Source organism: Scyliorhinus torazame, chromosome 4 (assembly GCF_047496885.1).
Source record: "Scyliorhinus torazame isolate Kashiwa2021f chromosome 4, sScyTor2.1, whole genome shotgun sequence".
NCBI lineage: Eukaryota > Metazoa > Chordata > Chondrichthyes > Carcharhiniformes > Scyliorhinidae > Scyliorhinus > Scyliorhinus torazame.
Window position 1 is genome coordinate 253,829,682 of NC_092710.1, and position 72,089 is coordinate 253,901,770.

The following is a 72,089-nucleotide window of genomic DNA, read 5'->3' on the forward strand; positions in this document are numbered from 1 at the left end:
GGGCAGCTCAATCCTGCGCATGCGCGGGGAACGTCTTTCGTGCTCTTGCTCCGACGCAATATGGCGTAGGTGTTCAGGGGCCGGCCGCGGCGGAATGTAGGCCTGGGGGGGGAGAGGCCGGGCCGCCGATCGGTGGGCCCCGATCGCGGGCCAGACCCCTTTGGAGGCCCCCCCGGTGAAGGAGCCCCACCCCCCCACACCCCCCACAGGCCGCCCCCTGAATGTGCCCGCAGAGTTCCCACCGGCAGCGACCAGGGGTGGACAGCGCCGGTGGGACCCTGTCGTGTTGGAGCGGCCGCTCGGCCCGTGCGGGCCGGAGAATCGCCGCTCGCCGTTTGCGGCGATTCTCCGAGCGGCCCGGCGTGATGCATGCGCTGCTGGTTTCGGGGGAATGGGAGAATCGCGTGCGAGGATCGGGGCGGCATGGCACGATTCACGTGGCGCCCCGGCGATTCTCCCACCCAGTGGGTGGGGGGGGGTGGGGGGTAGAATACCGCCCAAGATGTTTAGATCACTTGACAATTTAAAAGTGATAACTGTTCTCTGTAGAGAATTCAAACCTACTGCCTGTGTTTAAAAGTGTTTTGCTTATGGATGTTGTTAGGAAAGTTACTAAGGGTTACCGATAGAGTACTGTCTCTTTTTGGGGGGTTATCAGTGTTGATAGTTGGTAAGATGTTTATTGTGGGTTTATAAAATGTTAACTGGATTCATAGAATAAACATTGTTTGTTTTAAAAATACGTTAGCTCTCTGTTGTATCACACCTGCAAAGTGGGCCCTTGTGCTCCTCATAACCAAAATCTATTTAAATTTGTAGGTCAGGTGAACTCCATGATATACTTTGGTGATCTCTAAACCCTGGCCCATGACAGTACTGTCTCTCTTGATAGGGAAACACTCACTTCCCAGGAATTAGCCTGGTGAATCTTCTTTGGAGAAGAACACTCATACTGATAAAAGGGGAAGTATCCTCACTCTGAAAGAGATTTGAACAAGATCAAGGATTGATCAATGCACCTCAGATACTAACCCTATGAAGTCTTTGGGAAGGGGGATCATGAATATAATTAGGATAAAGACTTGGAGTAGATGTAGGGTAAAGGATTAACGTCAGAAACACATGAAGCTGATGTAATTATGATGTAACTCCGCAGGATTGAGTAACAGAGACTTGAAGGGAGCAGGTTTCAACCTTGTGCTGAGATCCCAATATGTACAAAGTAGCTGTAAATAAAGAGCAATGATTTTAACAAACTACACTCTCTAGCAGCTTACGTTGCGAGAATAGACAAGACCCAAAGGACCATGGGCGAAATTCTCCAGAAACGGCACGATGTCCGCCGACTGGCGCCCAAAACGGCGCAAATCAGTCGGGCATCGCGCCGCCCCAAAGGTGCGGAATGCTCCGCACCTTTGGGGGCCGAGCCACAACCTTAAGGGGCTAGGCCCGCGCCGGCCGAATTTCCGCCCCGCCAGCTGACGGATAAGGCCTTTGGTGCCCCGCCAGCTGGCGCGGAAATGACATCTCCGGGCGGCGCATGCGCGGGAGCGTCAGCGGCCGCTGACGGCATTCCCGCGCATGCGCAGTGGAGAGAGTCTCTTCCGCCTCCGCCATGGTGGAGACCGTGGTGAAGGCGGAAGGGAAAGAGTGCCCCCACGGCACAGGCCCGCCCGCGGATCGGTGGGCCCCAATCGCGGGCCAGGCCACCGTGGGGGCACCCCCTTGGGGGCCAGATTGCCCCGCGCCCCCCCCAGGACCCCGGAGCCCGCCCGCGCCACTTTGTCCCGCCGGTAAAATAGGTGGTTTAATCTACGCCGGCGGGACAGGCATTTTATCGGCGGGACTTCGGCCCATCCGGGCCGGAGAATCGCGGGAGGGGGCCCGCCAACCGGCGCGCCGTGATTCCCACCCCCGCCGAATCTCCGGTGGTGGAGAATTTGGCAACCGGCGGGGGCGGGATTCACGCCAGCCCCCGGCGATTCTCCGACCCGGCCGGGGGGGGGGTCTGGACCCTGAACACACGATGAAACAGGTAACTGTGTCCCTACATCTACTTCAGCATGGTGCCCCTTATTGTAAATTGCCTCTCCTCATCCTTCCTAAGTGTAACGTTTCACACTTCTCTAAATTAAAAATGATCTGCCGTGAATCCACCCATTTCATCAGCCTGTGAAGGTGCAGTTGAAATCCACCATTATTCTCATCACTGTTCACAATAGTTTCAAGTTTTGCTTCATCTGCAAAATTTTGAAGTTGTGCTCTTACACCCATGTCTAAGTCATTAATCGAACAAGTAAACCATTATTCTTTGTACTGACTCTGGGGAATTTTACTGTCTACTCTTCTCCAGTCTGAAAAACAACCATTCACCATTATATTCTGTTTCCTGTCCTTCAGCCAACTTTCTTTTTCCATGTGGCCACTTAGCTGTTCCTTTGATTCCGTGACCTTCAACTTTACACACAAGCCTATTAAATATGGTTTGAAAGTCCATATCAACCATTTCACCACCATCAACCCACCCTGTTGCCTCATCAAAAAACTCAGTCCAGTTAGTTAGACAAAGATTTGCCTTTTACAAATCCATGCTGGGTTTCCTTGTCCAAAATACACTTTTCCAAAGTTTCTCTTGTATCCTCGTGGGTCTAAAATTTGAGTAAATGTAAATGTCGCCACAGTCCCAGAGGACCACAGGCTGCTCTCCTCTTTGAGAGCTGACTGGTGGTGATTTAGCCTGAGGATCACCACACTTCAGGCGAGGGGCAAGGCTGAGAAGGCGGGGCCTTCATGAATAACCTCAGCAAGTATGGGAATTGAGCCTGTGCTGTTGGCATCGCTTCGCATCATGAACCAGCCGTTCAGCCAACTGAGCTGAGATAACCGCACCCCGATGTTATAGCTAGAACAGCAATTTTCTGGAAAATCAGTTGCATGGCACTGATGAGCTTTTTGACAGTTTAAAATTCAGGCATCCAACACTGTGTTACATAATGGTATCTCTTTCAATAAACACAGAGGATTACATTTTCAGAGCTGTCCGCCACAATGTTAAATCAGGCCATGTTCAAAATTCATTATGTAGCACACAACGGCATCATGCAGGAAGTAAAAGTATGTTGGGGCATGACTGACTCTAACACGGTCTCACCCCAGCGCCCCTCTGTAAATGTCTTCAATAAACGTTATGAGGGAAACTGAGCCGATGTTGTTTATTTTAGATGGACCCGATAGCTATTGAAGGGGGAAAAGAGTCCATTAGGAATCCACAAGGAAAGTTTTGGCAAATTGAACAAAGGAGCTAAAGAAAATACAGAGTGATTCTTTTGAAGTCAGTCGTGTAATATTGCAGGGCACTGGCTTACACATTAACCCTTTGCACATAGATTTCCATTTCTTTGCTGAGTCATTAAATAGAACAACATTCATGTTATCCTTAAGGGTATCTGTTACTGTAGTATGGCCAGTTCTTGATGTCGAGTTAGTGTGCCATTATATGATACTATGGCGCCTGGTTATCAATGTCAGAATAGAAAGGAAAATAAGAAGCAGCAATAAGACAGGTTTTACACTAAAAACAAAACAATAAATAGTGTTACAATGAAAACAAAACATGCAGGAACTACTCAGGAGGTCTTTGAAAATCAACAAAGAATGGTTTGATATTCTGATTAAATGGTCTAAATCTGAAACTTTAACCTAGCTTTGCTCTTGACAAAGTAAATGTTCTTACAGCATTATCGATCTTTGTTTCTGATTTTAAAAATATTTTCAGATTTTTCGCCCCCCTTTGTTTCAGCCAAATCTCTGAACAGGCAGTGCTTAAGGTGGAACCCCACTTGTGTTTCACTATTCACCATGGGAATAAACAAAAATGTAGATGGTATTTGATCATGGGCAGGGCGCAGATCCCATGGGTAACAATGGGTGCGATCTAACAGCCTCGTCGCACCAGACCCGGGACGCGAGGGGGCCAGTAAATTTGGTGAGAGGCCTCTCGCGAGATTTATGATCCTCGTTATGCCTCGTGAGATTTATTGAGATCTCCCGAAGGGTCGCGATCTGGATCCCGCCCTCAATGGGCAGTTAAGCTCATTTAAATATGTTTGTGTCAGAGTTAGCCAAGGCAAGGGACACAATGGCCTCACCTCGGAAACCCCAAGTGGGGGCTGTTTAGCACTTGTTTCCACATCCGTGGACCAGGCATACTGGCGATTGGAGGGGTCTCCCAGGCAATTGGGAACCCAGGGGTGGTCGGGCTCTGGGCAGGGTAGTACCCTGGCACAACTGATGCCAATCGGGCACCATAGCATTGCCAGACTAGCACCCTGTAAGGGGCACTGTCAGGATGCCAGGCTGGTGATGCCAATGCACCCAGGTTGCAGCTTGCGCATGCCGGAGATTGGACCTGGGGTGCCCTTATGAGGGGTGGGGAGGGTGAGTGGGGGATTGAAGACCCCCCAATTGGTAAGTTGGGTGTTGGGGGGGGGTCCCAGTCCACCATGGGAGTCCAAAGATCAGGGCGCCATTTAAATTAACACCCCAATCTTTTCCTGCATTGACTTAGATCACTGGGAAGGCAATGCTATCATGGTATTGTCACTGGACGAGTAATCCAGACACCCAGGGTAATGCTCTGGGGACCCAATTTCGAATCCCACCATGGCAGATGGCAAGTGTTGGCTGCTCGAGGAACTTTGGCTCAGAATTGATGAGCTGGAGACCGAGTTGCACACACTGCAGCACATCAGGGAGGGGGAAAATGACCTGGACGCTTTGTTTCAGGAGGCAGTCACACCCGGTAGAATAAGTACTGTTAATTCGGACAGTGGTCAGGGACAGAGTGGTGTGACTGCAAGGGAGGCAGGTAGGGGGATCCTGAGTTTAGGAGTTGAGGAGCCTCAGTCCTTGACCTTGTCCAACAGGTATGAGGTACTTGCTCCCTGTGTGGATGAGGAAGAGGGCTGCAGGGAGGATGAGTTGACTGACCATTGCACCATGGTACAGGAATACATTCAAGAGGGGGAGCAAAAAGACAAGTGGTAGTTATAGGGGATTCTATAATTAGGGGGATTGATGGCATCATTTGAAAGCCAGATCGTGAGTCCCGCATGGTATGTTGCCTGCCCGGTGCCAGGGTGAGAGACATCTCTGATCGGCTTGAAAGGATTTTGGAGAGGGAGGGGGAGGATCCAGTTGTTGTGGTCCACGTTGGGACTAACGACATAGGTAAGACTAGGAAAGAGGATTATCAAACACTAGGGACTAAATTAAAGAACAGGTCCTCCAGGGTTATAATCTCTGGATTACAACCCAAGCCACGTGCCAATTGGCATAGGGTTGAGAAAATTAGGGAAGTTAACACGTGGCTAAAGGAGTGGTGTGGGAAAGAGGGATTCCATTTCATGGGGCATTGGCATCAGTACTGGGGCAGGAGGGACCTGTACCGTTGGGACGGTCTTCACCTGAACCATTCTGGGACCAGTGTTCTAGCAAATAGGATAAATAGGTTGGTCACAAGGACTTTAAACTAGCAAGTTGGGGGGGAAGGGAAGGGTAAAGCTATGGACAGTATAATGGTTAATAGAGAGCAAGGCAGCAGGTTACGTGACAGGTTATTATGTAGAGATATGGGTTTAAATACAAGGAAAATTAGGAGAAAGGGTAAGAGGAAAAATAATTTGTGAAAAGTTACTGATCAAGGTGTTAGGATTCATAACAAAGACATAAAAAACAGCGTACTTTACCTGAATGCTCGTAGTATACGGAATAAGATGAATGAGTTGATGGCGCAAATCATCGTGAATGACTATGATTTAGTGGCCATTACTGAAGCATGGTTAAAAGACGGTCACGACTGGGAGTTAAATATCCAAGGGTATCAGACTATACGAAAGGATAGAATGGACGGTAAGGGCGGTGGTGTAGCTTTGTTGTTTGAGGATGGCATCCGGGCAATAGTAAGGGATGATATTGGTGCTGTGGAGGACAAGGTTGAATCAATTTGGGTGGAAATCAGGAATAGTAAGGCGAAAAGGTCACTGATAGGAGTAGTCTATAGGCCACCAAATAGTAACAGGATGGTAGGGCAGGCAATAAGCAAAGAAATAACGGATGCATGTAGAAATGGTACAGCGGTTATCATGGGATATTTTAATCTGCATGTCGATTGGTTTAACCAGGTTGGTAAAGGCAGCCTTGAGGAGGAGTTTATAGAATGTATCCGCGATAGTTTCCTTGAACAGTATGTAATGGAACCTACGAGGGAACAAGCAGTCCTCGATCTGGTCCTGTGTAATGAGACAGGATTGATTAATGATCTCATAGTTCGGGATCCTCTCAGAAGGAGCGATCACAATATGGTGGAATTTAAAATACAGATGGAGGATGACAAGGTAAAATCAAACACTAGTGTTTTGTGCTTAAACAAAGGCGATTACAATGGGATGAGAGAAGAACTAGCTAAGGTAGACTGGGAGCAAAGACTTCATGGTGAAGCAGGTGAGGAGCAGTGGAGAACCTTCCGAGCGATCTTTCACAGTGTTCAGGAAAGGTTCATACCGACAAAAAAGAAAGATGGTAGAAAGGGGAAAAATCGACCGTGGATATCTAAGGAGGTGAGGGAGAGTATCAAATTGAAGGAAAAAACATACAAAGTGGCAAAAATTAGTGGGAGACTAGAGGACTGGGAAGTCTTTAGGGGACAAAAGAAAGCTACTAAAAAAGCTATAAAGAAGAGTAAGGTAGACTATGAAAGTAAACTTGCTCAGAACATAAAAGCAGATAGTAAAAGCTTCTACAAATATAAAAGACAAAAAAGAATGGCTAAGGTAAATATTGGTCCTTTGGAAGATGAGAAGGGAGATTTAATAATAGGAGACGGGGAAATGGCTGAGGAGCTGAACAGGTTGTTTGGGTCAGTCTTCACAGTGCAAGACACAAATAACATGCCAGTGACTGATGGAAATAAAGACATGATACGTGAGGACCTTGAGATGATTGTAATCACTAAGGATGCAGTATTGGGCAAGCTCATGGGGCTAAAGGTAGACAAGTCTCCTGGCCCTGATGGGATGCATCCCAGAGTGTTAAAAGAGATGGCTAGGGAAATTGTAAACGCACGAGTGATAATTTATCAAAATTCACTAGACTCTGGGGTGGTCCCAGAGGATTGGAAAGTAGCAAATGTGACACCACTGTTTAAAAAAGGAGGTCGGCAGAAAGCGGGTAATTATAGGCCGGTAAGCTTAACTTCGGTTGTAGGGAAAATGCTGGAATCTATCATTAAGGAGGAAATAGCGGGGCACCTGGAGGGAAATTGTCCCATTGGGCAGACGCAGCATGGGTTCCTAAAGGGTAGGTCATGTCTGACTAATTTGGTAGAATTATTTGAGGACGTTACCAGTGCAGTAGATAAAGGGGAGTCAATGGATGTGGTATGTCTGGATTTCCAGAAAGCTTTTGACAAGGTGCCACACAAAAGGTTGCTGCATAAACTAAAGATGCATGGCATTGAGGGTAAAGTGGTAGCATGGGTAGAGGATTGGTTAACTAACAGAAAGCAGAGAGTGGGGATAAATGGGTGTTTCTCTGGTTGGCAACCTGTAACTAGTGGGGTCCCTCAAGGATCAGTGTTGGGCCCGCAGTTGTTCACAATTTACATAGATGATTTGGAGTTGGGGACCAAGTGCAATGTGGCAAAGTTTGCAGACGACACTAAGATGAGTGGTAAAGCAAAAAGTGTAGAGGATACCGGAAGTCTGCAGAAGGATTTGGATAGGTTAGGTAAATGGGCTAGGGTCTGGCAGATGGAATTCAATGTTGCCAAGTGTGAGGCTATCCATTTTGGAAGGAATAACAGCAGAATGGATTATTATTTAAACGGTAAGATGTTAAAACATGCTGCTGTGCAGAGGGACCTGGGTGTGCTGGTGCATGAGGGAAGTACTGTCAAATGAAAGATTAAAACCCTCAAAACTTCAAAGACATTTGAAGACTAGTTCAAGGATAAACGTCTTGATTTTTTACAGTGGATGCAGTGAGATCTTAAATCAACAGCTGAAGTCCTCAGCAGAAATGTAATATTGAATAACAAAGGAAGTGAAATTGTGAGGACCAAGAGGGCTCACCTATCATATTAATGGTAAGCGGAAATGGACAGTCATGAATTCGGGCAGCATAGGTCGTGAAGGATGGCCGGTTGGTTAAAATGGGTCCCGGGCAAAAACGTTTTGAAAAAAACTGCAATAGGGTGAGGCATCATAAGAAACATGCAATGTCATCTTGGAATTTTAATGAACCAACAGCTCTGACTTCTGTAAAGCTTCTATCACTTCACTGTATGCATTTACACACTGTTCTGATCAGTGCCATGCCTCTTTGATGCATAGCAAGTGTGTAAAGGCTTTAATCATGTTGCTACATTTGGCACAAATTTACCATAATAATTGATCAAATCCTAAAATTATCTTAATTGTGTCGCATTTTGGTGACCTGGGGCGGGATTCTCCGACCCCCCCCGCCGGGTCGGAGAATCGGCGGGGGCTGGCGTGAATCCCGTCCACGCCGGTTGCCGAATTCTCCGGCACCGGATATTCGGCGGGGGCGGGCCCCCCCCGGAGATTCTCCGGCCCGGATGGCCCGAAGTCCCGCTGCTGGAATGCCTGTCCCGCCGGCAAGTGTCAAACCACCTCTGTTACCGGCGGGGCAAGGCAGCGCGGGCGGGCTCCGGGGTCCTGGGGGGGGCGCGGGGTGATCTGGCCCCGGGGGGTGCCCTCACGGTGGCCTGGCCCGCGATCGGGGCCCACCGATCCGCGGGCGGTCCTGTGCCGTGGGGGCACTCTTTTCCTTCCGCCGTTGCCATGTTCTCCACCATGGCGGAGGCGGAAGAGACCCCCTCCACTGCGCCGCACGGCAAAGTCGGTTTTACGCCAGCTGGCGGGGCAGCAAAGGCCTTTCCCGCCAGCTGGCGGGGCGGAAATCAGTCCGGCGCCGGCCTAGCCCTTCAAGGTTAGGGCTCGGCCACTCAAGATGCAGAGGATTCCGCACCTTAGGGGCGGCGCGATGCCGGACTGATTCGCGCCATTTTTGGCGCCGGTCGGCGGACATCGCGCCGACTGCGGAGAATTCCGCCCATGATGCTTCAAAGAGTCCTGACATTTTCGTGGTTCTTTGTGAAAGCCATTTTTGTCGATAATCTAACCAAGGTAATTTATGGATCACTTGAAAAAGTTACATTTTTTCTTTATAACTCTCAGGTTGTGGCTCTGTAAACGCTTCACAATAGCTTCCAAATTGTCCCAGTGTTCCTGTTCACTTGAACCCTTTGACAAAGGGTCATCTGGACTCAAAGCGTGAGCTCTTTTCTCTCCCTACAGATGCTGCCAGACCTGCTGAAATTTTCCAGCATTTTCTCTTTGGCCATTTGAACCGGTGTTGGGTTTTTCATCTAACTAACATTGCACTCCATTAAACCCACTTAGAATTTGATCCATAGATCTTTGAAAAAGAGAGGTACAGATGTTACTCCGAAAGCAAGTCTTCGATGACGAAACAAACGTTTGTCCATCACTGTGCTGTGTAGTGGCTGCCATATTCATCTGCAGATATGCATGTGAAAGATCAATTTGACTGAATTTCTGCCCTTTGAAAGTCTAGCAAACAAGTCTACAATCAGTGGCAGTGGTGAATGATCTGCGCCCAATACTGGGTTAAAAGTAGTTTTAAATCGCCACATATTGTCACTAAGTCATCCCGTTTTAATACGGGAACTGTTGATGTTGCCCAATCACTTGAGGTGGCACATTGGCGAGGCTTGGTCAGAGAGATGGCAGATGGAGTTTAATCCGGACAAATGTGAGGTAATACATTTTGGAAGTTCTACAGGTGGGAAATGTGCAATGAATGGCAGACCCCATAAGAATATTGACAGGCAGACGGATCTGGGTGTACTGGGTGTCCACAGATCACTGGAAGTGGCAACGTAGGTGGAGAAGATAGTCAAGAAGGCATACGACATGCTTGTCTTCATCGACCACGGCATTGAGTATAAAAATTGGCAAGTCATGCTGCAGTTGTATAAAACTTTATTCAGGCCAAATATGGAATATAGTGTTCAATTCTGGTTGCCTCACTACCAGAAGGATGTGGAGGCTTTGGAGAGGGTACAAAAGAGATTTACAAGGATGTTGCCTGGTATGAAGGACATTAGCTATGAGGAGGATGGATAGACTTGGTTTGTTCGCACTGGAACGATGGAAGTTGAGGTTCGACCTGATAGAAGTTTTCAAAATTATGAGGGGCATAGACAGAGTGGATAGTCAGAAGCTTTTTCATAGGGTTCAGGAGTCAATTACTAGGGGACATAGGTTTAAGGTACGATGGACAAAGTTCAGAGGAGATGAGCGAGGGAAGTTTTTTACACAGAGGGTAGTGGGTGCCTAGAACCTGATGCCAGAGGAGGTGGTGGAAGCTGGGACGATAGTGACGTTTAAGGGTCATCTTGACAAATACATGAATATGATGGGAATAGAGGGATACGGACTCCAAGGGCGCGATTCTCCGATCGTGGGACAGAGGGGCCAGCACGGTGCTGGAGCGGTTCACGCTGTTCCAGCCTCACTTCCTGGCACGCACTAGGTGCGGTGCCAACCCGCGCATGTGCGATGGCTTTACGGAACGCGCCGGCCCCGACGCAACATGGCGCGGGGGATCTGGGGCCGGCTGCGCAACAAAGTAGGCCCGGGGGACAGAAGCCGGCCCGCCAATCGGTGGGCCAAGATCACGGGCCAGACCCCATCAGAGGGCCCCCCCCAACAGGCCGGCCCCACGACGCTTCGCGCAGAGTTCCCGCCGGCAGCGACCAGGGGTGGATGGCGCCGGTGGGACTCTGCTTTTTCCGCGCAATCACTCCGCCCATCCGGTACAGCGTTCCGCGACCGACACCGCGCCAAACGCGCCGGCACAAATGCCGCCGATTCACCGCACCTCGGAGAATTGCATCGGGGTGGCGTGGCGTGGTTGTGGCTATTCTCCGGCCCGGCGCGGGGCTGGGAGAATCGCATACCAGGGGCCCGAATTCTCCGCAATCGGCGCGATGTCCGCCGACTGGCGCCAAAAACGGCGCGAATCAGTCCGGCCTCGCGCCGACCCAAAGGTGCGGAATTCTCCGCATCTTGAACGGCCGAGCCCTAACCTTGAGGGGCTAGGCGCGTGCCGGACTGATTTCCGCCCAGTCAGCTGGGGGGAAAGCCCTTTGGTGCCCCGCCAGCTGGCGCGGAAATGACTTGGTCGTGTGGCGCATGCACGCGAGAGTCAGCGGCCACTCACGGCATCCCCGCACATGCGCAGTGGAGGGGGTCTCTTCCGCCTTTGCCATGGTCTCCACTAGAGTGCCCCCACGACACAGGCCCGCCCGTGGATCGGTGGGCCCCGATCGCAGGCCAGGCCACTGTGGGGGCCCCGATCACGGGCCAGGCCACCGTGGGGGCACCCCCCGGGGCCAGATCGCCCCGCACCCCCCCCCAGGACCGCGGAGCCCGCCCGCGCCGCCTTGTCCCGCTGGTAAGAGAGGTGGTTTAATCCACGCCGGCGGGACAGGTATTCCAGCAGCGGGACTTCGGCCCATCCGGGCCGGAGAATCGCCGGGGGGGGGGGGGCCCGCCAACTGGCGCGGCGCGATTCCGGCCCCCGACGAATATCCGGTGCCGGAGAATTCGGCAACCGGCAGGGGCGGGATTCACGTCAGCCCCCAGCGATTCTACGACCCGGCAGGGGGGGGGGGCAGAGAATCCCGCCCCAGATGTGTAGAATATTTTAGTTTAGTTGGGCAGCATGGTAGGTGCAGGCTTGGAGGGCCGAAGGACCTGTCTCCTGTGCTATACTTTTCTTTGTTCTTTGTTCACTGCTGCATCACAGCAACAGGTTCAATTTCGGCCTTGGGTGATTGGCTGTGTGGAATTTACACTTTCACCCCATGTCTGTGTGGATTTCCTCTCACAGTCCAAAGATGTGCAGGTCAGGCGGAATTAAGGGGATAGGGTGGGGGTGTGGGCCTAGGTGGGGTGCTCTTTCAGAGGGTTGGTGCAGACTCGATGTGCTGAATAGCCTTTTTCTACACTGTCGGAATTTTATGGTTCTTTTTTTTTTAATTTAGAGATCCCGATTCTTTTTATTTCGCAATTAAGGGGCAATTTAGCATGGCCAATTCACCTCCCCTGCGCACCTTTGGGTTGTGGGGGATGTTCATCATAATGCATCCTTTTTAATGGTACTACCTCTTCAGTGTACGTCATTAGGATCATATTTGATGTTTTTAAAGGCAGAATCTTTGGGTGGGATTCTCCGACCCCCCCGCCGTTTTTTTGGCGGGGACCACGTCGCGCCAGTCGGGGGTCATTGGCAATGCCCCTCCCCGGCGATTCTCCAGGCCCCGATGGGCTGAGCGGCCGCCCGTTTTCGGCCGGTCCCACTGGCTTGAAATACACAAGGTCCATACCGGCGGGACCTGGCTCTGCTGCGGAGTCCTCTGGGGTCGCGGGGGGATCCAGCCCCGGGGGTCCCCACAGTGGCCTGGCCCGCGATCGGGGCCCACTGATCTGCGGGCGGGCCTGTGCGTGGGGCCACTCTTTCCCTCCGCGCCGGCCTCTGTAAAGCTCCGCCATGGCCAGCGCGGAGAAGAAACCCCCTGCGCATGCGCAGGGATCACACCAGCGGTTCTGCGCATGCACTAGAACACGCTGGCACTCCCGCGCATGTGCCAACTTGCGCTGGCCGGCGGAGGCCCTTTGGCACTAGTTGGCGTGGCGGCAGTGGCACGGTGCCAAACCCTCCAGCGCCGGCCTAGTGCGGAGGATTCCGCAACTTCCTGGCGGCCCGATAACAGAGTGGTTCACGCCACTCTTTCGCGCTGGTACGGCCCGCCCGCCGGTTGGGGGAGAATCCCGGCCTTTATCTTTTGATGATAAATGTCTCAGATATTAAAGATACTAGGGCATCACAGTGGCACAGTGGTTAGCACTGCTGCCTCACAGCACTGAGGACCCGGGTTCGATCCCAGCCCTAGGTCACTGTCCGTGTGGAGTTTGCACTTCTTCCCATGTCTGCAAGTGTCTCACACCCACAACCCAATATGGATATTTGACAAGATCCAATGTGCAACTCAACTTGTTCAGGTTTAAACTTGGCATGAGTTTTGTGCTGTTCATCAGTGCCGATTCCGGTAGGCCACTTTCTTTCATCATAGTATGCAGCTCACAGCAAATTGGCCACGGCAAACTGTGCACCCGATGTCATGACCTGCGTTCCCTGTGAAAACTCTGTGATTAAATAACTGGTGCCTTCTTTCCACAGGTAAAGTGATGAAGGCATTTTCTTGTATTGTACCTGTCACTTGCTTGATGCATCTCTGCAGACTGCAGACTGGCTGATCTGGCAGACAGCCCCTGGGCTGACTTGGAAGGATCTGATATCATAAAAGCTTAATGACGTGGTAGCCTTCCCTTCCATCAGAAGGTTTGTCACTATTCTGGAGATTGTTGGCAGGTCAGTCTCGGTCTCATGGCACAGCACTGTGACAGGCTCTCTTCTGGGTAAAAAAGACAGTCCTCCCCTGAATTACTGATGAGTTCACACGGAGCTTTTTCAATAATCAGTAGCATTAATAACCAGCTTCAGCTAGTCCAATGGGTGACTCGTATCAATGTTATATCTTTGAGTTGTCAGCTGGAAAGTGGGGTCCAGAGGGCTGTGGAGTGGGGACAATAGACATAGACATAGAATTTACAGTGCAGAAGGAGGCCATTCGGCCCATAGAATCTGCATCGACCTTTGGAAAGAACACCCCACCCCTCCACACTATCCCCGTAACCCAGTAACCTTACCTAACCTTTTTTGGTCACTAATGGCAATTTAGAATGGCCAAACCACCTAACCTACACATCTTTGGACTGTGTGAGGAAACCGGAGCATGGGGAGGAAACCCACGCACACACGGGGAGGACGTGCAGACTCCGCACAGACAGTGACCCAAGCCGGGAATCGGACCTGGAACCCTGGAGCTGTGAAGCAACTGTGCTAACCACTGTGCACATCGGTACAGCTGAGAACATGAAATTTCAAGGATCATGGGCGGGATTCTAACCCTGCGCGGCAGGGCGGGGGGTCCCGGCGGGATGGAGTGGCATGAATCACTCTGGCTTCGGGCCGCCCGAAAGGTGCGGATTTCTCCACACCTTTAGGGGCTAGGCTCGCGCCGGAGTGGTTGCCGTCGCGCCAGCTGGCGTGGAAGGCCTTTGGCGCCACGCCAGCCAGGACCGAAGGGACTCCGCCGGCCGGCGGAAGTCCGAGCATGCGCGGGAGCGTCAGCGGCTGCTGACGTCATCCCCGTGCATGCGCAGGGGGGGGGGTCACCTATGCGTCGGCCATCGCGGAGACCTACACGGCTGATGCGTAGTAAAAGAGTGCCCCCACGGCACAGACCCGCCTGCGGATCGGTGGGCCCCGATCGAGGGGCAGGCCACCATGGGGCAGCTCGGTAGCCTTGTGGATAGCACAATTGCTTCACAGCTCCAGGGTCCCAGGTTCGATTCCGGCTTGGGTCACTGTCTGTGCGGAGTCTGCACATCCTCCCCGTGTGTGCGTGGGTTTCCTCCGGGTGCTCCGGTTTCCTCCCACAGTCCAAAGATGTGCAGGTTAGGTGGATTGGCCATGATCAATTGCCCTTAGTGTCCAAAATTGCCCTTAGTGTTGGGTGGGGTTACTGGGTTATGGGGATAAGGTGGAGGTGTTGACCTTGGGCAGGGTGCTCTTTCCAAGAGCCGGTGCAGACTCGATGGGCCGAATGGCCTCCTTCTGCACTGTAAATTCTATGAATAAAATTCTATGAATTCTATGGGTGCACCCCCCCCGGGGTCAGGTCGCCCCGTGCCCCCCCCCCCCCCCCCCCCAGGACCCCGGAGCCTGCTCGCGCTGCCTGTTCCCGCCGGTAAGGGAGGTGGTTTAATTCACGCCGGCGGGAGCGACATTACAGCAGCGGGACTTCAGCCCAACGTGGGCCGGAGAATCGGCGGGGGGGCCCGCCGGCCAGCGCGGCGCGATTTCCGCTCCCGCTGAATCTCCGGTGCCGGAGAATACGGCAGCCGGCGGGGGTGGGATTCACGCCAACCCCGGCGATTCGCTGACCCGGCGAGGGTCGGAGAATCCCGCCCCATGTGTGAATAGTCAAACTATTAAAATTATACACCAAAAAGACTCTTTGTTGTTAAATGTGGCCTCCTCTGAGCTCCGAATGAGCCTATACATTTGACATTTAATCTCAATAAGTCTTCTGCTCCAGAGGTGTGAGGACAGCAAGGTGGCACAATGGTTAGCACTGCTGCCTCATAGCGCCAGGGACCCAAGTGCAATTCCAGCTTGGGCGACTGTCTGTGTGGAGTTTGCATTTATCTCCGTGTCTGCCTGGGTTTCCTCCAGGTGCTCCGTTTTCCTCCCACAGTCGAAAGATGTGCAGATTAGGTGGATTAGCCATGCTAAATTGCCCCTTAGTCTCCAGGGATATGCGGGTTAAGTGGGCTTGCAGGAATAGGATTCTCCCCTATCCGGCGGGGCGGGGGTCCCAGCGGGATGGAGTGGCGTGAACCACTCCAGCGTCGAGCCGCCCCAAATGTGCGGCTTTCTCCGCACCGTTAGGGGCCAAGCCCTCACATTGAGGGGCTAGGCCCGCGCCGGAGTGGTTGGCATGCCGCCGACCGGCGGGAAAGGCCTTTAGCGCCACGCCAGCCGGGGCCGAAGGGAAGTCCGCGCATGCGCGGGAGCGGCAGCGGCTGCTGACATTATCCCCGCGCATGCGCAGGGGGAGTCAGTTCCGCATCGGCCATCGCGGAGGCTATGGTCGAGGTGGAAGGAAAAGAGTTCCCCCACGGCATAGGCCCGACAGCAGATCGGTGGGCCCCGATCGCGGGCCAGGCCACCGTGGGGGCACACCCTGGGGCCAGATCACCCCACGCCCCCACCAGGACCCCGGAGCCCACCCGCGCCGCCTTGTCCCGCCGGTAAGGTAGGTGGTTTAATCTACGCCGGTGGGAAAGGCATTTTAGCGGCGGGACTTCGGCCCATCCAGGCCGGAGAATCGCCGGGGGGGGGGGGGGGGCCGCCAACCGGCGTGGCGCGATTCCCACCCCTGCCGAATATCCGGTGCCGGAGAATTCGGCAACCGGCGGCGGCGGGATTCACGCCAGCCCCCGGCGATTCTCCGACCCGGCGGGGGGGGTCGGAGAATCTCGCCCCTGGAGTGCTCTTTTGGAGGGTAGGTGCAAACTCGATGGACCAGATGGCCTCCTTCAGCATTGTAAGGATTCTATGGATTCAATGACTAATATACATTGTCCATTTTTACAGCTTCAAAAAATAATTACCGCAGGTATTCCAGTCCCCTCTCAACAATGAAAATAATTAGAACAACAGGTGGATAAAACCGTGGATGCTGGAATCTGAAATAAAAACAGAAAATGCTGGACCATCTCAGCAGGTCTGACATCACCTGTGGAGAAATAATGGAGTTAACATTTCGAGTCTGGATGATTCTTTGTCAAAGCTAGACAAAGTTTGTGTAGCTGGACAACAAAGCGTCATCCAGACTCGAAAAGTTACATCAACATGTCTATTGGTTAAATTATCCTTTGTACCACTTAGTTTGCATTGGAAATGCACTTGCTGGTGTGACACTTGCCTATATTATTTTCTGATATCAACCTCATTTTAATATTGAGGGGCAGCACGGTGGCGCAGTGGGTTAGCCCTGTTGCCTCACGGCGCCGAGGTCCCAGGTTCGATCCCGGTTCTGGGTCACTGTCCGTGTGGAGTTTGTACATTATCCCCGTGTCCGCGTGGGTTTCCCCCCCACAACCCAAAGATGTGCAGGTTAGGTGGATTGGCCACACTAAATTGCCCCTTAATTGGAAAAAAATAATTGGGTACTCTAAATCTATTTTAAAAAAAAATAATAATTTAATATTGAGGTCCAGCTTTATTTGTGCCTTCTGGGAGAGAGGGAAATCAGTGGTACTGCAACATTAACTTAGCTTCAGCAGCACAAGCCGGATTATATTGATGCATTTGGTGCAGGTGACCTCCAGAAATGAGGTAAGTGCTTGGCACAACTGCAATATTATCTTGTGCAGGAATTGAAGCTTCCTCACGTTGATGACTGAGACCCAGGCAGGACCAGTAGATTCAGGTCAGGGACACCTACACGGGGGCACCAGGGGCGTCATACTCCGACCCCCCGCTGGGTCGGAGAATCGCCGGGGGCTGGCGTGAATCCCGCCCCCGCCGGTTGCCGAAGTCTCCGGCACCGGATATTCGGCGGGGGCGGAAATCGCGGCGCGCCGGTTGGCGGGCCACCCCCCGCGATTCTCCGGCCCGGATGGGCCGAAGTCCCGCCGATAAATTGCCTGTCCCGCTGGCGTGGATTAAATCACCTTTTGAACGGCTCCACTGCGCATGCATGGGAAGCTGTCAGCGGCCGCTAACGCTCCCGCGCATGCGCCACCCGGAGATGTCATTTCCGCGCCAGCTGGCGGGGCACCAAAGGCCTTTTCCGCCAGCTGGTGGGGCGGAAATTCGTCCGGCGCCCAATCTCAAGGTTGGGGCTCGGCCCCCAAAGATGCGGAGCATTCCGCACCTTTGGGGCGGCGCGATGCCCGTCTGATTTGCGCCGTTTTGGGCGCCAGTCGGCGGACATCGTGCCGTTTCCGGAAAATTTCGCCCCTGATATCACACCATCATTTAATTTCCATCGGCATGCAGCAAGCATGATTGTGTTTGGTCGTATTTTGGCAGAGACAAAAATGTAATGGGATTCCTTTTCTGGGTGGGAATTCTGTGACTAGGCCTTTTTGATTTGATTTGATTTATTGCCACATGTCCCGAGGTACAGTGAAAAGTATTGCTCTGCGTACAATCCAAAAATTGTTCCATACATGAAAAAACATAGGACATACATAAATAGACAATGTAAATACATAGACACAGACATCGGGTGAAGCATACAGGAGTGCAGTACTACTCAGTGTGTGAAGAGATCAGATCAGTCCATAAGAGGGTCATTCAAGAGACTGGAAACAGTGGGGAAGAAGCTGTTTTTGAACCTATTAGTGCGTGTTCTCAGACTTTTGTATCTCCCACCCGATGGAAGAGGTTGGAAGAGAGATTATGCTGCCCGCTTCCCCAAAGCAGCGCGAGGTGTAGAGAGAGTCAATGGATGAGAAACAGTTTCGCATGATGGACTGGGCTGTGTTCAACTCTCTATAGTTTCTTAGGGTCTTGAGCCAAGCAGTTGCCATGCCAGGTTGTGATGCAGCCAGATAGGATGCTTTCTTTTTTTTAAATAAGTTTGGAGCACCCAATAATTATTTTTTCCAATTAAGGGGCAATTTAGCATGGCCAATCCACCTAGCCTGCACACCTTTTGGGTTGTGGGGGCGAGACCCACACAGACACAGGGAGAATGTGCAAACTCCACACGGACAGTGACTCAGGGCCGGGATTCAAACCCGGGTCCTCAGCGCCGTAGTCCCAGTGCTAACCTGATAGAATGCTTTCTATGTGCACCTGTAAAAATTGGTAAGAGTCAATGTGGACATGCCGAATTTCTTAGTTTCCTATGGAAGTATAGGCGGTGCAGTAGCACAGTGGTTAGCACTATTGCTTCACGGTGCCAGGGATCCCTGTTAAATTCCCGGCTTGAATCACTGTCTATGCTGAATCTGCACGCTCTCCCTGTGGGTGGGTGTTTCCTCCGGGTGCTCCGGTTTCCTCCCACAGGTCTGAAAGACGTGCTTGTTAGATGATTTGGACATTCTGAATTCTCCCTCCGTGTACCTGAACAGGCGCCGGAGTGTGGCGACTAGGGGATTTTCACAATAACTTAATTGCAGTGTTAATTTAAGCCTACTTGTGACACTAACACAGATTATTATTATTATAGGCACTGTTGTGCTTTCTTGGTCGCAGCGTCGACGTGGGTGGGCCAGGACCAGTGTATAAGGCTCTGGTCAGACCCTATTTGGAGTATTGCGAGTATCTAAGGAAGGATGTGCTGGCCTTGGAAAGCGTCCAGAAAAGGTTGACAAGAATGATCCCTGAAATGAAGAGCTTGTTGTATGAGGAAAGGTTGAGGACTCTGGGTCTGTACTTGTTGGAGTTTAGAAGGATGAGGGGGGTTCTTATTCAAACTTACAGGATGGTGCGAGGCCTGGATAGAGTGGACATGGAGAGGATGTTTCCACTAGTAGGAAATACTAGAACTACCTCAGACTAAAGGGGCAATCCTTTAAAACAGAGATGAGGAGGAATTTCTCCAGCCAGAGAATCTGTGGAACTCTTTGCCGCAGAAGGTTGTGGAGGCCAATTCACTGAGTGCCTTTAAGACAGAGATTGATAGGTTCTTGATTAATAACGGAATCAGGGGTTATGGGGAGAAGGCAGGAGTATGGGGATGAGAAAATATCAGCCATGATTGAATGGCAGAGCAGACTCGATGGGCCGAGTGGCCTGATTCTGCTCCTATGTCTTATGGTCTTACAGGCAGATTGTTGGTGATGTGCACACCTAGGAATTTGAAGCTGTCAATCATCTCTCTAACTGATCCATTGACCTTTCTTATTATTGGGGCAGTTATTGCGAAACAAAAAACTTTAAAGCCAGATTTGTTTTCAAAATAAATATTGTGTTATAACCTGCGTACTTACCATTGGCTGGGGACTAATGATAATCCCACAATCCTGTGGGAGTATGAGCTTCCCCAATGAGGGGGGCGGAGAAACCATTAGTAAACTCCTAGTATAAATAAAGCTGGCCAGTTCAGGAACCAGCAGGAAGGAGTGTGCAACAAGGGAAGTTGCTGCTGCTGTTATATATATATGTTATTGTAAATAAATGTTATTACTTTGTATCCTAAAAACTCGTGCTGGATTCTTCGTGGCCCTCACTGGCGACGAAGGTTAAAGTGAATAGCTGTCTACACTGCTGAAGCCACCTCCCTGGATTTTTGTTGGATACAGGTTGGAAGTTGTTTTCTATGACACCATGCCTGTGTACGGACGTTTGGATGTTTTTGATGCTGCGCTGGAAAGCTGGAACCAGTACACAACCTATGCGTTACTATTTCCGGGCAAACACTATCACCGAAAACGAGCGCCAGGTGGTCATATTGCTCACCGCCTGCGGCCCGCATACGTTTGGGGTGATTAGGAGCCTTACGTACCCAGCTGCGCCGGACACCAAAACGTTCGATGAACTTCTGAATATCGTGGGGCAACATTTTAACCCAATACTGTCCACGATAGTCCAAACGTTACCGGTTTAATACCGCTGAGAGGACCCCTGGAGAATCCCTTGCCGATTTTCTATCCAGGCTACGCAGGATTGCGGGTACTGTGACTATGGTGAGACCTTGTCAGAAATGTTATGCGACCGTTTGGTTTGCGGTATTAACAATGCGGTCACCCAGAGAAAGTTGTTAGCTGAGCCAACATTGACTTTTCAACAGGCCATTCAAATAGTATTGTCCCGAGAGAGCGCAGAACGAGGAGTGCAGGAGCTACAGGGAATGGAAGTGCATGCCTTGGGGCGCAACCCCTTCCGTCCGAAAACGTCCCCCCGCACTCCTGCGGTATCTTGGGCGAAGCAACGTCCGGACCGACGCCAGTGGCCGTCGGACATTCCTCCCCGAAGGAAGCCTTCTCCGGAACCAATGGATGAGGAGCCATGTCCGTGTCAGACATGTAGGCGCTGACCCCCTTGCGGACAGCGGTCCTGGGGGCGCCAGAGGCGTCGTCGTTCCGACCAAAACTGGGACCAGCCCAGGGGCCGTAACTGGGACCAGCCCAGGGGCCGTACCTTCCACGTAGATGAACCTGCGATGACTACTCCTGAGGACGTGGAGACAGAGGACGACTGCCTGCTGTTGCATTGTGTGGCAGCTCCCCGTGTGGCCCCCATTAAGGTGACAGTACGGGTCAATGGCCACCCGCTTGAGATGGAGTTGGACACTGGCGCAGCGGTCTCCGTGATCACCCAGAGGACATTCGACCGCATCAAGCAGGGTATACAGACCCTTACATTAACCGACTCCCAGGCCAGGTTGGCCACCGACACGGTGGAACCACTGGACATTGCAGGAACTACAATGACCCCTGTTGTTTATGGACGCCAGGAGGGGCGTTTCCCACTTATCGTGGTGCGCGGCCATGGGCCAAGCCTGTTGGGTCGGGACTGGTTGCGCCATTTGTGGTTGCAATGGCAGCACATCCTCCAAACAGTTTCTGAAGGGTTGACTGAGGTGCTAAGACGATACCCAGATGTATTCCAGCCTGGTTTGGGGAAAATAAAAGGGGCCGTAGCCCGTATCCAAGTCGAACCAGGAGCCACGCCGCGCTATTTCCGGGCGCGCCCGGTGCCTTACGCCTTGCTCGAGAAGGTAGAAGGGGAGCTCACTCGTTTGTAGAGTTTGGGTATTATCAGGCCCGTCCGTTTTGCTGACTGGGCAGCACCAATTGTACCTGTAATGAAGCCAGATGCCACAGTTCGCTTGTGTGGCGACTATAAACTTACAGTGAATACGGCTTCCCGACTCGACCGATATCCAATGCCTCGCATAGAGGATCTCTACGCGAAGCTTGCAGGTGGACTCTCGTTCACAAAATTAGATATGAGTCACACCTACATGCAGTTGGAGCTGGACCCTGCCTCCCGACCATATGTAACGATTAATACACACCGGGGCCTGTATGAATATACACGGTTGCCCTTTGGAGTATCCTCTGCCTGCGCAATTTTTCAACGTGTTATGGAGGGCATTTTGAGAGGTTTACCACGTGTTGCTGTCTACTTGGATGACGTTTTGATTACAGGGACGTCGGAGCAGGAACATTTGGAAAATCTGGAGGCTGTCCTTAGACGCCTTTCGGAGGCTGGAGTCCGTTTACGTCGCACAAAGTGCGTATTTCAGGCAAAGGAAGTAGTCTACCTAGGTTATCGGGTGGACTGCGAAGGTTTGCACCCCGTCGCAGAGAAGGTGCGTGCAATTCAACAGGCCCCCGCCCCGACTGACACTTCGCATCTTCATTCTTTTCTCGGTCTCGTAAACTATTACGGGAATTTCCTCCCCAATCTGGCAACTGCGCTGGCCCCTTTGCACCTTCTGCTAAAGAAAAATCACACCTGGGTTTGGGGTCATCCGCAAGAAACCGCTTTCCGGCGGGTAAAGCAACAATTGTTGTTGTCTGGGTTACTAACCCACTATGATCCTGGAAAGCCTTTGCTCGTCACATGTGATGCATCCCCGTATGGTATTGGGGCCGTCCTGTCCCACAAGATGGAGAACGGGGCTGAGCGACCGATAGCTTTCGCATCCCGCACATTGACTGCAGCGGAGAAAAAGTACGCGCAGATTGAGAAGGAGGGCCTAGCAGTGGTTTTTGCGGTGAAACGCTTCCACCAGGACGTGTATGGCCGCCATTTCACTATCGTGACTGATCATAAGCCTCTGCTGGGACTTTTCAGAGAGGATAAGCCAATACCGTCCATTGCTTCCGCACGGATCCAGCGCTGGGCTTTGTTGCTTGCTGCATACGTGTATTCTCTGGAGCACAAACCAGGTACGCAGATAGCAAATGCCGACGCACTGAGCCGATTGCCTTTATCGACCGGCCCCATGTCGACCCCCACGACCGGTGACATAGTTGCAACCCTAAATTTTATGGTCACCTTGCCTGTCACGGCATCATAGATCCGTGAGTGGACCCAGACGGAGCCAGTCCTGTCAAAGGTTCGGCACATAGTCCTGTATGGTGGGCAGCATAGACAGCTCCCAGGCAAGTTGCGGGCATTTTCCTCCAAGCTGTCAGAATTCAGCGTGGAAGACGGCATCCTCTTGTGGAGGATGCGTGTGATTGTCCCGGAAAAAGGCCAGGAGCTGATACTAAGAGACTTGCACAATGGGCATCCAGGTGTGACCAAAATGAAAATGTTGGCCCGGTGTTATGTCTGGTGGCCAGGCCTCGACACCGACATTGAGAAGGTGGCCCAAAACTGCTCCATTTGCCAGGAGCATCAGAAGCTTCCGCCAGCCGTGCCCCTACATCACTGGGAATGGCCAGGGCGGCCTTGGGCATGCTTGCATGCAGATTTCGCAGGCCCTTTTCAAGGATCGATGTTCCTTCTATTAATTGACGCCCAGTCTAAATGGCTGTGGGTGCATAAGATGCAGGGGACAACGTCCTGCGCAACAATTGAAAAGATGCGTTTGTCGTTTAGTACGCATGGCCTCCCCGAGGTGCTGGTCATGGATAACGGCACTCCATTCACGAGTGAGGAGTTTGCGAGGTTCACGAAGATGAACGGCATACGCCATATCCGCACTGCCCCTTACCACCCGGCTTCAAATGGGTTGGCAGAGCGCGCAGTGCAGACATTCAAAAGAGGCCTAAAGAAGCAGTCTTCCGGATCAATGGACATGAGACTGGCTCGCTTTTTGTTTACGTATAGGACCACCCCCCATGCGGTGACTGGGGTAGCTCCCGCAGAACTCCTAATGGGCCGGAGACTTTGCACCTGCCTTAGTATGGTTTTCCCGGACATTGGCGCAAAAGTACGCCGCACACAAGAACGGCAGGGACAGGGATTTTCTCGGCATCGGCCGATTCGGCAGTTTGCACCCGGTGACCCAGTGTTCGTTCGGAATTTTGCTGGTGGTGCCCAGTGGGTTCCTGGCGTAATCTTTCGCCAAACGGGCCCTATATCTTACCAGGTGCAAGCCCAGGGTCATCTCCAGCACAAACATGTAGACCACGTTCGGTCCAGAAGACTATCCCCTCAAAAGATTCCCTGCCCCCGGAGCTCATTTCTACAGCCGCAGAGACCAGAGACAAGAGAAGGTAGTCCTCACAATCTTCCACTGGTGCCTCACTCAAAGCCTGCGCAGGTCGTTACAGAACCGAATGGAGATAGAGACGCTGACATGACGGAGGCAGCAGACTCTGACTCCGAGATGGAGACACAGGATGCATCAGAGGGGGAACCTTCGGGTCCACGGGCCGTGGATGTACAACCGTTGCGTCGTTCATCACGGAAGCGCCGGTCTCCGTCTCGTTACACACCGCCTGATCCAGCGCCGCGTGCAAATGGTGTCCGGCCTGCGGCAAAATGAGTCCGACGCCCTCCTTCGCCAGGGTCTTCGGTGGATTCCTTGGACTTTGGGGGGGGAGGGATGTTATAACCTGCCTACTTACCATTGGCTGGGGACTAATGATAATCCCACAATCCTGTGGGAGTATGAGCTTCCCCAATGAGGGGGGCGAAGAAACCATTAGTAAACTCCTAATATAAATAAAGCTGGCCAGTTTAGAAACCAGCAGGAAGGAGTGTGCAGCAAGGGAAGTTGCTGCTGCTGTTATATATATATGTTATTGTAAATAAATGTTATTACTTTGTATCCTTAAAACTCGTGCTGGATTCTTCGTGGCCCTCACAAAATATTGTTAGCTATATTTTTGATGTTCAACCATTCTGTGTTGGAATTTGCTCCCCTCATAGAATCATGGAACCCCTACAGTGCAGAGGAGGCCATTTGGCCCATTAAGCCTATACCGACCCTTTGGAAGTACATCCTGCCGAGGTCCACGCCCCTACCCCATCCCTGTAACCCACCTAACCTTTTGGACACTGAGGGGCAATTTTGCATGGCCAATCCACCTAACCTGCACATCTTTGGACCGTGGGAGGAAGCCGGAACAACCAGAGGAAATTCACGTTGACACTGAGAGAAAGTGAAAACTCCACACAGGCAGTCACCCAAGCTGGAATGAACTCGGATCCCTGGTGCTGTGAGTCAGCAGTGCTAACCACTGTGCTGTGCCACCGTGCCGCACTATAAGAAAATAGTCCCATTCACCTTTTCTCATCCAGTTGCAAATCCCCTCCCATGGCCTTTTGCCTTCATCCACATATTTGATCAATTAAGAATAGGTCTGTTGGGCGTTTCACCCATTGCGCATATCTGTCACGTGGAGCTTCTTATTAAAAAAAGAGCTAAGTTAGAATATCCTGGCCGCGAGGTTTGCTAGTGTCACACGGGAGGGTTTAAACTAGTATGGCAGGGGGGTGGGCACGGGAGCAATAGGTCAGAAGGTGAGAGCATTGAGGGAGAACTAGGGAATAGGGACAGTGTGGCTCTGAGGCAGAGCAGACGGGGAGAAGTTGCTGAACACAGCGGGTCTGGTGGCCTGAAGTGCATATGTTTTAATGCAAGGAGCATTACGGGTAAGGCAGATGAACTTAGAGCTTAGATTACTACTTGGAACTATGATGTTGTTGCCATTACAGAGACCTGGTTGAGGGAAGGGCAGGATTGGCAGCTAAACGTTCCAGGATTTAGATGTTTCAGGCGGGATAGAGGGGGATGTAAAAGGGGAGGCGGAGTTGCGCTACTTGTTCGGGAGAATATCACAGCTATACTGCGAGAGGACACCTCAGAGGGCAGTGAGGCTATATGGGTAGAGATCAGGAATAAGAAGGGTGCAGTCACAATGTTGGGGGTATACTACAGGCCTCCCAACAGCCAGCGGGAGATAGAGGAGCAGATAGGTAGACAGATTTTGGAAAAGAGTAAAAACAACAGGGTTGTGGTGATGGGAGACTTCAACTTCCCCAATATTGACTGGGACTCACTTAGTGCCAGGGGCTTAGACGGGGTGGAGTTTGTAAGGAGCATCCAGGAGGGCTTCTTAAAACAATATGTAAACAGTCCAACTAGGGAAGGGGCGGTACTGGACCTGGTATTGGGGAATGAGCCCGGCCAGGTGGTAGATGTTTCAGTAGGGGAGCATTTCGGTAACAGTGACCACAATTCAGTAAGTTTTAAAGTACTGGTGGACAAGGATAAGAGTGGTCCGAGGATGAATGTGCTAAATTGGGGGAAGGCTAATTATAACAATATTAGGCGGGAACTGAAGAACATAGATTGGGGGCGGATGTTTGAGGGCAAATCAACATCTGACATGTGGGAGGCTTTCAAGTGTCAGTTGAAAGGAATACAGGACAGGCATGTTCCTGTGAGGAAGAAAGATAAATACGGCAATTTTCGGGAACCTTGGATGACGAGTGATATTGTAGGCCTCGTCAAAAAGAAAAAGGAGGCATTTGTCTGGGCTAAAAGGCTGGGAACAGACGAAGCCTGTGTGGCATATAAGGAAAGTAGGAAGGAACTTAAGCAAGGAGTCAGGAGGGCTAGAAGGGGTCATGAAAAGTCATTGGCAAATAGGGTTAAGGAAAATCCCAAGGCTTTTTACACGTACATAAAAAGCAAGAGGGTAGCCAGGGAAAGGGTTGGCCCACTGAAGGATAGGCAAGGGAATCTATGTGTGGAGCCAGAGGAAATGGGCGAGGTACTAAATGAATACTTTGCATCAGTATTCACCAAAGAGAAGGAATTGGTAGATGTTGAGTCTGGAGAAGGGGGTGTAGATAGCCTGGGTCACATTGTGATCCAAAAAGACGAGGTGTTGGGTGTCTTAAAAACATATTAAGGTAGATAAGTCCCCAGGGCCTGATGGGATCTACCCCAGAATACTGAAGGAGGCTGTAGAGGAAATTGCTGAGGCCTTGACAGAAATCTTTGGATCCTCGCTGTCTTCAGGGGATGTCCCGGAGGACTGGAGAATAGCCAATGTTGTTCCTCTGTTTAAGAAGGGTAGCAAGGATAATCCCGGGAACTACAGGCCGGTGAGCCTTACTTCAGTGGTAGGGAAATTACTGGAGAGAATTCTTCGAGACAGGATCTACTCCCATTTGGAAGCAAATGGACGTATTAGTGAGAGGCAGCACGGTTTTGTGAAGGGGAGGTCGTGTCTCACTAACTTGATAGAGTTTTTCGAGGAGGTCACTAAGATGATTGATGCAGGTAGGGCAGTAGATGTTGTCTATATGGACTTCAGTAAGGCCTTTGACAAGGTCCCTCATGGTAGACTAGTACAAAAGGCGAAGTCACACGGGATCAGGGGTGAACTGGCAAGGTGGATACAGAACTGGCTAGGCCATAGAAGGCAGAGGGTAGCAATGGAGGGATGCTTTTCTAATTGGAGGGCTGTGACCAGTGGTGTTCCACAGGGATCAGTGCTGGGACCTTTGCTCTTTGTAGTATATATAAATGATTTGGAGGAAAATGTAACTGGTCTGATTAGTAAGTTTGCAGATGACACAAAGGTTGGTGGAATTGCGGATAGCGATGAGGACTGTCTGAGGATACAGCAGGATTTAGATTGTCTGGAGACATGGGCGGAGAGATGGCAGATGGAGTTTAATCCGGACAAATGTGAGGTAATGCATTTTGGAAGGGCTAATGCAGGAAGGGAATATACAGTGAATGGTAGAACCCTCAAGAGTATTGAAAGTCAAAGAGATCTAGGAGTACAGGTCCACAGGTCATTGAAAGGGGCAACACAGGTGGAGAAGGTAGTCAAGAAGGCATACGGCATGCTTGCCTTCATTGGCCGGGGCATTGAGTATAAGAATTGGCAAGTCATGTTGCAGCTGTATAGAACCTTAGTTAGGCCACACTTGGAGTATAGTGTTCAATTCTGGTCGCCACACTACCAGAAGGATGTGGAGGCTTTAGAGAGGGTGCAGAAGAGATTTACCAGAATGTTGCCTGGTATGGAGGGCATCAGCTATGAGGAGCGATTGAATAAACTCGGTTTGTTCTCACTGGAACGAAGGAGGTTGAGGGGCGACCTGATAGAGGTATACAAAATTATGAGGGGCATAGACAGAGTGGATAGTCAGAGGCTTTTCCCCAGGGTGGAGGGGTCAATTACTAGGGGGCATAGGTTTAAGGTGAGAGGGGCAAGGTTTAGAGTAGATGTACGAGGCAAGTTTTTTACGCAGAGGGTAGTGGGTGCCTGGAACTCACTACCGGAGGAGGTAGTGGAAGCAGGGACGATAGGGACATTTAAGGGGCATCTTGACAAATATATGAATAGGATGGGAATAGAAGGATACGGACCCAGGAAGTGTAGAAGATTGTAGTTTAGTCGGGCAGTATGGTCGGCACGGGCTTGGAGGGCCGAAGGGCCTGTTCCTGTGCTGTACATTTCTTTGTTCTTTGTTCTTTGTAGACCAGTAAATATATAAATGCATAGGTGCATGGTTAAATTTGTTCACTTAATGTGGATAAGGTGTAAGTTTAGCACTGTGGCTGTCCGGCATTTCAGAAGGACTAAAAGTAGTATGCCCCAGGTACCTGACATGTTCCTATTGAACACCTGCAGGTGACATGCAGCCTATGCCATAGGGAAATGATAGGTAAACCCAAGTAATTCAGCCAAATTGTCAGAGATATTATCAGTATTTATAATGAAGAACAGGCATAACCAACTCAACTAGAAAATTCATATCTAGATTTAGATAAAATGAAGCTTCCCTGTAAATTTATACTCTAATGCAGAGATATTTTCATATTAGATGTAACCGATTTGCATTTCAGTGGAATTTGTGCCATAAAAATGTGTCATACTACAAGCTGTGTGATGAAAGACTTGTATGCCCATATTTTGGGTGGGTATCAGACAATGTGGAAAGTGGGGTGATATTACTGCGATTATTGTGGCAATGCTGAACTTGCATAGTGCTTCAAATGCTGGGCGGAGGATAGGGATGTGATAGGTTACACAGCAGTGAAATTCTGCAACACTGGCCTAAAATATAACTGCCCATGAGTTTCCGACAGGAAATCTAGTTGATTAATTAATTTTCAGCTCACCCACTGCAGAATGAAACCCACCTCATTTTATCTCCTCTTTCCCCCATGCCCACTCTGACCATATCTCAACCATAAGACCCACCTCCTTCTCTATGAACACATTCCAACTTTTTTTTCCTGGTCCCCACTCATTATAAACACTTCTGTCTCCTTGTGCACTGTCTCCCTCCCTTTCAAATCTGCCATTGCTACCTTACTCCTGGAAATACCTACCCTTAAAACTGCATTCTTTGAAAACTGCCTGTCCAATCTTCAACTTACCTTTGTTAGATCTCACAAAGTGTAACGAGCCGTGTAATCTCACAAGAGGCCTTTCGCAAGATTTACCCGCCATGTCAAATCCCGATTCAGGTGTGGTACGGTCGTTATAGAATCATAGAATTTACAGTGCAGAAGGAGGCCATTCAGCCCATCAAGTCTGCGCCAGCCGTTGGAAAGGACATCCTACTTAAGCCCACACCTCTACCCTATCCCCGTAACCCTGTAACCCAGTAACCCTGCCTAACCTTTTTGGGCACTAAGGGCAATTTAGCATGGCCACATTCCGGCGCCTGTTCGGGTACACAGAGGGAGAATTCAGAATGTCCAATTCACCGAACAAGTACATCTTTCGGGATTTTTGGGAAGAAACCGGAGCACCCGGAGGAAACCCACACAGACACAAGGAGAACGTGCAGACTCCGTACAGACAGTGACCCAAGCCAGAAATCGAACCTGGGACCCTGGAGCTGTGAAGCAGCAGTGCTAACCACAGTGCTACCGTGCTGCCCATTAGATTGCGTCCAAATTCTTCAATCATTGCGACAAGAAGTTTTCCCTCGCCACCTATCCCATTCTCATCCCTGGCCACTTTTTAAAGCTGAACCAGACTTTTCTCTCTCTAGCAAAGCTTACATGCTTCCACCTTTGCAATTCTTCCTATTGTCACAGCTACCTGCTGCTGGAACCTTCATCCAGCTGTTGTTACCTCTAGCCTCCAGCCTCGACAATTCCAAACTTCTCCTGGTTGCCTCCCAGCTTCCACTCTCTGTAAAGTGCTCACTCATCACCCATGGGCTTACTTACCAGCATTGGCTGCCAGTCCAACTTAATACCTTCAATTTAAAATTCTAATTCTTGTGTTCAAGTTCATCCAGGGCCTCACCTCTCCCTTTGTCTTTAACGTACTTAGCCCCAGATCCCTCCAAGATCATTATATTCCTCTAACTCTGGCTTCATACACATCCCCATTCCCATTGCCAATCACCCCCCTTCCCCCCCACAAAATGGCAGCCACGCTCCCGGACATTGATGCCCCATATTCTGTAGTTTCCTTCCTCACCCCCACTGCCACTCTTTTGCTTTCTGCTACTAAGGTGCTCCTTAAAACCTGCTCTTTGATCGAGCTACTGTTCGGACTATCTCCATCTTTGGCTTGGTTTTAATTTTGCCAGGCCATTTTGTGAGACATTTCAGAACTTTTTCCTATATCCAAGGCCTAAATTCAAGTTTTTGTTGCACACCACTTTGTGGAATAACAAAATCAGTTTTGGCATCCATCAGAAATGAAGCCATTTTTATGTAGTTTGGAGCTGTAACTTGACTAATAAATCTTTAATTCTGCCTTCAGTTTGTACTGCCAAGGGCAAGTACTATGTGATACGGCTGTGTGTGAAGTGTGAATGTACGTTTGGATTGAATCACTGTGACTTCTGAAGATGTGCAGTGAGTATGAAAATAGTTTTGTCACTAACTCAGGCTAGAATGTGACAGAAGGACTGAAAATTCAGCTAGGATCTGCTTTACCTCTTAGCTTGTGGATAATTATATTTTGATCTCTGCCGAGAGGGAACCTTTTACTCCTTTCTAGGAGGTCCCTTAAACCCACAAAAAAATGGACTGACCTTGACCAGCAGGATATAAATAGGATGTCTTAGCCCAACCCATAAACTTGGAAAGAGTCTTCAGCAGATATCCTAAATTGGTACTGCTGTCATTTACCCTGTGATGAGCTCAATTCCACAGATTCTCAACTCTCTGTTTTCCTTCACAAAAATGTAACAAATAGGACACATGCCAATATCTATATAAAAAACAGATGGTTGGTATATGTTTGGGAATATCTGAGTATGATTGCAATGCACAGTGCATTCATGTTTCACCTACATGCCCTGGCAATACCAAAATAATTTAGTTCTGCCACACCATAGAATCATAGAATCTACAGTGCAGAAGGAGGTCATTCGGCCCATCAAGTCTGCACTGGCTCTTGGCAAGAGCAGCCTATCCAAGCCCACAACCTCCACCCTATCCCCATAACCCAGTAACACCACCCAACTTTTTTGGACACTAAGGGCAATTTAGCATGGCCAATCCACCTGACCTGCACATCTTTGGACTGCAGGAGGAAACCAGACCCTAATTTTCCAGAGGGAAGACGATGTTAGTGGTATGGTAAACATTACAAAATAAGAGCTGCAAATTGGATTCCAGGTGAAAGTGGTGCTTATTTACAGCTCTTTGACTTTAATATTCACTACTTATGATGCAGTCCCCTCAAAAGTTTTGAGACCAAACACAAATCAGGTGACCGCTTGACACAACATTGTTGTTCATTCCAGAAGTGTGATCCCGAGTTCCCGGTTGCCTGTAATTTATTTTTCCACACAACTTGCTCTGAACTCTCTGCTCCCTGCCGAAAGCTCAAGGAAGAGTGCCTCAACTTTCATTTAGTCACTTTACAATCTTCCAAACTCAACGCTGGTTAAACTAATTTCAAATCATAACTTCTGCGCCCAATATTTTGTGCACCCAACCAGGGGCTGGTTTAGCACAGGGCTAAATCGCTGGCTTTGAAAGCAGACCAGGCAGGCCAGCAGCACGGTTCAATTCCCGTACCAGCCTCCCCGAACAGGCGCCGGAATGTGGCGACTAGGGGCTTTTCACAGTAACTTCATTTGAAGCCTACTTATGACAATAAGCGATTTTCATTTCATTTCATTTCTTTTCCTATGTTTGATTTTATTTCTTTTTGGAAGACAGCTGTTGGTGATTCTGTTTTTCACGTTCACACATTTTGTTCCTTTACTTGTCCTATTACCACTTTGCCTTGCATCATCCCTATTGTCGTTTAATCTCTGCTGCCTTTCACCCTGTTCAATTTTGTAATTTCCCTCATTGCCTTTCCCTCGCTCTATACTTTCATAAAATATGCTGCATCTTTAACTTTTTCCAGTTCTGACAAAAGTCATCAAACTGAAATGTTAACTCTATTTCTCTCCACAGATGCTGCCTGACCTGCAGTGTATTTCCAAGATTTCCTACTTTTGTAACTAAGTATTTATCTGGTTTTATTTCAGATAAAGAAAGAGAAATTTGCTCAAACACTTCTGTGACTTTGTTTTGCAATAGAGAGGGCAGGAAAATCTCTCTCCATATTTAGGGTGATGTTACCACACAGCAATGAGAGGAAATATTCCTTCAGATTTTCAGATATGTTGCACCGTGTCTCTGTTATGGGTGTCTATAAATATAAATGCTGTCAATGTTTGTTTTATTTTACTGTGCATGCAAAAAAACTTTACATGCCTGATTATTTCAATGATTCATTGATATGTTTTGTTCACCCCAATATAAATACATAGTCATGTCAAAATGAAATACACATTTCTTGAAATTTGTGACAGGAAAAATGACCTAAGTTCATGTTAGACCTTATTAGATTTGTGTTAACAGATTGTGAGGTTAGTGAACCTTTAGTTCCACTAATGACTAATTCCTTCAGATTGTGTTACTTTAAAGGGCACTGTCACCTCAATTATACACTGCAGGATCCATCGCAAGCAGAGGGACTATTTTTCTGCTGTCCAAATAAGCAAGGTGGCAAGCCTGGGAGGATGCCGACAGTATTCTCAGGTCACCATCCCGTTCATGTTTCCTAGGATTATACCTAGGTGGCTCTCCTTGTACCCCAGCCCACCTTGTTATTTGGTAATAACTAGTTATAAATGACAGATTCATCATTTTGGTTTGTAACACTTTTCAATTATCCCTTTGGAAGAAAGGAAAGGAAAGGATGAAGGAAGTAAGATTGGTTGAGAGATAACTATACTGCTTTTGTCCAAGATGCTCTGGGACCTTTTATGTCTACCTGAGACAATACATGTGAGGGCAAAGTCAGAGGTGACATCCTATGTAACTGTGACAAAGCTATTTACCCTTTTGACCAGTCTGCAGCCTTTGGTATAGTTGACCACGCGTCGGCCTACACCACCTTTTCAGCTGGACAATCTCAGTAGGTCTGACAGCATCTGTGGAGAGAAAAGGGAGTTAACGTTTTGAGTCTGGATAACTCTTTGTCAAACCGAGCTGGGTTAGCCCTCCCACCGTATGAGGGTGACCTAGCCCCCCCCCGTTCTACCACCCACCAGAGACACCACATAAGAGAGCACCCCACCAGAGACCCCCCATAAAAGAGTGCCCCCCCCTGGGACCCCACCATAACAGAGACTCTGCCTGGAAGCCAGAGACCTTAAAGACAGTGACAGTGAAAGAAGCACTACTTTAAACTCACCTGTGCCCTACACCTACTGCCTCAGGCAGAAAAAGCAGCACCTGTAAATTCCTAGAAAATAAAAAACACACCTCTGGGGTTTAAACCCCCTCAAGTCGTTGATCGGCAAGGCTTCCATTCACATCAAAGGTAAATTGCTTGATTCAGATGCCTGGATTGTTTAATTTAATTTCCCTTTTCTCTTGAATGGATCTCAAGTCCCCCGCTGTGTAACTAACTACAATGTTTATAAACATCTAGCTATGATTGGCAGCTCTAAATACAGTTACATGCTCTCATTTCCTCTTTTTCTCTGTAGAAAGCACTTAACTGCTTTTGATGTGGTTTTCACTCACACAAGGGGCGAAATTCTCCCCCAACGGCACGATGTCCGCCGACTGGCGCCAAAAATGGCGCCAATCAGACAGGCATCATGCCAGCCCCAAGGTGCGGAATGCTCTGCATCTTTGAGGGCCGAGCCCCAACATAGAGGGGCGAGGCCGGCGCCGGAGGGATTTCCGCCCCGCCAGCTGGCGGAAATGGCGTTTGTTGCCCCGCCAGCTGGCGGAAATGACGTTTGTTGCCCCGCCAGCTGGCGGAAATGGCGTTTGGTGCCCCGCCAGCTGGAGCGGAAATGCGGCGCATGAGCGGGAGCGTCAGCGGCCGCCGACAGTTTCCCGCGCATGCGCAGTGGGGAGAGTCTCTTCCGCCTCCGCCATGGTGGAGGCCGTGGCGGAGGCGGAAGGGAAAGAGTGCCCCCACGGCACAGGCCCGCCTGCGGATTGGTGGGCCCTGATCACGGGCCAGGCCACCATGGGGGCACCCCCTGGGGTCAGATTGCCCCGTGCCCCCCCCAGGACCCCGGAGCCCGCCCACGCCGCCTGGTCCCGCCGGTAAATACCAGCTTTGATTTACGCCGGCGGGACAGGCAATTTCTGGGCGGGACTTCGGCCCACCCGGGCCGGAGAATTGAGCGGGGGGTCCCGCCAACCACGCGGCCCGATTCCCGCCCCCGCCCAATCTCCGGTACCGGAGAATTCGGCGGGGATGGCAGCGGGATTCACGGTGGCCAACGGCCATTCTCCGACCCGGCGGGGGGTCGGAGAATGACGCCCAAGTTCTTGGGCGACATTTTCCGGAAACGGCGCGATGTCCGCCGACTGGCGCCCAAAACGGCGCCAATCAGACGGGCATCGCGCCGCCCCAAAGGTGCGGAATGCTCCGCATCTTTGGGGGCCGAGCCCCAACATTGAGGGGCTAGGCCGACGGCAGAGGAATTTCTGCCCCGCCAGCTGGCAGAAACGGCCTTTGTTGCCCCGCCAGCTGGCGCGGAAATTACATCTCAGGGCGGCGCATGCGCGGGAGCGTCAGCGGCCGCTGACAGTTTCCCACGCATGCGCAGTGGAGGGAGTCTCTTCCACCTCCGCCATGGTGGAGACCGTGGCGGAGGCAGAAGGGAAAGAGTGCCCCCACGGCACAGGCCCGCCCGCGGATCGGTGGGCCCCGATCACGGGCCAGGCCACCGTGGGGGCACCACCCGGGGCCAGATCGCCCCGCGCCCCCCCCAGGACCCTGGAGCCCGCCCGCGCCGCCGTGTCCCGCCGGGAAGGTAGGTGGTTTCATCTACGCCAGCCGGACAGGCATTTTCGCAGTGGGACTCCGGGCCGGAGAATCGCGGGGGGGGGGCACCAACCGGCGCGGCGCGATTCCCGCCCCCGCCGAATATCCGGTGCCGGAGACTTCGGCAACCGGCAGGGGCGGGATTCACGCCAGCCCCCGGCGATTCTCCGACCCGGCGGGGGGTCGGAGAATGTCGCCCCTGATTCCCCATCACCCCTATCGCCCATTAACATACATTGACTCTCAGTAAAACAATGTCCTGGATTTTCACCTCTGAGTCAGGAGTGCAGAGCTGGGAAATGCCCTGGGCGGTATTCTCCAATAATGGAGCTATGTCCCCACTCTAGTGTGCAAACGCGGGCAAATCACTCTGGACTTTCCTGAAGAAAGCCCAGAGTGATTCTCCTACCTGGAGGGGGCTAACAGGGCCTTGGAGTAGTCCTCGCAGTTCCGGCTGCCGATAAGGGGCCCTGCACTTCCGGTCGGGGGTCCGCACATGTGCATGGCGGTGGCCTGCATCGGCCGCCCTAAGCAACATGGCGTACCCACACCCACGGACCAGCACCAAAAAGATAGGCCCCTCACCCGAGATCGTGCGCACCCATGAATCGGTGGCCCCCGATCAATAGTCTGGCCGTCTGTGAAGCCCCCTCCGATGAAGGAACCCCCCGCCCCCACTGAGTCCGCAGCCGCCATGTTGAGTTCCTGACAGGTGGGACTTTGAGAGAACCACGGCGTCGGGAATTCGGCCAGTGTTCATCGGATAATCGGCGGGGGGGGGCCTCTGTCAATGGCCCCCTACCCACACCGCGCAGACTGTGCGCGCGATTTGTGGCGATTCTCCGGGGACAGAAGAATCGCAGGAGCAGCATTGCACCGGATTTCGTCGATGCCCATTCTCCGTCCCCACGCCGATGGCGATTTCAGTGAGGAGGCTCAGAGAATCCCACCCAGGGCATTTCCTAGCTCCAAAAACCCAAACAGAACAAAACGTTTTGGGAGGTTGGATTTTTATTCATGAGTTTTGGGCTTGATTAGAAGGCAGATCTGCCAGTCCAGGGCTGAATATTGAAGTTCCTGGGTTCAGAGGAAGGCTGGACGGAAGGCCGATCTCTGTGCAGCACTTCGGTGAATTTATTGAAAAAAATAAACAAAACAAACAGAAGCCCTCCAGCCCCCACCCCTCACTCTTTCTCAACCCCCACCCGTACAATCTCCAAGCCGCATCCATGCCAACTCATACCCCAACCCATCCTCTGTGGCCCCTCATACCCTGTGCCAACCCATGACCCTCACTCATCCCGATGACCCTTATAGGCCCGATGCCAGCTTAGTACAAACTTATGGCAATCTATGTCCCTCACCCATTACCCTTTTCCCTTATTCACACCATGCCAACTGACCAATGATTCACCATGGGGAATCCTCAGGAGACATGCTGAAGTATAATAATTGGTCACAATTTAAAAAAACAATTGATATAAAAATCAATACAGTGGAATTCCTTCAACTAAACTCATGAAGCTAAACATTTTTATTCTATAATCACTGAGAGCTCTCAATCAAAATGTTTACTTCTGGATTTAGGCCTCTGACAGCATTTCCGCACATACAGAAACACTTTCCGTTTGTGCATACATTCAGGCCAACATCTTGATTTTAAAATTCTCGTCCGTGCTTTCAGATCCCTCGAAAGAGAACAAAGAACAGTACAGCACAGGAAGAGGCCTTTTGGCCCTCCACACCTGCGCCGACCATTGTAACTATCTAAAGTAAAACCTTCTGCACTTCCAGCGTCCGTGTGCCTCTATTCCCATTCTGATCATCTATTTATCAAGATGCCTCTTAAACATCACCATCATATCTGCTTCCACCATCTCCTCTGGCAGCGTGTTCCAGGCACTCACCACCCTCTGTAAAAAACTTGCCTCGCACATCTCCTCTAAACTTACCCCCTCTCACCTTAAACCTATGTCCCTTAATTTTCCATCCTGGGAAAAAGCATTTGACTAGCCACTCTATCCATGCCACTCATAATTTTGTAAACCTCTATCAGATTGCCCCTCAACGTCTGTCGTTCCAGTGAAAACAATCCAATTTATTCAACCTCTGGACCAGGCAACATCCTGGTAAACCTCTTCTGTACCAACTCCAAAGCATCCACATCCTTCTGGTATTGTGGCAACCAGAATTGTACTCAATATCCCAAATGTGGCCTAACTAATGTTCTGTACAGTTGCAGCATAAGAACATAAGAACTAGGAGCAGGAGTAGGCCATCTGGCCCCTCGAGCCTGCTCCACCATTCAATGAGATCATGGCTGAACTTTTGTAGACTCAGCTCCCCTTTGCGGCCTGAACACCATAACCCTTAATCCCTTTATTCTTCAAAAAACTATCTATCTTTATCTTAAAAACATTTAATGAAGGAGCCTCGACTGCTTCAGTGGGCAAGGAATTCCATAGATTCACAACCCTTTGGGTGAAGATGTTCCTCCTAAACTCAGTCCTAAATTTACTTCCCCTTATTTTGAGGCTATGCCCGCTAGTTCTGCTTTCACCTGCCAGTGGAAACAACTTGCCCACATCTATCCTATCTATTCCCTTCATAATTTTATATGTTTCTATAAGATCCCTCATCCTTCTAAATTCCAACGAGTACAGTCCCAGTCTACTCAATCTCTCTTCGTAATCCAACCCCTTCAGCTCTGGGATTAACCTAGTGAATCTCCTCTGCACACCCTCCAGTGCCAGTACGTCCTTTCTCAAGTAAGGAGACCAAAACTGAACACAATACTCTAGGTGTGGCCTCACTAACGCCTTATACAATTGCGGCATAACCTCCCTAGTCTTAAACTTCATCCCTCTAGCAATGAAGGACAAAATTCCATTTGACTTCTTAATCACCTGTTGCACCTGTAAACCAACATTTTGCGACTCATGCACTAGCACACCCAGGTCTCTCTGCACAGCAGCATGTTTTAATATTTTATCATTTAAATAATAATCCCTTTTGCTGTTATTCCTAACAAAATGGATAACCTCACATTTGTCAACATTGTATTCCATCTGCCAGACCCTAGCCCATTCACTTAGCCTATCCAAATCCCTCTGCAGACTTCCAGTATCCTCTGCACTTTTTGCTTTACCACTCATCTTAGTGTCGTCTGCAAACTTGGACACATTGCCCTTGGTCCCCAACTCCAAATCACCTATGTACATTGTGAACAATTGTGGGCCCAACACTGATCCCTGAGGGACCACTAGCTACTGATTGCCAACCAGAAAAACACCCATTAATCTCCACTCTTTGCTTTCTATTAATTAACCAATCCTCTATCCATGCTACTACTGTCCCCTTAATGCCATGCATCTTTATCTTATGCAGCAACCTTTTGTGTGGCACCTTGTCAAAGGCTTTCTGGAAATCCAGATATACCACATCCATTGGCTCCCCGTTATCTACCGCACTGGTAATGTCCTCAAAAATTCCACTAAATTAGTTAGGCACGACCTGCCCTTTATGAACCCATGCTGCGTCTGCCCAATGGGACAATTTCCATCCAGATGCCTCGCTATTTCTTCCTTGATGATAGATTCCAGCATCTTCCCTACTACCGAAGTTAAGCTCACTGGCCTATAATTACCCGCTTTCTGCCCACCTCCTTTTTTAAACAGTGGTGTCACGTTTGCTAATTACCAGTCCGCCGAGACCACCCCAGAGTCTAGTGAATTTTGGTAAATTATCACTAATGCATTTGCAATTTCCCTAGCCATCTCTTTTACCACTCTGGGATGCATTCCATCAGGGCCAGGAGACTTGTCTATCTTTAGCCCCATTAGCTTGCCCATCACTATCTCCTTAGTGATAACAACCCTCTCAAGTTTCTCACCTGTCATAGCCTCATTTCCATCAGTCACTGGCATGTTATTTGTGTCTTCACTGTGAAGACCGACCCAAAAAACCTGTTCAGCTCCTGAGCCATTTCCTCATCTCCCATTATTAAATCTCCCTTCTCATCCTCTAAAGGACCAATATTTACCTTAGCCGCTCTTTTTTGTTTTATATATTTCTAGAAACTTTTACCATCTCCTTTTATATTCTGAGCAAGTTTACTCTCATAATCTATCTTACTCTTCTTTATAGCTTTTTTAGTCGCTTTCTGTTGCCCCCTAAAGATTTCCCAGTCCTCTAGTCTCCCACTGATCTTTGCTACTTTGTATGCTTTTTCCTTCAATTTGATACTCTCCCTTATTTCCTTAGATATCCAGGGTCGATTTTCCCTCTTTCTACCGTCCTTCCTTTTCGTTGGTATACACTTTTGCTGAGCACTGTGAAAAATCACTTGGAAGGTTCTCCACTGTTCCTCAACTGTTTCACCAGAAAGTCTTTGCTCCCAGTCTACCTTAGCTAGCGCTTCTCTCATCCCATTGTAATATCCTTTGTTTAAGCACAAAACACTAATGTTTGATTTTACCTTCTCACCCTCCATCTGTATTTTAAATTCCACCATATTGTAAGGTTTTCGGGCAATTCGGCCTTTTTGGACTGCCCAAGGATAAAACCCAGAGACTGTAAACTGACCTTTCAGCCAAGAGAACGTAACCAGATTTCCCAGCAGGCTTGATCCGCTGAGCTGAGTAGGGGCATAGGTATTTACAAACCCCCCCCTAGGAGCTACAAGGAAGAAGGAGCCAGACAACGAGATAAGATTAAAACACAGACAAAGGGGCACGGGAATACACAGGGGGCCTGCCTGCAAGCAGGACAATGGGATGGTCATAGCCCCATGCAGATGTAAATGACTTGGCCTCCACCAGAGCAGAATCCAATTAACACCCCATCAACATAGCAAGGTGAGAATAGCAGCCATCTCCGGAGCAGCTGGAAGACTTTGAAAATCTTCACAAGAGAGCTTAACCTTGTTATCCCAAAAAGCAGACTGTCTGGGCTCAGTATATTGCGCTGGAAAAGCCCCTTGAAGATAAACGGTAGAAAAAACCAAGTTGGAGGCGGACCTGGGGAGGTACTCCAATCCTGACAGAAGCCACCGGCAGGAACTCACTGGGTGGAGGGGGCGGAGTCGGCGCCAAATTCAAATCGCGGCAGGTCTGCCTGGCTGGAAGGAGCGGACCTGCGAGGAGAACCCGGAAGCGAACAGCTCTGACCGGCTCAAAGGGGGCGGGACCAGCGGGAACTTTAAACTTGGACCGATACAACGCAAAGGGGGAGGAAAACCCGGAAGTCGACAGCTCTGACCGGCTCAAAGGGGGCGGGACCAGCGGGAACTTTAAACCTTACCAATTCAATGCAAAAGGGGCTGGCCGATCACAGGAAAGGGCCAGGTAAAACGGATATAAAAGGGGCTGTGTTTCGATTGAGGGGCTCTTGGCTTGACCTCTCCACCTTTGACTTGACCTCCTGCAGCCTGTGACTGTAAGTACCCTGCAGCAGCTTGCGAAACTCCCTTGACCTTGATAGTGGTTGAGGCTTTGGGGAAGGGGACTTGATTTGTATTCTGTGTCATTGCTAAAACTGTGTAACAATAAGATTTTTCGTTGTGTCCGTTATAGTACTTTCTGAATAGACTTAGTTTGTGTTAGAGTTTAAGATTTGATTATAATTTCTTCTGTTTGATGATTTTGACCTGGGTTTTGCAATAAACCTTGATTTGCTGATAATTGGAGTCGTTTAAATTCTTCAATCTCTCACCAGCGATCTCTGACCAAGTCATTGTTAAGATATTCCTCACCTTAATTCCGGGTTCAAGAATCTAGGGTCATCTTGAGCGATTCACTCAGGACAGGCTGCTGGTTAGGTAATAAACAGCAGTGTCCTATTCTCTCTCTTGGGAAAGCTACTCCAGCGAAGTAGGAACCGGGTGGGTGTTGCACCACCGGCAAGAGAGAGAATCACCTGGGCATTGGTAGGGGTCTGGATATCTGTGTGATATAAGCCTCAGGCTTCCGGTTAGGGATAAACGGCAGGCTTGATTCAGTGCTCTCTTCCGTGGAGGTGTCCCAGTGCGGCATCCCCTGGCCTCTGAAGTTTCAGTGCCAGCTGGAGAGAGACACACACAGATACTCAAACCCCAGATATCGGCCCAGTAGTGGAGTAGCAGAGATGGCACCCTCTACAATGGCGACCACGAAGGGACCCCGGTGGCGTGGAGTATGTGACTTGGCAGAGGGGGTGAGGGAACGAAGTAAAATGGAGGAGAGAATCTTCTCGTATATGTGGCAAAAGGTCAACCTCACCAAACCTTGGGTCTCAGAACTAATCAATGCGGAGCAACCGGTAATGGCAGCGGCTGCATGGACAGAAAGTAAGGCGCACAAAAGGCACTTGGAGAAGGCAGTTTGGCTGGTCTGCCTGTCCCAGCAGGTAGTCAAAACAGAGCAAAGGGTCGAAGAGTTAGAGCAGGAGGCTAGCGCAGCGGAACGACTGCGGGAGGAATTGGCAGAAATGAAACAGGAAAGCGAGTCTAACCGGTGCGAGAAGGACTATCTCCACTGCCAGATAGTGGAGGGTAAAGAAAAGGAACGGAGGCTCCAGGAACTCTATGCTCGGAGTACAGAGCAGTGTAGGAAGCTGGAGGGGAAGTTCCGGGACATCCAGGCAGCGTACCGAGTGGCTCGCGAGGAAGTAGGGGACTGTGTCCATGGGCCGTGCCAGGCACGAATAACGGAGTTGGAGGAGACCTTGTCCAAGGTCAGGGGACAGATACACCTGGTAGGTCCAGGGGGGTTCCCTAGGGGCAAGGTGTTCCTCGCAGCGGATGATTCCCCAAAGGCTAAGGGGAATAGACCGCCTCCTGAGGCACCGGGATCGTGCCCGGGTCGGCAGGCGGGGAACGGGGAGTCCAGGAAGGGACGGGCCCAAGGGGGAGCAGAGAGGGATCCCCAGGTAACAGCATCTCCTGTGTGGGTAGTTAACCCAGGGGTGGTAGGGCGAGAGGACACAGGAGAAGAAGAGTCAGACAGTGAGGCGGAGGAGCAGGAACCCCAGGTAGGGCAGATGTGCCCTGTCAGGCAGAGAAGGTATGGTCCCCCGGCGGGGCTGGCAGATAGGGGACTGGTTGAGGGCGACATTATCATTCCTCATGGGGCATCCGCGCTCAGGGGGATGGTGGCCCACGTTCCCAGGCTAACTCCAAAAGGGGATCCGTCGCTTCATTTTATGGAGGTGGAGCAGGCAGCCAGCATTAATGACTGCGACGAGGGGGAGCAAATAAGGATGCTCCTGATGACCCTAGATCCCCAACTATGCAGGGCAGTGACCTCCGGGAATGGGGGAAGACCTGACACATGGGCGGCAGCACAGACTGCTGTTCTGGAGGCGATGGGCTTGAATCTGGGGAGCCCTTTCATGAGGGTGGGGGAAACCAAGCAGCAACCAGGGGAATCTCCCACCATGTTCGCAGACAGGCTGTGGATTGTCTATATGGAGGCATGCGGGGTTCCCGCGGATAGACGGAATTTAGGGGAAAGAACCGCCCACTGGCTGAAGACCCTAGTTGCCAACTGTCTCCCTAACGTTAGGGCAAAAGCCGAACACTGGTTCGACCCGCAGACCCCGGCCCTTAATGAGGAAGAGGTCCTTAGAAAACTTACCCTCGCATATCGTAATGGGGAGAGGGGTGAGGACAAGCCCCTTAAGGGTAGGGTGCATGAAATCGCGCCAGCAGCCCCTAAGAGAGAGTGGAAGCATGAGGGCACCCGGACCTCCGACAAGAAACCGGTATGCTACGGGTGTGGGAAGGCCGGGCATTTCAAGAGGGAATGTAAAAACCCTAGCAAGCAGGAGAGGGCTCCCGCAGTAGAGAGTCAGACCCCGGCGGCAGGAGCAGCTGCCCCGGAAACCATCGAGGTAAAGAAACTTTTAGCCTTTTTGCAGAGCCTAGCAGCTGGGTCGGGACAGGTGGCAATGGCAACGGGCCAGGGCCTGCCCGCACCCACACCACAAGAACCCGTATGACTACCCAGGGAGCAGCCTCAGGAAAAAGGGAGCGCAGGGGTAGTTCTAGCCCCAGACCCTGGTCCGGTCCAGGTGCAGGGTCCCATTCTGGAGGCTGCCTCAGCGGCTATTTGCAGTTTAAATCCCTTAAGGTGGGACCCATGCGAACGCCACATCAGTCAATTTAAATTGTTCCACCCCATAAGGGCAAGAAAGAGCAAGGTGGGGGGAAGACTGGGGGTGGTAGTGGAGAAACCCCCCGTAGAATTAACGACGGTGGGGGAGGTCCCTGACTCCACGGTCACACAACCGGTGACAAGGTGCTGTCCCGAAGGGGCAGTCCCAAAGAAACCGACAGTGCTGCAAGCACCCAGCCCAGGGACAGTAACGATTCCCAAGCCATTACCTGTGGGTCAGGTGGCCTGCCTTAGTATAGAGGCTAGGGAGGCAGAGGAGAGGGAGGTATCACCTTGGGCGTGGGAACCATCCAGGGGACGAAGGAGCAATCGGGTCTCCAAGCCCCCTGTAAGATGGTCCCCATCACACCTCCCTAGAACCCGGTCCCGCAGTAAGGGGGCCCGAGTAGAAGGGAGCGCTGAGGGATCCCCGAACCCTGTTGGGGAAGGAGAGGCAAGGGGCAGTCCGGACCCCCGGGAGGGGACGGTCTGGCCCGAGCCGTTGGTCCAAACAGGTGAACTGCCCCAGTATAGCGGGGTCCAGTTTTAATTTGGCCACCCGGAGACGGGTGGCATTGTATATATCATTTTCCCCTGTTAGTTCTAATTAATGTTTAGTGGTGTGTGGGTTATTTAGGATCGTGGGATCACAGAAGCGCCTAGTGCAATGGTATAATGATGGAGCAGCAGGCACTAGGACCCTGGTGGAGCCGGGCTGTGGACACAGAACCACAGACAGGCTGCGGCAACTTCAAAGCGGGAGCTGCTGCTGCCGCCGGATAGCAGCAGGCACTAGGACCCTGGTGGAGCCGGGCTGTGGACACAGAACCACAGACAGGCTGCGGCAATTTTATGTTGATTTCACAACTTCAAAGCGGAAGCTGCTGCTGCCGCTGGATAGAACCCATGCACTTTAAGGTAGGTAGTTCTGTAGAGGCAAGGATGTGTTTTGTCTCTTTTACAGATGGGGCACCCGACGATGTGGAGTTTGCTGATCTTGGCGATGGTGGGACCGGGAGAACTACGCAGAGGCGAGACAGAAGAGTCCTTTGTCTATGGGTGTTCTGGCGGCAGAGCCCCTCTTGTCACTACCGGACAGGGAAACCAGGTGGCCACAGAGCAGGCCCGCTACTCACACCTGGGGAGGTGGCCTGGGTGGCTGGGGTCGAACTCGACCAGGTACTCCAGCCACCAGAGCTTCACCTATGGAGAGGCCTCTGTACTCTGCGAGGAGATACAGGTGGCGACTGACCGGGTTAGGGTGACTGAGGGCAGGCGGGTGTGTTTAACCTGTGAGGGGGACGTTCCTTTGGGGAGATGGTGGTGGCTCAGGAAGCTGAGCCTGGACATGAGGGATCGGTCCTCGGACTGGGAACGCCTGGACAACAACACCTACCGGACCATCACGGGGTCACCGGGTAGGATCACCGTTTGCTGGGATAAGTGGTGGGCTTCCGACCAGGGCATTTATTTATGTTTGTGGGGGTCGACCAAGGCATGTCCACAAGGGGCATCAATCACCTTTGTGAGGTGGTGGCAAGACGCCGGGCATGGGATAAATTGGGACCATAATGGGAAGGGATGTGTAACCCCCGGGGGGGAAGAAACCGTGAGAGCTACCGAACTGCTGGTTCAGGTAAAGAGGCCCCGACCCACAGCCCAACCAATCGACCCTCACAACTGTCCAATCACCACCCGGGGGCCCGAAAATGGCTTTTGCATGCTCATTGATCACGAAATAACAGATATCAAAGCCCCGGACTGGTGGAACATGGGATCATGGATTGTGATCCCAGCCTGGATCCGAATAGCCTCCCACTTGTTAGTGGTATTACAAGTATTCGTAGTTTTATATTTATGTTGCCTCAGCTGCAGGTATCGACGACTGATGGAAATGAAGAACCTTCAACGGGCTTTTGGGAAGACGCGGAGTGCAGCCCACAAAAGAGAAGCCGTAGTGTGATAAATAGAGTCACATGTAAATAGTTGTATGGATTCGCGGGTTTCAGTTACTTGATTGTGATATATGTACAGGGACCCTTACGTTTGGGGTTCCGGTGAAATGTGTGTATGTTACTGTGTGTTTGAATTAAGTATGGTCTTGTCTTTCCCTTTCAATGAAATCAGGGGTAGCCTAGATTAAGGGAACTGTCTTGGGACTTGTAGTTTCGCATGTTGTTGAGGGGGGCCTACGGTCCACACAAAAGGAAATGATTGCCCTTCACCTGTGTCGATACGGTCCAAGCAGGTAGGGACGTATCGAAGGGGCATCTGTAAGGTTTTCGGGCAATTTGGCCTTTTTGGACTGCCCAAGGATAAAACCCAGAGACTGTAAACTGACCTTTCAGCCAAGAGAACGTAACCAGATTTCCCAGCAGGCTTGATCCGCTGAGCTGAGTAGGGGCATAGGTATTTACAAACCCCCCCCTAGGAGCTACAAGGAAGAAGGAGCCAGACAACGAGATAAGATTAAAACACAGACAAAGGGGCACGGGAATACACAGGGGGCCTGCCTGCAAGCAGGACAATGGGATGGTCATAGCCCCATGCAGATGTAAATGACTTGGCCTCCACCAGAGCAGAATCCAATTAACACCCCATCAACATAGCAAGGTGAGAATAGCAGCCATCTCCGGAGCAGCTGGAAGACTTTGAAAATCTTCACAAGAGAGCTTAACCTTGTTATCCCAAAAAGCAGACTGTCTGGGCTCAGTATATTGCGCTGGAAAAGCCCCTTGAAGATAAACGGTAGAAAAAACCAAGTTGGAGGCGGACCTGGGGGAGGTACTCCAATCCTGACAGAAGCCACCGGCAGGAACTCACTGGGTGGAGGGGGCGGAGTCGGCGCCAAATTCAAATCGCGGCAGGTGTGCCTGGCTGGAAGGAGCGGACCTGCGAGGAGAACCCGGAAGCGAACAGCTCTGACCGGCTCAAAGGGGGCGGGACCAGCGGGAACTTTAAACTTGGACCGATACAACGCAAAGGGGGAGGAAAACCCGGAAGTCGACAGCTCTGACCGGCTCAAAGGGGGCGGGACCAGCGGGAACTTTAAACCTTACCAATTCAATGCAAAAGGGGCTGGCCGAACACAGGAAAGGGCCAGGTAAAACGGATATAAAAGGGGCTGTGTTTCGATTGAGGGGCTCTTGGCTTGACCTCTCCACCTTTGACTTGACCTCCTGCAGCCTGTGACTGTAAGTACCCTGCAGCAGCTTGCGAAACTCCCTTGACCTTGATAGTGGTTGAGGCTTTGGGGAAGGGGACTTGATTTGTGTTCTGTGTCATTGCTAAAACTGTGTAACAATAAGATTTTTCGTTGTGTCCGTTATAGTACTTTCTGAATAGACTTAGTTTGTGTTAGAGTTTAAGATTTGATTATAATTTCTTCTGTTTGATGATTTTGACCTGGGTTTTGCAATAAACCTTGATTTGCTGATAATTGGAGTCGTTTAAATTCTTCAATCTCTCACCAGCGATCTCTGACCAAGTCATTGTTAAGATATTCCTCACCTTAATTCCGGGTTCAAGAATCTAGGGTCATCTTGAGCGATTCACTCAGGACAGGCTGCTGGTTAGGTAATAAACAGCAGTGTCCTATTCTCTCTCTTGGGAAAGCTACTCCAGCGAAGTAGGAACCGGGTGGGTGTTGCACCACCGGCAAGAGAGAGAATCACCTGGGCATTGGTAGGGGTCTGGATATCTGTGTGATATAAGCCTCAGGCTTCCGGTTAGGGATAAACGGCAGGCTTGATTCAGTGCTCTCTCCCGTGGAGGTGTCCCAGTGCGGCATCCCCTGGCCTCTGAAGTTTCAGTGCCAGCTGGAGAGAGACACACACAGATACTCAAACCCCAGATATCGGCCCAGTAGTGGAGTAGCAGAGATGGCACCCTCTACAATATTGTGATCGCTCCTTCTGAGAGGATCCCTAACTATGAGATCCTGAATCAATCCTGTCTCATTACACAGGACCAGATCGAGGACTGCTTGTTCCCTCGTAGGTTCCATTACATACTGTTCAAGGAAACTATCGCGGATACATTCTATAAACTCCTCCTCAAGGCTGCCTTGACCGACCTGGTTAAACCAATCGATATGTAGATTAAAATCCCCCATGATAACTGCTGTACCATTTCTACATGCATCAGTTATTTCTTTGTTTATTGCCTGCCCCATCATAATGTTACTATTTGGTGGCCTATAGACCAATCCTATCAGTGACATTTTCGCCTTACTATTCCTGATCTCCACCCAAATGACTTGCCAATTCTTATACTCAATGCCCCGACTGATGAAGGCAAGCATGCCGAATGCCTTCTTGAACACCTTATCCACCTGCGTTGCCACTTTCAGTGATCTGTGGACCAGCATGCCAAGATCTCTCTGCCTGTCAATACTCCTAAGGGTTCTGCCATTTACTGTATAATTCCCACCTGCATTGTACCTTCCAAAATCCATTACCTTACATTTGTCCGGATTAGACTTCACCTGCCATTTCTCTGCCCAAGTCTCCAACCGATCTGTATCCTCTGCAATCCTCTTCACTATCCGCATCTCCACCAATCTTTGTTTGTCAGCAAACCTACTAATCAGATCAGCTACATTTTCCTCCAAATCATTGATATATACTACGAACAGCAAAGGTCCCAGCACTGATCCCTGCAGAATACCACTGGTCACAGTCTTCCAATCAGAAAAGCACCCTTCCTCCGCTACCCTCTGTCTTCTATGACTGAACCAGTTCTGTATCCATCTTGCCAGCACCTTTTGTATAACTTCATATTTTGAGAGGCCGCCCTCTGTGGCCTTTCACCCCCTATCTCTGTCATCTCATCCAATCCCAGAATCCTCAAAGATATCTACGTTCCTCTAATTCTGGCCTCTTGTACATTCCCAACCATACTTTCTGAACCGTTGAGAGTCGTTCATTATGCTGCATTTGAACCAAGTACTGGAATTTCTTCCCTACACCTCTTTGTCTCTCTACCTCACGTGCCTCCTTTAGATACATTTTAAAACCTATCTCTTTGACCAACCTGTTGGTCATCTGATTTAATATCACCCTCGATGGCTCAGAGTCATATTTTGCTTTAGAATTATTTTGTGAAGCACCTTGAAACATTCATTAAATTAAAGTTGCTATATATATCAAAGGTGTTGTTGAAGGCAGTTGAAAAATTACTAGATTAATGAAACAGGTGCTAGATGGTAGAATGAGGTGATAATTGTTTACAACATGAATTTTTTGGACTGCAATGCCAATGCAAAATGTCAAGTGTTTCATACAATGAATGATGTTCAAAGTGCAGTGGGCCACGGGTAAACATGGCAATCATTCTCAGCAAAAACATCCCACAAATAACATTTGAATGGACGACCAGATAATTTGCATTTTTCAGTAAGTATTAGACAAGAGAGAAATGTTATTCAAATCACCAGCAAGACACTTTGATCAGGAAATTGGGCACTGCCACATCTGTTTTGAGGTTCTATGCATGGCAAAAGGGTACCGAAATGGTATGCTGCTGCTTGTGTGCACACTGAAGATCTCAACATTGCTAGACACTATCATGGGAAAGAGGTTAGTGTGGGCAAACTTAGTGTCCACCAGAATTATGCAAATAAGGTGGATCGCGTTGCCTCTCAGCATTGAATGCTGATTTGACACCTGTGCGGCAATTATGGAGCTCAACCCTCTCCTAACCTTGCACAGCCTCACGGACCCTCCCACCAGCAATTTTTAAAGGGATCATCAACTACTTACAGGTTAGCTGTTGGCTGATTTCTTCTCACTGTTGCTACAATTCTGCATGTTTTTATGGATCTTTATAGTTGTTTTAAGTTTCAAAAGACTAAACAAGTGGTGTGGCAGGGGCTCAAGTACCTTTTGGCTATTTCAAGGCTTTTGCACATGACTGGGAGAATAAATAGAGGTCATGCAAACAAGGCAGGGTGCCAGAAGATGGAGTAAGAGTAAGAGGAGGAGGAGGAGGATGATGAGGTAGAGGATGCAGAAAATGAAGGAAGGAATCCTAAGCAACCCTTTTTTACATGGGGTATATTTGAGGAACTAATTCAAATGCAATACTAGTAACTTTAAAAAAATAAATTTAGAGTACCCAATTCATTTTTTCCAATTAAGAGTCAATTTAGCATGGCCAATCCACCTACTCTGCACACCTTTGGGTTGTGGGGGCGAAACCCACGCAAACATGGGGAGCATGTGCAAACTCCACATGGGCAGTGACCCATAGCCGGGATCAAACCTGGGACCTCAGTGCCACGGGGCAGCAATACTAACCACTGCGCCACCGTGCTGCCCTCAAAACTAGTAACTTGAACCCTTCTGCACTGTATGTTCTATGTTCTATATTCTAACCTCAATTTCCCTGTTGCCAACATTCCCACATTCCTTACCTTCCCTGTGTCATTGACCATCATATTACCCTTATTGTCACAATGCAAAAATAAAGGCTTCCACAAAATACATAATCAAACATATAGCTTAAATTGTGCCATGTTGCATACAAACTTCAACTAATCAGGTTTTTGCATTCCCTTAACGCCTGTCTTCCATGTGCCTCTGCCTGGCCTAGTGCTCCTATGTAATGCTACCCACCAGCTACAGTATGGTTGGTGGAAATCTGCAGATGCTCTTGGAGATTGATCATGATCAACTCTGGCCCTAGAAGATCTGGGTTCAAATCGGCATGGGCAGCAGCAGCCTGAGCTGACTGGTGAGAGATAACAGCAAGGGTTCTGATTGAGTGGTAGAGGTGTGATCATGAGCGCTGTCGCCTAGAGGAAGGAACCAGTTTCAAGCTCCATGGAGCTACTATCATTTGTCGGGGGGTGGCCCCTCAACAATCCTGGGAATCTATTGGAGAACAGATTGCTTGATTGCTGTAAACCACTTTAAACGTTGATATTCACAGCCATCAGAGTAACAGTATAAACTCGCATGGCAGCAAACTGACATTAGCATCACATGTTTCAGCTTCCACTGCAGCACTCAGACTTTTAGTTCCAGCTGCTTGGGCTTCAATAGAAGCACAGATATCAGCCATCATTGTTGGGTCTATAAGTGCTTTGAAGGAAATTACTGTCACTGCCATGCTCCAAAAGATAGACTCCACTCTCTGCATGGAGTCTTAAATGGATGCTGGGCTCCTCCATGTCATTGACATTGAACACGAGTTTTATTGCAGGATTTCTAAGCATTTGCTATGTGTACTCATTAGCCTTCTTCTGCAGTCTACTCTATCAAAGTCTTAATATAGTGATGGAGTCAGGATGGCAGAGAAGGAGGACATTTTACCCTTCGAGTCCATGGCAATTCTCTGTGGAGCAATCCCATCATCCCATCATTCCCCGTCCATAGCCCGGTTTAATTCCCTCAAGTGCACGTCCGAGTTCATTCTGATAAGATTGACTGCTGCCACAGTCCTTGTAGGCAGGTAAAAAAAGTTTTTTCTCACATTCCCCTACTATCTTTTGCTCAAAATCTTAAATCTGTGTCCATGGTCTTTCTGCAGCAGAACTCATGTGTGACCCTGCTCTCCAGTGAGCTGACACATGCTCTGTCCTTGCTTCCTCTCTCATCCTGATTCCAGCGCACCTTTACTCAGGGTCTCATCAGATGCCATCCTTTAATGTACACGTAATTTCAGCATCTGCACTAGTACCCACCAGTGTGAAATCAAGTGTGTCCTCACCAACCTGTATTCTTGGTTTATCTTCATTCCCCTGGGAATGTTGCACCTCCTGGGTATCTGAAGGGGAAAGCGCACAAAGGTTGGGTTGTGATGAATGGGGAGGAGAAAGTGCATCCTTAAACCACCTGAAAATTCTCAGTCAGAAGAGATTTTGGGATGAGTGATGTGAGAAGGAGGATTGGGTATGAGGATACGCTCATGTTCAATGGTTTCAGCCCAACCATTACACCATTGACTATGGCCTCATCAATGACTATTTCAACAATAGCCACCACTGTCCCCTCCATGGCATAAAACTATGCAGGTCTCTCCCACTCTGGTAAGCTCCTGTTGCCTCCAGTTATGCATCAACCGTTCCTGCAAGAAAAAAGAACATGTGTCAGTAAGCATTGTGCAACATATTTGGTTAATGTGGCTGTCATGGTTGGATCGCAGGTAATGCATGCAAACTGGGAAATGTGAGTGCTAAGTGTGTGAGGGTGAGATATGAGTCCTAATGGAGAGAGATTTATGGGAGCTGAATGATGTGAGTGTGGTGCATTGAGTAGTGTCTGAGGCTATCGGTGCAGTTTGTAATGCATTCATTAACCTCAAACAGTCATGTGAGATCACTAAACACATCTTGTAGCACTGCACCCAGATCCCCTGGGCTAAACTCCTGGCATTGACCTTTGTGGCTCTCTGCTCCTAATTGTCTTTGTACAGAATGTATGTGGGTCTCCTGCACCACCTGCAGCCACAGCATATATCTCCTCCTTTGCACCTCATCTGTCGAGAGCTCCAGTCCCATTACAGAAAACCTTGTTGCATGCCTCCTCCCACAATCAACCATTGTATTTTGCTGCATTATCCTGAATGACAACAGCATCTTGAGAAACCAAATTGCATCTTGCAGGCTAACACAAAGATGGAGGGATTTAAATTCAATTGTGGAGGCAGGTTCAGTCAATGCATGCAAAAAGTGATTAGACTGTTATCTGAAAAGGAAGAATGTGCAGGGCCAGGGATTGCATGAAGTGAATTGCTCATTCGGAGAAATGACACAGACACAATGGGCCGAATGGTCTTCTTATGCACTTTAACAATTTTGTGGTTCTGGAACTCTGGCGCCAGGCATAAACCAGGATATTGATAGGCAACATAAAGGTTCTTCCTGGATTGCATTGAATGGACATGGCGTAATATAACAGTAGGATGTTCCTGGGACCAATTCAATTTGTCTAGCTATTTTCTCCTTCCATTGGCATCTTTAGAATCAACATCAAACACCAAAGCAGGCATGAAAACCCCAGAGGGCTTCATTTTATGTGCTTCCAGTGGGAAGGAAACGGATAAAATAGGGCACGTGTCCACCTCACCACCTTCTCACCCATCCTTGATCTTACCCCCCATAATATGGAGAGTGGATGGGTGCCATAATCGGCAGCCTGTCTGCCATACTTAAATAGGTAACCAGGAGTCGATTAAGTTTATTACCGAACAATTGACCCTGATAACACTGTAACCGTCCCTTACTGTGCCATCTCTCTTGTGCCAGCCTGTTTCCTCAGCTGGTGTGTCATTCAACAGCTGGCCTTGTCTCCATGCACAAAACAGGCTGATTCACTGCTTTCTCAGTGGAGAGCAGATCAAATTCCATGTGTAGCATTTTCCTCTCTGCCGGCAGTTCCACAGTCGAGGCCGTAGAATACTACCTATCCACTTCCAATATGGAGTTGATCAGCTGCTGCCTAGCCGCCCTTTCCTTCCTGTCTCTAGGAGACCTATACTCTATTATTTCACCGTGATCACCGCCTTCAGTGCCTTCCAGAACGTGGAGGGTGAGACCTCCCGGTTTTGGTTACAGGTTACATACCCATCGATGGCTTGTGACATTATTCCGCAAAATGCCTTGTCGATGAGGAGGGCTGTGTCCACCCTCCATGAGAGGTGCTTGGCCCAGCCCATCTTCAACCTCAGCTCCATAAGGTGTGGAGCATGGTCCGAGATTACAATTGCGGGGTATTCGCCACTACCAACCCTGGAAGCACCGACTTTCCCACTATGAGGAAGTCTATAGGGGAATAGGCTTTGTGTACATGGGAGAAGAATGAGAACTCCTTCTCCATTGAGTGGTTGAACCTCCACAGGTCATTTCCGATTTGGCTCCTGTTCGAGGGCTAGATTTGTCTGTTTTTGGGTCCTGCAAACAGTTGAAGTCTCCCTCCCCCCGCCCCCCATGATGAGTTTGTGGGAGTCAAGGTGAGAAATTCTGTCATAACTTTTCTTATGAACTCTGCTTCATCCCACTTTGGGATGTGTATATTTACTAGCTCCTTCTAGTATCCCGCTAGCCATTACATATTGTCCCCCTGGGTCTGTCACCATGTTCGTTGCCCGACGATCCATAGGTTGCCGGCGGGTCCTGTTTTTTGCTCATCTACCTTCCTCTTCAGTGCCTTCTGGGCCGTTACCAACCTTGCCTCCTCGGCTTCAAGTGAGGCGATCCACTCTCCCTGGTCCGTGGCTGCCTTTTCCAGGTCCCACACAGTTGATTCCTGGGCCCCCAGTCTCTGTTCCACTCTGTCCATTGCCGCCATGAAGTCCTCTTACACTGTTTCTCTGTGCCTCTGGAGTTCTGTTGTGATGAACTCCATCAGCTTCTCCATCATCGACTGGGCTGGCGTTGGCTATTCTGTTGGGACCGCCATGCGCTGCTCTGGGCTGCCACATGGGTCTCCCTATTCTGGGGTTGAGGTTTTCCACTCTTTGCTTTTACTGGTTTTGCAGCCAGGTTGCTGGCTTGTCGGCATCCTGCTCGATTAAGTAGTAGATGGTGATTCAGCTGGGGAACCTTTTGCACTTTTGGTACCTGTTTGACGGGGTTAAAAGGTCTAACCAGAAGTTTCTTGGAGAGGGCCACCTTTCGTGCAACTGCTCAGCTCATGGCCACCATTGGAAGTCACACTTGGTCATTGTGAAGTCGGCCAACAATGTGTTACGCAGCATATCTCTCCTGCTTTGGAACTCCACAGTTAAGAACTCCAGTCCAGTTACAGAAAGCCTTGTTGCAAGCTTCCTCCCATAATTAGTCAACCATTATACTTTGTTGCAAAGTACTATTTTGAACGAAAGCAGCGGCTCTGGAAGCCATAATGCATTTTACAGGCAAATGCGACAAACAGGGGGCTGTGGGTGGGCCGGCATGGAGTGAGCTTGCTCCACAATAACTTTGCTTCTGGGCGGGATACACGCATGCGCCTTTCATATTATTCAGCCCATAGTTTCAAATTACAGCACTTCTGACAATCTAAAACTCTTTCACTTGATTCGGAGCTCAATTCCTACGACAAGGCTTCAATCTAAAGCCTTCTAACACGAGGCAGAATGTTCTTTATATCGTTCAACATTTCAAGGGTGACGTTTTCTGGTGTGTGTCCAAGCTGACTAAGTTATCTTGACACGGTGAATACCAGGAAATCAGTGTGTTCAAGCATGTGTCATGAGGTAATACATTCAATTTTTATCTACATAACTGAATGGAGGAAATCTAGGGAACGTTGAGTGGGCCGGCTAAGTGTCATTCATGGATTCACCTTGTGCTTCTAGATTTTCTGCCATTTCTTGCACCGGGACCATCCTATGACTTTTGGACCAGACTCAGGGAAATTTCTCCTTATATGTTTAAAATCAGTCAGGTCGCCCAGAATGATCTTTTCAGGTCCTATACATTCCTATATTCCTTAAATATTCAGATCTATACAGACTGTAGTGTGAACAGAAAGCAGACCCATCATACAAAACATTTGCTTCATTATTTAGTTCAGCTAAGAAACACTTATCATCCCTCCTCTGTCCCTCCCCATGTATTCATTGTAAATCTACCAGGAGATATGGAGAGTGAAGCACACTTGATTTCTGTGGTGCCAAAGCACTTTTACATAACAAAACTGCCCAATTGTGGAAAGGTTTTTAAACAGTTAGAAGATTACCAAGCCATTTTCATGGCACTCATCCTGAGTATGCACCTTGTTTTGGCCAACTTCTTAAGTCAATTTCTGTCGAGGTATTTCTCTCTAGGAATAATGTGCCATAAAATAAAATTGTGCATCATGGAAACGGACGATGGGCGCGATTTGCCGTCCGGATCCTGCCGGAGTCGGGATGGGACGCGGCCAGTAGATCCCAGGAGAGGTCTCTCCCGGGATTCCCGAAGGTTGTTACACCTCGCAAGATCTAACCAGAACACATGAGCCAAGATATAATCAGATCTCGCGAGATCCTGCCCATAATGGGCGGGACCCAGACTCGTATAGTTAAATGAGCTTAAAAGCTCACTTAGCTATGATGCAGCCGGAATGAACAGCCACCTGGCATCTAACTCGCCGAGGAGACCCAGTCGGGCACCGGTTAGCACTGGTCCTCGCAAACTGGGAATAGGCGGAACAGCACTTGGGGAGTCTCTCAGGTGATCGGAAGCCTCTGGGCAGGGTGGCACATTGGCATTGCTGGTGCCATGTGGAAGCTTTGGCACTGCCACCCTGTCACACTTAAAGTGTAAGCTGGGTGACACCCTGGCACTGACAGGATGCCCAGGTGGCACTGACAGGCAGGCAGGGGCATTACCACGGCACCAGGCTGGCAGTGCCAAGGTGCCAGGCTGGCATTATCTCGTGCCGGGGTTCGGGCCAGGTGTTGCCCTGCCCATGTGAGGTGGGGTGTAAGGGGCCCAAAGACACTCTTACAGGTGAGTTGGGACATTGGTTGGGGGGGCAGGGGGGATCCAGGGCAGCATCGTGAGGGTCGAGAGATCGGGGTGCCATTTTTAAATGGTGACTCAATCTCTCCCTGTACTGAGGAGCTCTACCCGTCGGAGCTCCTCGATGCAGGTAATGATGCTAAGTGCGGCCTCGGGCAGGGGGGAGGGGGAGCTGAAATAGGAATAAAGTGCCGTCAGATTGCTGGGAACTACCCCGCTACTCCCGCCCAGAATGGACTCGGAGTTTTAAAAATTAAATCGTGCCCCATGTTTCATTAGCCCGTATACAAAAATTCCTCTCCTACATCACTGAACTCAGTTAGCAGCAGGAGAAACACTGCTGAGAGAACCACTGGTACACAGGTGAATCTGTGTCAGCAGCATGACAATGGCTTGGGCTTTTGCTATGGGGTGGATTTAATAATAACAATCGCTTATTGTCACAAGCAGGCTTCAATGAAGTTACTGTGAAAAGCCCCTAGTCGCCACATTCCGGCGCCTGTTCGGGGAGGCCGGTACGGGAATTGAACCCGCGCTGCTGGCCTTGTTCTGCATTACAAGCCAGCTGTTTAGCCCACTGTGCTAAACCAGCCAGACTCAGAAATATGGAGTTTGTCCGGTGTAAATAGAGTGGATGAAATTGTCTTCCCCCAAAAGGGTTAAAAATTTTACAATCTCTGTGCCACCGAGCTGGCTGAATTCTGCCTGAAGGAAGGTCTCCAAAGCCACTCAACTGCAGTTAGAGATGGAGCTGAGTCCTTCTTGCACATGAAAAGCTTGATCAAGCTTTCATAGGAGGCGGGGGCAGAGGGGAGAGGAGTCCGCTGGAGGAGAAAATCATCAGCATGGAACGCATTGGTTTTATACTGGCTTTTCAGCTGGGTGACCTAGTCTTCATGTCAAATCAGAGCAAAAAGCAGAGAGAGAGAGAGCGAGAGACGGAAAGGGAATGCATCGAAAATAGATTATTACACATCAGAGTCCCTGGTAATGGATGGATCCCTTTGTCCTGTTACAGTTAAGCATTAACTGACAACAATTTAAACTGACTTTTCGTGACACTTTATTGATCTGAATCAAAGAAATGTTGTCATTTTTTTTTGTTGTAGGATTAAACATGGCAGAGTTAATTGAAAAGCAAGCCTCGGCTTTGGTCGTCTTACGCTCAGATGGCAATTCTAGTTTAAAAAGACAATACTTTATCTGTCACATTCTGATTTCTTGTGTTTAATAGTGCATGCACTCCAGTCACATTTGGTACTGTGCAGTATTTGCAAGGTAAAAGCTGACAAGTCTTTTACAGCGACTGCATTGTACAACTCATGTCTATCTAAGTGCCAACTCCTGTACATGCATCGTGTGACTGGCTATGCTGTTTGCCCAGCTATAGAAGAGAATTAATATCTGAGAGGATGTCAAACTGTGTTGGGATGAATGAACTGCTATTTATTTATGTGATATTCCAATTAGTATATAAGATACGTAGATTCCAGAACTGCCTTGTATATATCTGACATATTTATTTTTTATTAGACAAATACATGCTCCTAAACATCTTATATTACAATTCTAGCATCATAGGGTGGACTCTTATGGAGGTGACAGGGCTGTAGCTGGAGAACCGGCGAGACCCATGCTTTTAGGTAAGATCCACAGCCTCCTGTACCAGTCAGGCACTTGATAGGCCACAGGCTGGAACCTCTTCTGCATTCAACAGCGTCACCAGGAAGGCTGTGGCTGCTGCCGGTACAACAACCAGCTGAGAACTCAGATCAAGGCGGGACCCAGGCACAGGTCAGAAATGGAGGGAGGGGAAGGGGCGTAGGGCGGAAGTCACAGGGAACAGTGTGGGGCTATCAGCAGCAAGATCAGCAATGTGGCTTTCAGTGGACCTCACCCTTCCCAGTGCTCGAACGGCTGAAAGCCTTTGAATGAGGAAACCCCACCAGGAGCCTGCAATTGAACGGGCAAGTGTGTACTTGTCATACTCCTCATATGAACAGTGGAAGCAGGATGAGGTCCTTAAGTGAGCAGTCATCCGAGGCTGGAATTGAACCCAGGACCCTGGAGCTGTGAGGTAACAGTGCTAACCACTGTGCCACCATGCCGCCCCAGTAAAGTCTCCATAGTGCAGATGACCATAGGCTGCTTTCCCCTTTCAGGGGGAGAGTTGACTGGTGGTGGTTTAATCTGAGGATCACGACTCCTCAGGTGAGGGACAAGGTTGAGAAGACAGGGCCTTCATGAATAAATCAGCCGGTACAGGAACTGAACCAGTGCTGCTGGCCTTGTTCTGCATCACACACCAGCTGTCTAGCCCACTGAGCTGAATTGGCACCTTGCTGAGCTAAACTGGCGCCGTAATGTTCCCATCTATCTGATGCTTTTGTTCTTTTAGGTGGTAGAGGTTGTGGGTTTGGAAGGTGCTACGTAAGGAGCCTTGGTGTGTTGCTGCAGTGCATCTTGGAGATGACATACACAGCTGCCACCGTGTGGAGGGAATGAATGTTTGTAGATGGGTGCCAATCAAGTGGGCTGATTTGTCCTGGATGGGATCGATATTCTGGAATGTCATTGGAGTTGTACTCTTCCAGGTAAGAGGAGAATATTCCAACACAGCCCTGACTTGTGCCTTGTAGATAGTGGACAGGCATTGGGGAATCAGGAGGCGAGTTACTCGCCCTACGATTCCTATCCTTTGGCCTGCTCTTGTAGCCATAGTATTTGTATGGCTAGTCCAGTTCAGTTCCTGGTCAATGGTAACCCTTGGGATGTTGATAGCGGGGCTTCATCAATGGTAATGCCATTGAATGTCAAGAGGCAATGGTTGGAATTTCTCCTGTTGGAGATGGTCATTGCCTGGTACTTGTGTGGCGTGAATGTTACTTGCCAGTTGTCAGCCTAAGCCTAGATACTGTCCTGGCCTTGCTGCATTTGGATATTGACGGATTTAGTTTCTGCTGAGTTTCAAATGGTGCTGGACATTATGCAATCATCAGCAAACATCCTTGTGATGGAGGAAAGGTCATTGATGAAGCAGCTGAAGATGGCTTGACCTAGGATACTACCTTGACAGTGATGTTCAACAATCACAACCAGCTTCCTTTGTAACAGGTATGACTCCAACCAGAGGAGAGTGTTCCATCTGATTCCCATTGACTCCAGTTTTGCTGAAGCTCCTGAGGCAATAGTCAATTAAATGTGGCCTTGGTGACAAGAGAAATCACTCTCACCTCATTTCTGGACTTCAGCTCTTTTGTGACTGGTTCATTCAATGTAGATGAGTCAGGAGCTGAGTTACACAGATGGAACGCAAACTGAGCATCAGTGAGCAGGCTCTTGCAAAGCAAATGCTGCTTGATGGCACTGTTGATGACCCTTCCATCGTTTTACTGGTGATTGAGAATAGATTGAGAATGGCCAGGTTGGATTTGTCCTGCTTTTTGTGTACAGAATATACGTGATAATTTTCCAAATTGCCAGGCTGATGTAAGTGTTGCAATAATAATAATCTTGATTAGTGTCAGAAGCAGGCTTATATTAACACTGCAATGAAGTTACTGTGAAAATCCCCTAGTCACCTCACTCCTGTTCGGGTACACAGAGGGAGAATTCAGAACGTCCAATTCACCTAACAAGCATGTTTTTTTGGATTGTGGGAGGAAACTGGAGCACCCGAGGGAAACCCACGCAGACACAGGGAGAACGTGCAGACTCCGCATAGACAGTGACCCAAGCCAGGAATCGAACCTGGGACCCTGGTGCTGTGAAGCAAAAGCTGCCATGCCGCCTTTGAGCTGTATTGGAGTAGCTTGGCAGGGACATGGTAGTTCAGGAGCACAAGTCTTCAGTACTATTGCTGGTATATTTATTAGGGCCCATTGACTTTACAGTGTCCAGTGTCTTCTGCTTTTTCGTGATTTCCTGTGGAGTGAATAGAATTGGCCAAGGACTGACATCTGTGATGCTGGGGCACCCAAAAGAGTTGTGATGGATCAGACACTCAGCACTTCTGACTGAAGATTGTTGCACATGCTTCAGCTTTATCTTTTGCACAGATGTTCTAGGCTCCTCTACACCAGCATCCCCCATGACGACGGCATTGCTGCAACAGCCTCAGTACTCAACACCGACTACTGCCAATCTCCAGACACAATTCTGCAACTCATCCGCTTCATTCTGGATCACAACGTCTTCACCTTCGACAACAAGTTCTTCATCCAGACGCACGGAACAGCCATGGGGACCAAATTCGCACCCCAATACGCCAACATCTTCATGCACAAGTTTGAACAGGACCTACTCACCGCACAGGACCTTCAACCGACGTTATACACCAGATACATCGATGACATTTTTTTCCTTTGGACCCACAGCGAAGAATCACTGAAACGACTACACGATGACATTAATAAGTTCCATCCAACCATCAGACTCACCATGGACTACTCTCCAAAATCAGTTGCATTCTTGGACACACTCGTCTCCATCAAGGACGGTCACCTCAGCACTTCGCTTTACCGCAAACCCACGGATAACCTCATGATGCTCCACTTCTCCAGCTTCCACCCTAAACACATTAAAGAAGCCATCCCCTATGGACAAGCGCTCCGTATACACAGGATCTGCTCAGACGAGGAGGAGCGTAACAGACATCTACAGACGTTGAAAGATGCACTCGTACGAACGGGATATGGCACTCGACTCATCGATCGACAGTTCCAATGCGCCACAGCGAAAAACCGCACCGACCTCCTCAGAAGACAAACATGGGACACAACCGACAGAATACCCTTCATCGTCCAGTACTTCCCCGGAGCGGAGAAACTATGTCATCTTCTTCACATCCTTCAACACGTCATTGATGACGATGAACATCTTGCCAAGGTCATCCCCACACCCCCACTACTTGCCTTCAAACAACCGCGCAACCTCAAACGAACCATTGTTTGCAGCAAACTACCCAGTCTTCAGAACAGTGACCACGACACCACACAACCCTGCCATGGCAATCTCTGCAAGACGTGCCAGATCATTGACATGGATACCACTATTACACGTGAGAACACCACCCACCAGTTACGCGGTACGTTCTCGTGCGACTCGGCCAACGTTGTCTACCTCATACGCTGCAGGAAAGAATGTCCCGAAGCGTGGTACAGTGGCGAGACCATGCAGACGCTGCGACAACGAATGAACGGACATCGCGCAACAATCACCAGGCAGGAATGTTCCCTTCCAGTCGGAGAACACTTCAGCAGTCAAGGGCATTCAGCCTCTGATCTCCGGGTAAGCGTTCTCCAAGGCGGCCTTCAGGACGCGCGACAACGCAGAATCGCCGAGCAGAAACTTATAGCCAAGTTCCGCACACATAAGTGCGGCCTCAACCGGGACCTGGGATTCATGTCACATTACATTCATCCCCCACCATCTGGCCTGCGAAATCCTACCAACTGTCTTGGCTTGATGTAATTCACACCTCTTTAACCTGGGGTTACCCCATCTCTGGATCTGTAAAGATTTAATCACCTGCTAATGCTCGCATTCTAAGCATTGTTTGGCATCTTTGAATTTGTCTATATATGTGTTTCTGGAACATACCTCTTCATTCACCTGAGGAAGGAGCAGCGCTCCGAAAGCTAGTGACATCGAAACAAACCTGTTGGACTTTAACCTGGTGTTGTAAGACTTCGTACTAGGCTCCTCCATCATTGAGGATGGGGATATTTGTGGAGCCTCCTCCTCCAGTGAGTTGTTTAATTGCTCACCACCATTCACAGTTGGATATGGCAGGACTGCAGACCTTAGTTCTGACCCGTTCATTGTGAGACTGCTTAGTTCTTGTCTATTACTTGCTGCTTTCACTGTTTGACACACAAGTAGTCCTGTGTTGTAGCTTCACCATGTTGACACCTCATTTTTAGGTATGTTTGGTGCTGCTCATGGCATGCTCTCTTCATTGAACCAGGGTTGGTTCCCTGGCTTGGTGGTAATGGTTGAGTGAGGGATATACTGGGCAATGAGGTTGCAGATTGTGGTTGGATACAATTCTGCTGCTGCTGATGGCCCACAGCGCCTCGTGGATGCCCAGTCTTGAGTCGCTGGATCTGTTTAAAGTCTATCGCACGGTGGTCATGCCACAAAACATGATGGATGGTATCCTGAATATGAAAACAGGTCTTTGTCTCCACAAGGACTGTGCGGTGGTCCCTCCTATCAATACTGTCATGAACAGATACACCTATGACAAACAGGTTGGTGAGGATGAAGTCAAGTAGGAATTTCCCTATTATTGGTTCTCTCACCACCTGATGCAGACCCACTCCAGCAGCTATGTCCTTTAGGACCCGACCAGCATGGTCTGCAGTGGTGCTACCGAGCCACTCTTGGTGATGGACATTGAAGTCCCCCAGCTAGAGTACATTCTGTGCCTTTGCCATTCTCAGTGCTTCCAAGTGGTGTCCAACATGGAGGAGTACTGATTCATCAGCCGAGAGGGGGTGGTTCATGCTAACATGCCATGAAACTTCATGACCCAATTCCATGAGACTTCATGGGGTCCGGAATGATGTTGAATATTATAAGGCAGCTTCTCCCGACTATGTACCACTGTGCTGTCACCTCTTCTGGTCTGTCCTGCTAGTGAGACAGGGGGCGCAATTCTCCCATCGGGAGACTAAGTCCCGACGCCGGAGTGAAAACCGGAGTGTTTCACTCCAGCGTCGGAGGCCATTCCCAGCCCCCTATTCTCCCACCCCCGGGGGGGGCTAGGAGCGGTGCCACATCATTTACGCGCGCCGGGCCTTGGCGCCACGTAAAAGCGGCGCCGTGTAAATGACGCGACCAGCGCCGCGTAAATGACATCACCCGCGCATGCGCGGGTTAGCCGGCGCCAACCCGCGCATGCGCGGTTGCCGTCCTCCCCGCGGCCGCCACGCAAGAAGATAGCGGATTGATCTTGCGGGGCAGCGGAGGAAAGGAGGTCCTCCTTCAGAGAGGCCGGGCCGCCGATCGGTGGGCACCGATCGCGGGCCAGACTCCTTTTGAGCAGACCCCCCGGTGCAGGAACCCCCCTCGCCCCCCCACAGGCCGCCCCCCCAGCGTTCCCGCGCTGTTCCCACCAGCAGCGACCAGGTGTGTACGGCGCCGGCAGGAACCTGTCATGTTGGGCAGGCCGCTTGGCCCATCTGGGCCGGAGAATCGCCGCTCGCCCATTACCAACGGCAAGCGGCGATTCTCCCAGCGGCCAGCCATGATTCGCGCTGTGCCAGTTTTTGGGGGGGGTGGGAGAATCTCGTGCGGGCGTTGGGACGGCGTGGCGGGACTTGCGCGGTGCCCAGGCGATTCTCCCACCCGGCGTGGGGGGGGAGAATTCCGCCCAGGACATACCAGGAAGAGTGATTTTAATGCCTATGATATTGTCTGTAAGGTATGATTCCGAGAGTATGTCAGGGATTTGAGTGACTCTCAATTTTGACACAAACACCCCAGATATTAGTAAGGAGGACTTCACAGGGTAAACTGAGCTAAGTTTGATTTGTCATTTCCGGTGCCTAGGTTGATACTGGGTGGTCTGTCCGGTTTCATTCTTCCTTGACTTTCTAGTCTTTTGATACAATGCGTAGCTTGTTAGGCCATTTCAGGAAACATTTAGCAGTCAACCACTGTGGGTCTGGAGTCACGTGTAGGCCAGATCAGATAAGGATAGCACATTTCCTTCCCTAAAGCGCATGAGTGAACTGGGTGGTTTTTACGACAATCGAAAACAGGGGTGAAATTCTTCTGTATCGGAGCGATGTCCGCCGACTGGCGCCCAAAACGGCGCAAATCAGTCGGGCATCGCGCCGCCTCCAAGGTGCGGAATGCTCCGCATCTTGGGGGGCCGAGCCCCAACCTTAAGGGGCTAGGCCTGCGCCGGACTAATTTCCGCCCCACCAGCTGGCGGAAAAGCCCTTTGGTGCCCCGCCAGCTGGCGCGGAAATGACATCTCCGGGCGGCGCATGCGTGGGAGCGTTAGCGGCCGCTGCTGGCATTCCCGCACATGCGCAGTGGAGGGAGTCTCTTCCGCCTCCGCCATGGTGGAGACCGTGGCGAAGGCGGAAGGAAAAGAGTGCCCCCACGGCACAGGCCCGCCCGCGAATCGGTGGGCCCCGATCGCGGGCCAGGCCACCGTGGGGGCACCCCCCGGGGCCAGATCGCCGCGCGCGTCCCCCAGGACCCCGGAGCTCGCCCGCGCCGCCTTGTCCCGCCGGTAAGGTAGGTGGTTTAATCTACGCCGTCGGGACAGACATTTTAGCGGCGGGACTTCGGCCCATCCGGGCCGGAGAATCGTGGGGGGGGGGCCCGCCAACCGGTGCGGCGCGGTTCCCGCCCCCCCGCCGAATATCCGGTGGCGGAGAATTCGGCAACCGGCGGGGGCGGGATTCACACCAGCCCCCGGTGATTCTCCGACCCGGCGGGGGGTTTTATTGATTGAATTCAAATTTCATAATTTGCGTGGTGGGATTTAAACCCAGCTCCACAAAACATTGTCTGGGTCGCTTGATGACTTGTCCAGTGATAATATCTTAACACAACCACCTCCCCCTATTGTGTCCATACCACCACCCCATGCAGAACTCCAATCAGCTCCATTCCTCCACTCAGTCACCATAGCTTTGAATTTATTTTCTTCAAATGTCCACCAATTTCCTTTTAAAATCAGTTATAGTTTGTATTTCCACCACCATTGTGGGCAGTGAGTTCCAGGTCATTACCACTCGCCATGTAGAAGGTTTCTCCTCATATTCCTCCTGTGTCTATTGCCCAAGACACAGGGCCCGATCGAACAACCTCGTCACGTATGACTTGGGATATGACAAGGCCATTAAATCTCACAAGAGACCTCGCAAAGATTTGCGAAGCTTGCTACACGTCGCGTGATCTAACTAGATCTCACGAGACATCGCGATATGGATCCTGTCCTCGCTGGGTGGGATCCAGATGTGCAATATTTAAGTGAACAGGAAGCCTCACTTAAATATACGTGCACTGGAGTCTCCCAAAGCTCCTGGGAGCTCTCGCCATGGCACCTTTCAGCACAGGTCCACGCCAAGTGGACCAGGCGTAACGGTACATGGGGGTCTCCCAGGCCATCAGAGGCCCCCGGGTGGTTAGGCTGTTGGCAGGGTGGTACCCTGGTACTCCCTCTACCACTCGGGCACTTTGGCACTGCCAGAAGGCATCTTCACAGTGCCACCTTGGCACTGTCAAGGTGTCCAAGTGGCACTGCTGGGCTGACAAGGGCAGTGCCAAGGTGTCCACATGCCAGGTTTTCAGTGCTAGGTATCGGGCTGGGCGTTCCCTTCCCTTATTAAGTGGGGTGAGCGGGGCTCAAGGACCCCTAACAAGTAATTTGGGGCATTGGGGAGGGGGGCATCCGGAGGCTGTGGTGGGGGGGTTGAGAGATCGGGTTGGCAGTTGAAAAGTGCCAGTAAAGATTAAAAAAAAGAGTTTGGTTTGATAGTGGGGTCAATCTTGGGTCTGCAGGGACTCTTTTTCCTGTTAAATCATGCCCATTAAATCTCATCCTTTTACTATTGGCTAATGGAAACAGATTTTCTTTGTCGACCTTCGCTAAATTTCTTAAAATCTATTGAATCTCCCTCGCTCATCTTTCCTCGAAGGTGAACTACCTCAGCTTTTCCAATTTAACTGTGTAACTATAATCCTCCATTCCTTGAAACTGGCAAATTTCCTCAGTGCCCTCTCGAGGACCCTCACATCCTTCCTAAAATGTGGTGATCACAACTGGATGCAATGACCCAGTTGTGACCTAACCAGGGCTTTATCAATGTTCAGTATAATTTGCTTTTAGGAACATAGAATATAGAAAACAGAGAAAAATACAGCACAGAACAGGCCCTTCGGACCACGATGTTGTGCCGAACCTTTGTCCCAGATTAATCATAGATTATCATAGAATTTACAGTGCAGAAGGAGGCCACCCGGACCATCGAGTCCGCACCGGCTCTTGGAAAGAGCACCCTACCCAAGGTCAACACCTCCACCCTATCCCCACAACCCAGCAACCCCACCCAACTCTAAGGGCAATTTTGGACACTAAGGGCAATTTATCACGGCCAATCCACCTAACCTGCACATCTTTGGACTGTGGGAGGAAACCGGAGCACCCGGAGGAAACCCACGCACACACGGGGAGGACGTGCAGACTCCGCACAACAGTGACCCAAGCCAAAATCGAACCTGGGACCCTGGAGCTGTGAAGCAATTGTGCTATCCACAATGCTACCGTGCTGCCCTTAAGAACAAATTAATTTACACTATATCATTCTACTGTAATCCATGTACCTATCCAATAGCTGCTTGAAGGTCCCTAATGTTTCCAACTCAACTACTTCCACAGGCAGTGCATTCCATGCCCCCACTACTCTCTGGGTAAAGAACCTACCTCTGACATCCCCCCTATATCTTCCACCATTCATCTTAAATTTATGTCCCCTTGTAATGATTTGTTCCACCCGGGGAAAAAGTCTCTGACTGTCTATTCTATCTATTCCCCTGATCATCTTTTAAATCTCTATCAAGTCGCCCCGCATCCTTCTCCGTTCTAATGAGAAAAGGCCTAGCACCCTCAACCTTTCCTCGTAAGACCTACTCTCCATTCCAGGCAACATCCTGGTAAATCTCCTTTACACCTTTTCCAAAGCTTCCACATCCTTCCTAAAATGAGGCGACCAGAACTGTACACAGTACTCCAAATGTGGCCTTACCAAAGTCTTGTACAGCTGCATCATCACCTCACGGCTCTTAAATTCAATCCCTCTGTTAATGAACGCTAGCATACCATATGCCTTCTTCACAGCTCTATCCACTTGAGTGGCAACTTTCAAAGATGTGTGAACATAGACCCCAAGATCTCTCTGCTCCTCCACATTGCCAAGAACTCTACCGTTAACCCTGTATTCTGCATTCATATTTGTCCTTCCAAAATGGACAACCTCACACTTTTCAGGGTTAAATTCCATCTGCCACTTCTCAGCCCAGCTCTGCATCCTATCTATATCTATTTGCAGCCGACAACAGCCCTCCTCACTATCCACAACTCCACCAATCTTCGTATTGTCTGCAACATAGGAATTAGGAGCAGACGTTGGCAATTCAGCCCTTCGAACCTGCTCTGCCACTCAATCAGATCATGGCTGATCACTTCCTGGTTTCAAATAAACATCCATTCCTTTTCCCCATTACCCTTTAACTCATTTTTGTTATCAGAAATATATTTAACTCCTTCTTGAAACTATTTAATGACTCAGACTCATCGCACTATGGAGCAGCGAGTTCCACAAATTCACCACCCTCTACGAGAAGTAGTTCCTCCTCATTCCAGTTCTATGAACTCAGTGCCTCTATTTATGAAACACACGATCCCATATGCTTTGATAACCATCTTTTCATGCGTAGTACGACACATGCCCCCATCTCCAAAAATGGCTCCGAAGTGGTTGATAGCTTTAAGTCTCTGGGGGTCACCATCACCAACAGTCTGTCCTGGTCCACTTATGTTGATGCAATAGTCAAGAAAGCCCAACAACGTCTCTGTTTCCTATGGAAGCGAAATAAATTTGGCTGCATCGACTCTCACAACTTCTACAGATGTGCAATAGAAAGCATTCTATCCGGCTGCATCACAGCTTGGTATGGCAACTGCTCAGCCCAAGATTGCAAGAAACTGCAGAGTTTGGTGAACTCAGCCCAACAACGCATCACACAAGCTTGCCACCTTCCCATTGATTCTGTCTCCACCTCCCGCTGCCTCAGGAAGGCAGACAGCATTGTCAGAGACCCCTCACACACAGGCTTTGCCCTCTTCCAGACCCTTCCATCAGGCAGAAGATACAGAAGTCCGAAGACCCGCACATCCAGACATAGGAACAACTTTTTCCCCACAGCTACTAGACTCCTCAACGCGTCTCCCTCAGACTGATCTGTTCCCTGTAAGACACTATTCACGATGCCCTATGCATCTCTTGCTTATTTACTTTGTTTGGCCCTTGTTCCGCACTGTAACCAATCACTGTTTGTCGATGTACTTGGTCAATTATTTTTTTTGTCTTCTGTGTATGTACTGTTTTGTCCCCTTGACAGCAGAAAAATACTTTTCACTGTCCTTCAGTGCATGTGACAATCAATCAATCAATATGTCCTGTCATCTTCAGTGATCAATTCACATGCATCCCTGGTCCCTGTGTTCCTGTACATTCTTTACAATTGGGCCATAAATCTATATTGCCTCTGCCTAGTCCTTTTGCCAAAATGCATCACCTCACACTTCTTTATATTCATTTCCATTTGCCGCTTACCGGCCTGTTCTGTTTGCCAATCTTTGTCAGGCAATGGCAGGCAATTCAAATCATCGTACGTTGTTTGCCATTTCTCCAAGTTTGGTATCACCAGCAAATTTTGAAATTCTACTCTGTATTCTAAAACCCAAAGGAATGGTCCTAGGACTGACCCTTGGGAAACACGCCTGTCTGCCATTCTTCAATCTGAAAACTAACCATTTACCACGATACACTGTCCTGAGCCAATTTTATTGAATCCAATTAGACACTGACCTTCCTATTCCACGCGCCTGCATTTTGTTTATCGACCTTTTATGTAACACTTTGTTGGACAATTTATTTGTAATACAAATACAATATAAGAGGTGGAAGAAGGGACCCAACTCCATTGTTGGTTCTTTATTCGTTGTGCATTGAGCACAAATCCACACTATCAAAATTAGGCAACTGGCTGATCACTGTGATAAGCACATCATTTACATTTAGTTAAAATGTCAAGGCTTATCAGCAATGGGTAAAAGAAATAAGCAAATATTTCCAAAGCAGCATTAGTTCTAATGTAAAATAGTCTTAACAACAAACACTAATTCTCCATCATTTCACAATGTGGAGAATTAGCTAGAGGGCGTATTGAAATCTCTGTGACCTGTTTTCACATGTTCTTCCTCGGTTTCTATTCTTTATTATAGATTAGTGTTCTTTTCAAGTTTTTCGGTTGGATGGCTACCTGCTTGTGTTTCTTCTTTCATTTCAATCCATCACACCAAGACAAACATTCTACCATGTGCTAATACTGCAGAAAACATTTGTGACTTCATGGGCAAAATTCTCTCCCAACGGCGCGATGTCCGCCGACTGGCGCCAAAAACGGCGCCAATCAGACGGGCATCGCGTCGGCCCAAAGGTGCGGAATGCATCTTTGGCAGCCTAGCCCCAACATTGAGGGGCTAGGCCGACGCCGGAGGGATTCCGCCCCGCCAGCTGGCGGAAATGGCGTTTGTTGCCCCGCCAGCTGGCGCGGAAATGCGGCGCATGCGCGGGAGCGTCAGCGGCCGCTGTCAGTTTTCCGGCGCATGCGCGGGAGCGTCAGCGGCCGCTGTCAGTTTCCCGCGCATGCGCAGTGGGGAGAGTCTCTTCCGCCTCCGCCATGGTGGAGGCCGTAGCGGAGGCGGAAGGGAAAGAGTGCCCCCACGGCACAGGCCCGCCCACGGATCGGTGGGCCCCGATCGCGGGCCAGGCCACCGTAGGGGCACCCCCGGGGTCAGATCGCCCCGCGCCCCCCCCAGGACCCTGGAGCCCGCCCACGCCGCCTGGTCCCGCCGGTAAATACCAGGTTTGATTAACGCCAGCGGGACAGGCAATTTCTGGACGGGACTTCGGCCCATCCGGGCCGGAGAATCCAGCGGGGGGGTCCCGCCAACCGGCGCGGCCCGATTCCCGCCCCCGCCCAATCTCCGGTACCGGAGACTTCAGCGGGGGCGGGGGCGGGATTCACGGCGACCAACGGCCATTCTCCGACCGTACGGGGGGTCGGAGAATGACGCCCCATGTTCATTCCATCGGTGGTGAAAACCACCAAACCAAACAAACTTGTCTCTATTTGTTGCACGAATTTACACAAGCTGAATCCAGTTCTTATCAAGCATGAGTCCATAGCGGATAACTATCCCTCCTGCAGGAATGACTGACACTCGACTAGCCATCATAACTTGTACAGGATAACTGGTGTGCGATTGACAAAAGGGTCACACTGTGGTGGGTGTTGTTTTGAGATTAGGATTGAGGCAATACTTTTTGGAGCAGCAGGAAACCTCTGTCTGCATCTATATGGTCATTATCTCCTCAACAGTAACATTGAATGCTCGAAACAGAAAACAATCCAATGCCAGCACTACGAGCACTCACTTCCATCAACATACATTTCCCCCCAAAAAGAAGCAATCGAACAGCAAAACTGATGATTCCTCATAATGACTCGAAACACAGTGCTGATTATTTTTAAAACTACCAATGGTTTGTGGTGAAGTGGCTCTGTTCAGTTTGTTGCCCTCGGTATATGAAATAAATTACATTCTTGCTAGGATTACTGAGTCAACTTGTCAAAACTGCAATGTGTGAAACTCACGCAGTTTAAACTTCATTGCCAGACTTAATGCATCATTTGACATGTTCAATCCATCATCTCACTTCCTTGAATGAGAGTGTTAACCTCCATCATGGCATAAAATGGCCAGGTTGACTGTATGTAAGTTCAATGATGTGGCTTCTATTCAGTCTGAATTCATGAGATGAGGCAATATCCACTAAGCATCAATAATACATTTCTGATTGTGTGAGAGTAAATTGAAATGTGAGCGCTTGTCCCAGTGTTCCAGATCTTCAAAGGAAAATGAGCCTCGCAAGCCTCTTTGGTTCAGTTATAACATATTTTGTGGTCTTTGGGCTGGATGTTACTATTTGTGTGTCAAGCCCAACAGAGGGGTCATATTTGGATCATCTGACCACATAGGTGATGGCAGCGGTTCCTTGATAATATTGCCACATAGATCAAATTAACAGGCAGCAGACAGTGTTGCTGACCAGCCATACGTGGTAGATTGCTGGAAGCCACCATTTTTTTTAAGGACAGTCTGAAGCCATCAGGCAAGCAACGGACACAGTATTCATCAGAAAGGGTTTTATTCAAGGAGGAATTCCTCAAGGAGGAATGATTTCAGTGTGACGAAGGGCCACTCCAAGATTTGATGATGCCTCCCTGGATATGCTTCTGCAGATAGCAAGATGATGGAGAGAGAGGTGCTGTTTCCAACTGATGGGAGGAGGAGGCTGCTAAGACTCATGAAGGAGGCATTGCTGAAGGTGGCTGAGCAAGTCAGTGGCTGCAAAACATGGGACTGGTTCCTGGAGCGATTCAGCAACTTAATGTGGTTGAAAGTCTGAGTGGTAGATGTTGCTTGATTTATGGCTCTTTCTCTCTGAAAGCTTTTGTCAATGTTGTAATGTTTATTTACATAAATTAAAGAGATTTTCAGTGCTTATATTGTCTTCCATCATACTTTAAAGGGTTGGATGATTGATATTTTTATTGGGCTGTAATAAAAAGTGTTTTCTTCAGAAAGTGGAAAGTGATCAATAAATGGCTTTTGAAAAAGTTTTTTTCAATACATTGTACTGTCACCGTAAGCACTCGTTGCTTTTATGCAGTGTGTAGTGGGTGAATGGGCATGGAAGTGCCGTAGCTTGGCACAGGAGCATGAGGGACCTTGGGAGTGATGGAGAGCATTTCTTCGCATCGGGGGCATGAAGGGCCATATTGGTTGTTTGGTAGGCATACTATGGGATGAGGGGCCATCGGAAGTTTTTGGGATGTATAGCTTGCATTGGAATCGTGATGGGCTATAGAGGCTGGGTGAGGGCATGAGGTGGCATGTATGGGGCACGAGAGGCTGTGTTGAGGGTGAGGGGGTGTGAGGGTTCAGGGCAGGGGGGGGTGTCTTTCTATTTTTATTATAACTGTGATGAAGTTCTACAGTACCAAGATGAGTCTTTTAACCAGCTGACTCTTCACCGAGCAGCCCCTGTGCCTGCATCCAAATTTTTCCCCAGCTTGACTGGCTGGACTGCAGCTTGTAGTCTCTGCCCCCACCACAATGAAAATCCCGTAATTCTAGACATTTTCTCCCAAGGCAGGTGGCTTGAGAAGGGAATTTTCCCCGACTCCCACTATCCACCTCGAAGATGAAACTTCTGCCCATAATTGGTTTCTTAAACAAGTCATGCATATGAATACAGTAATCATGGTAGCTGCTAGTTTCACTCCAATATTCACCAATGGCTGTGTGGTTGTTTGTGGGGAGAGGGGGCTTGGTACTGGAAGTAGCATTTGTACGACCTGATTCTAATCCTCACATCCATTTTAAATAATAAAACGTTCACAAGAGTACTCAATTTGTACATTGATCTGTTCTTCCTCCACTTGAGGAAGCTTTTGAATTTTGTGTGATTCTTTCCTTCAGCGTAACAGGCTTGAGGACCAGGCATACATTATAAGGAATTATGAACATAGATTTACCGCAGTGTGCCAACCCCCCCCCCCCCCCCCATGTTCTCAGAGAGATCAAAATGAGCCTGCTGTCCCCATCCTTATTGTTGTTTCAAAATATGAGTGAGAGTAAGACATTCAGAAATTTAACTG